The sequence below is a fragment of the Pelmatolapia mariae genome, linkage group LG20, assembly GCF_036321145.2.
Source record: "Pelmatolapia mariae isolate MD_Pm_ZW linkage group LG20, Pm_UMD_F_2, whole genome shotgun sequence".
NCBI classification, from domain to species: domain Eukaryota; kingdom Metazoa; phylum Chordata; class Actinopteri; order Cichliformes; family Cichlidae; genus Pelmatolapia; species Pelmatolapia mariae.
The window spans coordinates 8370116-8431063 of NC_086244.1; the positions used below are offsets into that span (position 1 = coordinate 8370116).

The following is a 60948-nucleotide window of genomic DNA, read 5'->3' on the forward strand; positions in this document are numbered from 1 at the left end:
TTGTGCACACTTTGCTGCAACTCGAGCAGCCACACATACATTTAAATATGATTTTCTCACACAGACAGTCACACTCAGTTCATGTAGACTTTTAGTCACAACCAAAAACCATTGTCCATGATGTCTGGCTTCATAAATATATTTAATATCTATAACTCATCTTAGTGATCGTGATCTATAAATTGATGGATCCAGTAACTGCAAATGAAGCATTTGGTGTACTTTGTATACATCAGGAGGCCATCAGGAGGTGATACCTGTGGCTGCAGGAAGACCTTCCTATAGAAGTCTGTGGTACAGTTGTTCTTGGGTTTGACCCCTCTGAACACTAACCTAATACGCTCCTACACATCCAGGTGACAAAAATCATACAGGGCATAGCGTTTTATCTGTTTTAGCCACGCACTTGCTGCAAATCTGCAACCACTTTAGCATTTCTTGTCATGCTGTATCTGCCTGACTGATACCTACTCTAATCTGCCGTCTTCTAAGATCTCAAAAGAGAGTTATGTTCAATAATCTTCTTTTATCATAGTGGTCCAGATTATCAAATTTAAAAGAGGGAACATTGCAGACATTTTTCTTAAGTCTTGTGGTCTCTGCATCTAACATATTGCTGCAGCCGCAGCGTCTAGGCACCAACTTAAAGGGACAACTTGTGCTTATCTCTGTGACGCCAGAGACAAAAGCACAACCATGAGAGCTGTATCAAAACTCTCATTTACCCATTGTCAGCAAAACACAAATAAACACATTTTGCAAGAGTCATTTTAACTCTCACACACAGACACAAGCAGAGTACTGAAGCATGAGAAAAGTCAGACCAGACAGCTTCCAAATGAGCACAATAGCTCCTGGGTCTGCGTGTGCAATTGTCCCTAATTATGACAATGATTCAAAGGAGCTCCACATTCCAGTGCCTCTTATGGTTTTGCTGTTATGTATCTTGGAGCCTGCTGAGCCATTAATACGATACCAATCTCACCAATGGCTCCAGTTTGGGCCTCCCGTGGGCTCCTGAATACAACCTGTCCAGCTCAGGGGAATCCAAAAATCCACACCCTCCCTACGCTTGCGCACTTTTCTCCCAAAGAAGGTGGGCATCAGGACAAACAATCAGTACTAATGACAGATCCATGTCAGACAGAGGATAATTATGGGAACGGCGTTCTGAAAGATACGGTGTCATTAAAACCCATCGTCTCCACTCCAACGACAACAGACTCCTTTCCTGCTGCCTGTTCATGCTGTGAGGTGTGTGTGTGTGTGTGTGCTGTGTGAATATCAAGCAGGACCAGTGTTTCTAAACGTGTCCTGTGTCCTTGTATAACTCCCTGTAATTGCGCCAGAGGTTGCTGAGTGAACCTCCAAAGATGCCGGGATCAAGACTGGATAGAGACATGGGACAGAATTTGAGGGGCCACGCATGACTGAGGGAAGCCTCAAAATGCTCTTGACAGCTGCAATTTGAGATCTAAATTGCTGAAAATACTTACATAGCTGCTGTCACATTTCAAAACCATCCTTGCTCAGATGCCATTACTGCAAGATTACTCAGAGGAGACGATGTGGCATATTCAGTTTGCATGGGTTTGCAGAGAAGTGGTCGTGGCACTTGTTTGTGCAGGCAAATTATGATATTGTTCTGCAGGCGCTGTATGAAGACATGATCCATGTTTGTGCTTCTCTTCTTCAAGGCAATAATTAAGTTACAGAGACAAGCAATAAATCACATAGTGGCAAAACAACATGCAGGAACAAATACACAAGAATTAAAATCAGCCTCTTTCTGTATCTGAGTGATGAGCTCTAGTCGTGAACTTTGCCTTCTGCAGTGTAGATAAAGTGAAATTCAACACAAGTTATAAGGTTTTGCTCAACCTAACAAAGTAGCTTTGGCACTGAAACCTAAACAAACATCCCCTGGAAAAGAAAGATAGTTAAAAATAGTTCAGGTATATTGGTCAAAATTTCCACCACTACACACCCCACCTCTGGATATGAATGAAACTTCTCCCATTTAGGGGTCATTGTGGGGCTGGAGGCAATCCCAGCTGTCATGGGGAGATCCAGTGTTCATCCTGGACTAGTTGTCAGTCTGTCGTCACAACTAGACCATTTGCATGATGAGAACACACCTCATTTATACGCTCTGGTGCTTGATTCCACAGTAGCACTAGAGAAAACAGTGGTTTGAGACCACAGCATGACCAAAATGTGACCGTTTGCAATGAACTTGTGATCTTGTTACCTTTAAATGGTAGCTTCAAAGTTGAGGACCAGGTCTGTAACCACTTGTAGTAAGTTGCTGTCCTAAAAGCTACTATGCTACTCAAAGCTATGATCAGTTTGGTATAGAACGGGGTCAAGGATGGGCAATTACAGTACTTGCAATCTGCTTGTGATAATATGTCAATTAACTGTGATGCCATCTGGATACACAGAAATGGCCATAAGCCAGATGGTTCATTTTTATATTGTTTCTTAACAGTGGTGAAATTTAACTAAGAACATGGTGTTGAGTACTGTAAGATAGCCAAGTGGCCTGATGGCTACTAGGGCTGAGGGCACCTGCTGAGGTTGTCAAGTCGAATCCCATCTGGGATGAGTAGGAAGGTGCTTACTGATCATGGTTATCATTTAGATAAGCAATTAGGTGGATACTTGCACTCGAGTAGTTAATATTAATTTCTACTCCACTAAATTTCGGGGGGTGACCGTGGTTCAAGGGGTTGGGAAGCTCATCTTGTAACCGGAAGGTTGCCGGTTCGATCCCCAGCTCTGTCTGTCTTGGTCGTTGTGTCCTTGGGCAAGACACTTCACCTACTGGTGTTGGCCAAAGGGGCCGATGGTGCGATATGGCAGCCTCGCTTCTGTCAGTCTGCCCCAGGGCGGCTGTGGCTACAACTGTGGTTTGCCTCCACCAGTGTGTGAATGAAAAGCGCTATATAAATGCAATCCATTATTATTATTACAAAGGGATATTTCCCTTTTTACAGCACAATATTTAATTTACTGCTTTAATTACTTTACAGATTAAGATGTTAACATACCATCTATATGAAAACCTATAATGAATATTGATAAAATGGCAAATAACATGTAGCAATATAAATTCTCTTATACTGTTTATTTTCTCCTGAATTTTTCTAATAGAAAATAAAATATTAGTAATAATAGTAATTATACTATTATTTTCAGAACCTGATATTTGTTAGAATTTTAAAATTTCCTCTACCACTGCCAGGCAGAAAACCAAACTACTAGATGGAAAAGAAAGAAGTCGTGCAGCCTACTATCAAATATTACTTACAGCTGGTATGAAGAAAGAATGTGTTATGCTAGAGGATTTTCTGCACGCTGGCATTCTCAGAGTTTGAGTTCTTCAGTTAAGAAATGTCGCATATCGATCTCCAGAAATAAAAAAGTGTTTGTCTAACAAAATTGAGATGATGGCACATTAGAGTTCCAACTGAATGCTCCAGGTGCTGCTAAGCAAAGCTCAGCTTAATTATGTAAGCATTTATATATCAGTTTAAGATGAACTAATTTAATAAAATCATTAAAAATAGCATTAAACTAATCTTGCTGGCTTCCTCTCAAAAATGTATTACTGTTACTGTATCCCATCCATCCATCCATCTTCTTATAGTTATCCAGTTCTGGGTTGCAGGGGTGCTGGCGCCTCCCAGCTGCCATATAACAGCTGTAATTGTGGTAGATACCAATGTGAACAAGAGGTTACAAGAGGCAATAATTTTAATTTGAAGAAATTCGTAGTGTGCATGAAATAATTTCCAGCATGAAATGACAGTCTGCACAAACATGAGTGAAATGTAGCCCAAGGCCAGAAGCGAACCACAGACCATTTCTGTCCAACCTGAAAAATCCCAAAAGTATGACCTCAAGAACTCTCAGAGCAAAATGACAGCTGGTCATATTTAAATTTTTACATATTTGTTTGAATTTCTTTCATTAGTAATATAGTTTGTTGTGTTATCTTTAACTGTGTTTCTACTCTGTTATCTTTTGTTTGGTTCTCTGCTTTTACTTCATATATATCAGTATTGCCTTTTGGAAAAGAAATGCTGACAACCCCAACCTCACTAGACTGTATGTAAGCTAAGTTTTTCAACCTCAGTCACTTTTTAATAGTTCTCAAACCAGCATGAACCTGATAAAAGGCTGACGTGTTTTACATGTGAAATGTTTTCAGAGACTGATCTTTAGAATTCACAAAATTTAAAGGGGAATCTAATGTGATTCTCAAACTTCTCTGAACACTTGGTTTTAGAAAAAAAAACTTGTCTTTTTCTACTCTTACCTCTATGTGTCTGAAACACAAAAGGCGGAGGAGATGAAAGGCCTAGGCATTAAAGTGCCATGCAGTAATGTGTCAATTTGTGTCTACACCTTCAGATTCGAGATATGTCCTTTGGCCAGACTCAAACCTGTGTGTTACTGTAAATACAGGTTTCTGCTGAGCTCATCTGTGCTGTCAGAAAAAAAGTGTTGGCTGGTGATTTATGTCACAGAAACACATAGGTTCATGTCTAGCTAGAGGGCTCTTGATGTTCTGTTTATTTTAAATTTAGCAAAGATTTTTACTCGGGATTGTCTTAAGTTAATGTCGGCACCTATGCATTTGCATGGACTACAAAGCAACCTAAGAAACTTGATTCTGTTCATCTAGACATAGGGTTTTTCTAAAAATGCTACGTCCAGGTATTTTCCTTACCCGGATGATTAACCATGATCAAGGAGATAACAACCTTTTTTTCTATGAGGTAGATAATCTGGTCATATCATATGATATACTTGCAGAAATTGACAAATCTGCAGCATCTGGAACACACAGAGTGAAATATCTAAACAAATGTAACCAGTTATTGTCAAAACCATCTAATGTGGAATACTGGCTAAACAACAACAGCTAGTTATTAGCTAAAATTATGCCAGCTAATGTCAGGCTAAAAATCACACTTTCCCTCTGATAAACAGTTTGATTACGTTCTCACATTGTATAAGAATTTATTCAGAAGGTCTCAGAGTCCAACAAAGTTAAATAGACTTCAAAGACTGTTTCACTAACAGTAGCTAAGAGCCGCTAACAGTGGCTAACAAAGGCTAACAGCGGCAAAAAGACAGCAGTCTTACTGACAGCCCAGCATATCTGAATCCACTTACCTCAGTATCACTGTCATCAGTAAGAAGTGAGCTTCTCTGACTCACTGACCCATATCAGATTCTTTTCATAAGGTTTTACAGCCTCTTCCCGAGTAAATAGTCATGGAAACCTCTCACCCAGCTTAGCTAAACAGTGGACTCACAGCAAAACATGTTTGGCTTCAGAAACTAGAGCTCAGTTAACTGCAATCTGCAATCTACTCTCATCTAGCAGTGAAAATTACTTTTAATTGATTTTAGACACTGTGACTTTAAAGAGTGATCAAATTTAACTAAATTCTATTTTATTTATATAGTTCCAAATCATAATAAGGTGCTTTATATTATAAGGTAAAGACCCTACAATAATATAGGACAAACCTCAACAAAACCTCACCCCTTGTGACCAACCACTTGGTGAAAGTGGGAAGGAAAAACTCTCCATTAACAGGAAGAAACCTTCAGTAGAACCAGGCTCAGGGAGAGGTAGCCATTTTCTGTGACCAGTTAGAGGTCACAAGTGGAAGAACTCCAGAGTTTAATAGTACTGATTAAATATAAAGTAATATTTTCACATATAGAGAGAAAAGAGGTTACCAAAGAAGAAACACTCCCGAGCATCATGGGAACCCCCAAGCAGTCTAGGCCTATTGCAGTGTAACCACGGGAGGGTTCAGGTTCAGCCGAACAAGGATCAAGGATCAAGTCCTAACTGTAAGCTTCATCAAAAAGGAAAGTTTTAAGTCTATTGAAAACTACTTGTTTCAGCAAGTGGATGAAGGACTACGGCAAGGTTCAGTATAGCAAAAACAAGGATTATTTTTAACTGTGAATCATGCAAAGCCACTCTGTTAAGTCTTAGAAGTCACAAAAAATACCTTAATAGAAAGTGAGCTGCTGTTAATGTGGAAAACCAGCACATAATAAGCATCATTGCACTGCATTTATCTTTCATCACTGCCTCTACTCAGAGGACGGTATCACGGCAACAGGTTTGTTTGGAGCAACTCCGGTATCAGCAGGACTTGGACTGCTCGGCTCTGTTTGGAGTTACTTAGGCTGCTGTGAAAAAATCTGAGGCATGCTAAAAACATAATATACAGGAGCCTGGCATCCCTAAGAGAGTCTCACTGTCTGTTTCTCTCCGCAGGTAGCCATGTTTGGAAGTGCTGACAAACAGAGAAGAAAGACAGAAAGCATGGGGTTCAGGACGGTGGCTGGCCCCTCGCCAAAAATGTCACATCCTCTTCATATTTAGACTCCAACTATGGTCACCTTTCATAACTCGGCTTGATTGCATGCTTCATTGTAACTAGAAGTGATGAAAGAATTATTTCCCTGCTTTATAAGAAATGTTGGCATTTGTAGACAAAACATGAGATAATAAAAACGTGTGTTGCCAATATAGGGTCAAACTAAAGTGAGAGACAAAACGAGCTCCAAATCATTACATTACTAAATACTTTTACTACAGTTTACTTTAGTTGGCTGAGAGTGGATCCTTAATGACTTCAGAGCAAAAAAGAGCCGTTGTTTTTTGGGAGGTTTTGCCTGAAGAAGCAGTGTTATTAAAAGAAAGGATCATTTTATCTCTCCTCGGGCATTTATCAAGAATATCAAGATTAAAATTGGCACTGAAAGTCAGGAACTAAATTCTTTTCACACCTCGTCTCACAGCAGAATATTTTTCTCTTTTGTTGCAACTCAGCCAATGCAGTCACAAAGTATTTAGACATTCCCTTTTGCACACTTCACTGTGTTGCAGATATGTTTTCAAACTGATAAGAACCAATAACTTTCCTGTCAATCTACACTCAATAAAACATCAATTTAAATATAAAAAAAAGGAAAAACTGAAAACTTTGGAAGATGTGTGGTCAGGTGTATCCAGTTTGCTTAAGTTATTATTTGTATATGTCTTGAACTTCCACCCATGGCAAACAGAACTGACAGCGCATAGCTTAGAAAGGATATAGCCTACGTAACAACCATGCTGCATGTCAGGACAACAACCATGAAGTCCAAAGGACTCTCTTTAGCCCTTCATAATAAAATTACTGGAACAAATCAGGGCAACAATATAAAAGCATTTCTGAAGCTCTGAATGTCCCCGACATCAATCATTGTGAAGTGGAAGTTTGAAACTAACACAACTATTCAAAGTTGTTGGCCGCTGGGACAAATTGCATAAGAGGCAACAGAGACTTTTGTCAAAGCTTCCAATATCTGTCTCTGTCCTTTTTTTAAAAAATTATTATTATTATTTTCTACTGTGACACCACCAGATCTTTCGGTTGGTAGCAGCTTCATAACCTGCTATCTTGCTATTCTTGATCTGCCACTTTTCAAACAATTCCTGTTTCCAAGTCACAAAAACATAAAAGTACAGCTGCCATTGTTTTCGTTTCAATACTGTGTGTGTTGAAGAAAACTTTATTATAAAGCACTGTGTGAATGAATAAGTACAGTAAAAAGTTGCCTTGAAGAGCTCAGCTACAGTTGAAAAGCACTGCATATAGTTAATCTGCCACTGAAATTAAGACCCAGTTATGTGGTCTGAGTAAAGAGCCCATCATTTGATGGGATCAAACCAGCTGGAACGCAACTGGAAGTTGACTTCCTAGTTGGTGCACCATGACTCCACCAATAGGGTCCTTTATATAAACGAAGGGCATGGCCACGATGGTATATTGTGAAGAACTGAGCTGAAATGTTTTTTTGGTATGTTGCTGTTTTAAAAACTGGATGTCATGGGTGAATGTGACTGGGAATCTGGTAGGCCTACCCTGGTTTAGTCACTTTTTTTACCTTGATGATTATTTAAAAAACAGATTTCATGTTGTACTTAATAACACCTGAAACTAACAACTGAGACCATAAACTTATCAGGAAAGTGTTTGCAGAAGTTGCAGATCAGGGGAGGTGAAGTCCATTTTCCCACTCACTCACATACAAATGAACTTCTTGCAACCAGAGGCATTGCCACCCTGGTGGCCATTAGAATGCATTTTTAAGACATTTTCACTTTTCAGACCTACAGCAATGATCACCATTCACATAGTCCAATTGACTTTGCTGTTTAATAATCTACCTCAGCTGTTTCTGCCCAGATCTTGTGAAGGGAACTTGAAGAAAAAGGCATCTAAGAAGGACATCAGTTTCACCAGAACACATCAAACAAACTTTATGTTAGATGAAAATCACAAGTAAGAACCAAACAGCCTTTTGCAGCCCGTTTTTCTGTTTTTTGATTTGTGTGTGTGTGTGTGTGTGTGTGTGTGTGTGTGTGTGTGTGTGTGTGTGTGTGTGTCCTCGGTGCCAGCCCCTTTCTCCTGTGGAGCCAGTGCAGCTGACTTCACTCAGCAATCAGCACTGTGTTTGAAAGCTGTAGAGAAGAGCTAGCCAGCCCCAGTGGGCCTGTTTCAGCAGTGCAGTGAATGTCTCCAGCTAGACAAGCAATATGCCTTTCACTGAGTGATCCTTTTTTCCAGCATTTAGCATTTGGTGTTGCTTTTCTTTTGTTCATATTTTATATGACACACATACACTATATGTAAAGAAGTATTATGCCTCTTGATCTTTGAATTCGACTGTTTTTCAGTCCCATAACTGCTGTTGCATAAAATCAGTCACCTACTCATGTAATCTGCCTTTACAAACATTTGTGAGCGAATGGGTCGTTCTAAAGAGCTTACTGACACTTTTATTGTTCCTCCCTTCATCTGGTAGCCCTTTCCAGGAACATAACACTTGGGCAGAACTCCAAGTACCACGTCTGGACACTGGTCATCTAATATTATCCCGACTGTCAAGGTGGTGGTGGAAGCATCATTTTATGAGGGTACTGCTCAGCAACAGGGAGAGGGAGACTTGCCAGATCTCAGCAGCCAAATACAGAGGTTACTACATAAAACCTGCCTAAAATCTACTTTAAAGTATTGCTGTAAGCAGCAGTGAAGGTCAGGTGTGGTCTCCCTGAAGTAGAAATAACAGACTAACTACTGATAATCCAATGGATTTAGTTGAGGGTTGAATCTGATTGAGTAATTGAGGGATGGTGCACACTCCCAGGAAAGCAACTGGACACTTCATAAAATATACCTTAGATTATCAACCGTGATATTAACAATAAACATCATGCTGAGTCCAATAAAACATTAAACTTGGGATTGAGAACATAAACTCATCAGTAAAGTGTTTACTGAGGTTATGGTAAATGGCCTGCATTTGTATAGCGCTTTTCTAGTCCATAGGACCCCAAAGCGCTTTACACTACATTCAGTCATTCACCCATTCACACACTGGCGATAGCAAGCTACATTGTAGCCACAGCTGCCCTGGGGCGCACTGACAGAGGCGAGGCTGCCGGACACAGGCGCCACCGGGCCCTCTGACCACCACCAGTAGGCAAACATGGGGTTAGTATCTTGCCCAAGGATATTTGGTATGCAGCCAGGATGCAGCCTGGGATCGAACCACCGACCTTCTGATTAGTGGCTGACCTGCTCTGCCACCTGAGCTACAGCCACCAGGGTTCGGCTCGCTCAGTCGCTCAGTCTGTAACCTGACTGAGCGAGCCGAACCCTGCTTACCCATTCACCTACATGTAACTGGACTTCTTTTGTGATCAAAGGTGTCGCCTCCCTGGTGGTCATTAGATAAAAAGTACATGTTAAGAAGAGAGTGCTTTGGAACAATTACAGCAGCCACATACTGAATCCACTGAATATAACCTCCCTCAAAGCATCTTTTACACATTTCTTTAAACTGCAGTAAAGACCAGGCCTATATCATAGGTCACAAACGCCTTAAATAATGAGATTTGCTCATTCTGGGTTAAAAAGGCTTAGAAAGTGGGGAACAAACTGTGGGATGGGCCTGACTTCACTTTAACTCATAGTGCATTGCATTGTTCACATGAAAATTTCCACACATAGCCAAGTAACGAATGGAAAAAGAGAGCTTAGACATTTAGTACCTCCTCTCTCACCTCCTCATAGCTGACCAATCACTGAAAGAGGCTGGTTATAAAGAAATATTCAATCAGTGGCTTTAGAAACACATAGACATTTTTTTAACAGTGTAGAGGTTTCAGAAGTAATCCAATGTGCAGTTTGAACACTACATAAATCCAGCTAATGTCATTTTATAAAGTTCTTACACTCCGGAAAGACTTCAGAGCTTTCAGTTGTCTGGATTAAAATCTAATAAACATATCCTTTAGTTGTTTTAAAGAAGCTGTACTAAGAGGGATTTGCGTAAAGCCATCACCCAATGAGTCATTGACTAAGGTAGAGGAATCTCATAATTAAGGCCTCATTAAAGCTACACAGCCCAGCTATGTTGGTTTACAGGGCAGACAGGAACCTCAGAGATTCACAATGGGGCCTTTCATAATACCTCACTTAGGGGAAAAGAGAAAAAGCAGTTGCTCTTAGCATTTGGGCAGATGTAATTGCAATCACTCAGCTTGTCTGATGCTGATAATGGGGCGATGGGAAATTCCTGTCAGAGTCATGGCGCAGGCTGGTTTCGCAACCACTTTGGCAGGCTCCGTGTTCCACTGCGGGGCAGCGAATGCGTTACGGCATGCTCGCATAGCTGTCATTAAACACATTTTGAAAAAAAAAACACATAAGACAATCAAAACTCACAAGTGTGTGCCACTCTCCTGCTTCTTGAGCAATGAAAAGGCAAATATTATATCGTCTGTCATCCCTGCACAGTTAAACCTGTTGACAGACTACAGCTTATGAAAAAATGGAAAGTGAGTATGCTGCAGCAATCCCACTCACCTAATACACTCAATAAATCCTGGCTGTGTTATTTTCAGCGTCTTTATTCCTCTTGACTGGTAGAAAATTAAATTGTGGGGAAATAAGAACAAATATTACGTGGTACCTAAAAATGTTGGTCAGCTCATTTCTAAATAAAAATGTAATGTTTGTTTTCCAAATTTTGGGTGTGCTTCTTCAGCAAGCAGCTTATTCCTGTCTGAAATGTGCGCTACGGTAGGTGGCTGGAATAGCACATGGGTGCGACGTTCTTGTGGTTGGTCCTTGGGTACAGTATGTGACAGCTGGCATGTCAGCAATGCTTCTTTGAGAAGCCTCTGTTATAAGATGTTCATGCAGTGATGCTAACAACCTCATTTCACTGGCTGGACGTGCATTTGTGGCTCGTGAGACCACCCAAGAAACAATATGCTCGTATCAAAGCTTTTTAATAAGCACGGCAAGAGTAGCAATAAAGACCTGATTTATCAGGATGTTATGAGGGACAGCAGCTATCTAGTTTCAATTAAACTAGACACTCGAGGAAAACAAAGCACGTGAAAAGTAGCCTGGACAAAACAGCCATTATATTTAGCTCTCAGGGGGGCATTAACCTGAATGTTGTGTAGTGTCTTTGGCAGTTTTAGCAGGTAGGTAAATGCAGCCGTTTACTTGGCAGACTGCCATACTGCTTGCAGAGGTATTTGAAATATTTCGAGTATTTTACAATTCAAATAAAGGCACAGAGGCATGAAAAGCTTTGTTGTATTGCAGAGAAATAAAATATAAATTCTGATAATGAATTTCTGAAATGAAGATATTGATAATTTTCCTCACATCTTAAGCAATCAATGACTATAATCTTGTAAGGAGATGTTTAAATTATGTGCAGACACCACGTGGCAACATTTTAAAGAGTTTTATTTCAATTTACAGAATATTTTAATTAAAAAATAGTAAAGTTATCTTTTAATTCTGTGGTTTCCTGTATAGATTATGGCATTAACTGTGGATCTCAAACATAAATATCAAATTTCAATGCTTCCCAAACTTACTAATATATCAGTTATGATAAATTACAAACATGTATTTGTCAAGAAAATCATAAAATACAATAAAAATATTTAAGGTTTGTAAAAGATAAAACATAGGGGACTGTATAAAAAATCTTAGTTCATCCAAACATTGTTCTACGTAATCTTTAAAAAGCTGTAAAAACACAATATTTTACAGGGAAACTGGAGTATATTAATTTCCTTATACACTAACTGACCTATAAATGTATTGCATTGACCATTCCAGGTGTAAACATGAAGCAGAAGAATAGTTGCTTGAGAGTGAGATAAAAAATGGCAAAAAAGAGTAAGCCTTTGACTGACAATAGTGTTACTAAGGTGCTCGTGACATGACATTAAAAACTAATTATTTTATTGGCATTTGTCGCAAACAATATGGACACATATCCAGGTGGTGGAAAAGGAGTATCCACACAAGGTGGATGAGATCACAAACTTTTAACTTCTTCCCTCTCAGATGAGTTGAAGATAAAAATGCTCAGCAGTATTTGTAAAACTCTTGTTTCTATAGTCTAAAAGGCTAGGTGTCAACCACAGACTGTATATGAAATATGGATGTAGTCAGGCACTGGTTACGAAAGACCCATTTTGACAGTCAAGTTTTTACCATCACCAATAGAAACTGACTATGCTGCACATGAATTTGTTGTTCTTAAGCAACTGGCATTGTTGTGTACTGGTCACCACACAGAGCTTTGCAGACCATTGTCTACGTGTTTTAGCTATTTGCTGTCACCAGAGGGCAGCTTGTGCTGTTGTTGGACCTTCCGCCAACCACAGAGAAGACCAAAGTTACAACATACAAAGTGTTGAAGTGAAACTGTTACAATGTTACAAACAATAAAAAGTGTCCACTGCAGCCACTGTTTGATCTTTCATGGGGGGTTTTGCTATTCCTACTACTTTCTTCACTCTCTTTTCCTTTTTTCAGCCAATCAGCATTCTGCTTATCTGTTACATGCTGATGGCTTTTCTCAAGGACTCCAGTCAAACATACACAAAATCCTTCACTCAGTGTAGCAATATACCTGCACAAATGGACATGAACTATGAATTGGTAGTATGAATTCCAGTTTCAGCAAATAAGAATACGCTGCATAATCCTCCTTACTTTTTCAACAACAACAACAAAAAAAAAGACTTAACAGTTTATTCATATATATCACCTGAATTTAGCAATTGAGAACAAATGTCTGGAAATTGCTTACAGAAGTCATAGAATAGAAGAGTGGAAGACCATTCTCAGACATATTTCTTTGGCAAGAAAATTTAGTTGCTCCCCTGCTGGCCATCGATAGAATGCAGTTTAAGGTACGTTGTGGTACTTTCATTTCTTAAACATCCATTTTTTATATACAGTCTATGGTATTAAATTGGTGACGTTTAGCCACAGGGATGTTAGCATTTGGGTGTTAGCATTTGTTAACTGGCACTAAAATGATGTCATAAACAAAACTGTGGGACAAGTCAAATTACCATCTGAAAAGTTCAGGAATCACAGATGAAATTAGCTTACATTTTATTCTGGAGCAAACAGTTAATTTCATGGCATTATTGTTCAAATATTTAACTCAAAAATCATAAATGTCAACATCACGTATTGGCTGTAGAGGAAAAGTCAGAGGATCACCAAAATTTGTGGGATTGTGGGTCTGCGGAAAATGAAACTCTATACAACTAATCCATCCTCTCACCATTGAATATTTCAGTCTTAACTGATGCTAAAATGGCTAAAAATGCAGCAACAGTTATGATACAATATCACATGAGGCCTGTCTACTGAGCATATTTTAACTGTCCAGTGTACTCAAGGAGACTATGTACCATATAATATAATAAAACTGGATTTTAATCCAACAAAATTATAGTTCATGAGTGTTTAGACAATAGATAGAAAAGATACAAACATGAATGTCAATATACATTAAATGCACAAATTTACTATTTTGTGTTCCCTAGCTCTTTCAACCACTACGGAGAACATAAAAAAATATCTTGGTTTACTGCAAAGGTCTTCAACAACCATGAAAAATATACTGTAACAAACATATTCTCCATTTTATTTTCAGGTTATCTTATCTGTGAAGCAACATGCATCCAAGTTCCTGGGGGGGAGGTGGAAGTGCGCTGTGAGAAACAAACTCAGTCCATGAGTGCTTCACACTGTCCTTTCACTGACTTTCATCTGACAAGCAGTCAAGTCAATGTCAGCCTTACTTACATCCTTCCTTCAAGCCTCCCCTGTGGTTTGGTCCTGTGTGGCGGTGCTCATAAGCAGTCCATTGAAAGAAAATAAAAAATAAAAGGCAGCAGTGGACAGCTTGGAGGATGCCCTGCTCGTGTTTGAGGCTATACACCAAGCAGCATGCCCATGAAATCTGAACCGTTTTGTATTGTAATGGAAGCACCGGCTGCGTTATCCACAAATATGGAGGTGTACTGCCCAGCCTGCAGAGCAAAAACAAATAAAAATAAATGTAGAAAGAGTGTAGAAGAGTACTTTATGTCTTACTCTTGTGTGTCCCTGAGCTCACCTGCAGCTCCAGCAGTCCCTGCACGCTGACAGTGAATATCTTGCTGTTACTTTCCAAGCCAACGATCATCTCCAGTGAACTGCAATTAGATTAAAAAATAACATTTCTGAGTAATTTTCAAACATGTCAAAGCTGCATTCTTTAAGACCTCATTAACTTCATCCAAGTGTAAAAGGCCTTATATTAAAGGGATAGTTAGTCATTGGCCAAATATGCATGCTCACTTTACTGCCAAGTTTTAGATGAGAGGAATTATTCCTTTGACATAGTTTAAGGGTAAACAGGGAAACTATGTGTTGATTGTTTATGCCTATTACCCATGGGCTTGCGGGGTCTATTGGTAAAATGTCAGGAAAATCAACTGCTCCAAACTAAAAAAAAAAAAACTCCGTAAACAGTCAAAATGTATTCTCCATACAAATCCAGGATCCGTATTTTTGAGCTATTTGATTCCACTGATCACATAATACTCTTTAATAGTATTCAAAATGCTGCCATGTGCCACACGTTCCATGGCGAACCAGTAGCTAATGCAAACTGAGAACTTCACCATCAAAGTAAAAGTTGTGCCAACATTGCAAAGAGTGAAACTTTGAAGGGGAACAGTCCTTGTTTCTGGACTGCAGGCACTCTTCATAGTTTCACTACCTCTTGGAGAGTAAATGGCGATTGTTTGCAGATAAGTCGGCATCTTCATGCAAAATACTGGTGACCATAGCAACCTGCTAGGAAACAAAGCAACCGCAAACAGGTTTTTGGTGCCACAGCATGTACCTCTTTGTGACCATTTTTCCCCAGGGGTTGCCACCAGCCTCCAGCATCTTCTCGCCAACTGGTTGGGAAATATGTATTTTTCGTTCATGACTGGCGCTTGCCACATGGTTGCTGTCTGACCTTTAGGCCTGTATTATTCAAGTCTTAGCTAGCTGCTTGTGGCAGCCTCACATCCATGATACAGTTGTTTGAATAATCTCAATCTTCTTGTTTAACTCTCATAAAGAAAAGAGCATGAAGAGGAGTTTGACCCAAAGGTCAAACTTTTCCTTGAGCAACTGAGCACTCTCAGAGGCTGCACAGATGGTTGTAACATAGCTGCAGCCTTTAACCACACAGTGAGAGCACTGGCTCCTGTTTAGTGGAAAATGATACATTTTTATGGCAAATCAATCATGTTGGCCTTCCCTCCAACTGCCATCACAATGAGCCTCATTTCACATTCTCTGCATTTTCATGAGTGGGAGGGCGAGACTGGCTGGGGCTTTGGCTCAAAAAAGCAAAAGCCAAGCACTCTTTTGGGTTAAGTAACCCATCATAATAATATTATTTATGCATTCCCCTCATTGTACCACACTGAAAGGGAGGCTGTGGAGCTCTGCACAGTCCAGGGGAGACTTCAGGGAACAATTCATTTCAACAGCTTTCACTGACTTTATGTAAATAGAAATTTTGAAATACTGGGAAGAACTTGGATTCGGTATGGTTTTGTAAAAAAATAAAATAAAATAAAATAAATGCCCTTTAGGCCCACCCTATCTGATGCTTCATTATTTGCCTCCCACATCCCAAACTAGAGCACTTCTCTGCTGTGCTGTTGTATGTAACAGGCTGCCTGCAGTGTCAAAGGTGAGTCTATAAAGATTAGTTAGGCGACAAGGACGAGGCCTCTAAATGAGAGGACATTTCCTTTTAGAGACCTGCTCTGTTTTTATACAGGAAATGCCAAACTGGTTCCACACAAAGTGTAACAGACAACCCTTTTTACAGCTCGTAACTTCTGGTGAAAGTTAAGGAAGCATTAAACACCACTAAAATATGACTGTGAGAGGAGAAAAGCCAAACGTAAATTGACAAAACAAGAATCTCAAGAATGCAAAGGATGACTGTAGTAATATTGAAACCTACTCAAGATTGATTTTATTTGTGATTGGTGGCGATATTATTCACTAACGTGCCAAAACTACGTTGTTACAAAGATTAGGTGCATAATTGAGGGGATTTAGGGGTGAGTCTGCAGGAGACTGAGCTTCAGGATATTTAACAACCTTACAGGATACATACGTGTATCTGTGGCAGAGGGATTCGATGCAGATCAACACCCGAATATTGTCCCTGGCCTTAAGCTGGCTCTTGCTCCTCTTCACCTCATTGTGATCTGTAAAATGGTCAGTGATCAAATAAGATAAGACAGCAAGAGTTACAAAAGTAGCTAAAACATCAAAAAGAGTCTATAAGGTTAGAACAGGCTAAAATACAAGACAAAGACGAAACAGCATAGGTCAATAAGGTTAAAACTACACTAGAAACAAGAAAAAACTCTTAACATTTCAAGATTGAAGTGCAAAGGTTATGAAAAAAAGGAAACTTTACAAGAAAAAAATTGTAAATTTGTGGGGATGTGATTTTTCCTTCTGAATGTGTTACTTTAATCTTTTTCTTTGACATTTTACCCCCATTTTTTTTTCTTTCAACAGACGTAATATGTCATTTCAATAAAAAATGATCATTGCATAAAGGATTACCAAGATTTAAGTTATCCTTTAAATATGTAGGCGTCTTAAAGGTATAAATCTTAAACTGAATTTCGATAGCCTTCAGTGTTAGTGATAGACTGACATGCACCCCGCCTTTCAACCTATGACAGCTGGGAAAGGCTCCCGTGCTCTGCAACCCTAAGTTGGATAAATGGTTAAGAAAATGGGCCTCACAGTATGTGTATATATATCCTATAATCACCTTCTTAATTATAAACAGGCAATTAAATGACTGGATTTCCACACATAAGGGTTCAAATCAACTTTTATAAATTAACTTTTTAGGGATTTATAGTTGCAATGATACATCAGTTTAGTCTAGTGTTACGGTTTCAGCCACACTATTTACTGTAGCTCAAACATTTCCCACTACTCCTAATTTAGACATTAAACAAACGGTGGATTAATGGTGAAGTGGTGACGCATTTATTACAAGCTAACACCAATTCTTAAAAATCCATCTATAATACAAAGCCAAGGATCGTTTTTTTCATGTCTGACAATGGGCCAGATTTCAAACATTCAAGGATCAGAAGATGATAAGATGACAATGAAGTGGTCAAACGAATGAGACGCTACTTTTTATTTGCACTGGACATAAAATCATATCGCAGCTTCTTATGGCATGAGAAGTGGTTCATCAAACAAACAGAGCTTGTTTGGGTGTTCTGTAAACAGTTGCTTCTCTGCTAAGCTGCTCAGAGAGTCTCTGCTTCAGCGAGGTTTCAATGATCTGTGATTTTAAACCCTGTAATCCCCAGTGTTTCCAAACTGATAGGGAGTCAAATTTTTACACCTTTACCTTGAATGTATAAAATTATGTATATATATATGTGTGTGTGTGTGTGTGTGTGTGTGTGTGTGTGTGTGTGTGTGTGTGTGTGTGTGTGTGTGTGTGTGTGTGTGTGTGTGTGTGTGTATATGAACTTGACTAGAATCAAGGCTTCTTTTCTTATCACAAAACTGTGATAAGTTTAACTGTTTTAACAAAGCCAACAAAAGCATGAAGAGGAGAATGGAAGCATGCCCTCACTCCTTAGTGGAGGTCTAATCATCCAAAAAAAAGGGCCAAGACCTATCTGGGTGGACTATTAGTGAGCAGGGGCTTTAAGGCTTTGCTATATGTATAGTAATAAGCTTTATAGGAAAGTTACTGTGATTTACCAATGTGGACATTAGCAGAGAACTGGTAGATCCCTGTGATGGGAGCTGTGAACCTCCCAGTTGACTGGTCCATTCCCGACCCTCTGAGGAAAGCTCCTTTAGCAGGCGGCTGGAAGCACAGGAAAAAAAAAAGATTGATAAAGGATAGATTTTATGGCAACGGTACACAGGACCACAAAATAAAGGCCCAGCTACAGAGCACTAAGTATGTCTTCTGTGTGTGCTTCCAGGGCACTTTAGCAAAAACAATCCTACAGCCACTGCCCTTTCTGTCCGTTCTCATCGCTGTGGCACAGTTACGACAGAACTGCTTCCATGGCTCGTTTATGCACAAGGTGTTGCATGGATTATGGCATTAATGAGACAAGGCTGTTCTATTTTTCAAATGGAGGTTTACTGATGTGAAGGAGCATAAGCTATTTTCGCCTGTTCCCTTATCCATATGGGGTCGCCACGATGGGTAGCAACACATGTTTGATTTGGCAGATTTTTTTCTTTACTCTTCCTGATGCAACCCCAAAGGAATTTGTGTCTCCTCCCCAGATCAAACCAGGGATTTTTCACTCGTTACACGAACGTGCAGCTACTAAACCTAAATGCTGATGTAGCATGGGAACGCTGAGGACCAGGCAGGAGGAGAATAGCAAATCAAAGTGATAAATAGATGGTAGGAGTGGGAACTGCTCCCGGCCATCTTGATTGTGGCCGGGAGCAGACTGTGAACTGTGTTCCCCATATGGGCTGGATTGATTCATCCACTTTTTTGGCAGGATTTTAAAACACGCCTAACTGGCAGTGACTATTGGTTATTTTACCCGCCCTTTATATTCCACTGTTTTTAGTAATTTTTCATATTTGGGTTCTAATGCAACAGTTGAATATTTTATTTTTGGATTACTGCGTAATTCCCAGTTCAAAATAATTTATCTTACACTGGGGCTTAATGCAGCAGCTCCCCAGTTCATTGTTTGAAACAAGCTTATTCAGCACTTTCAATTCAATTCAATTCAATTTTACTTATATAGCGTCAAATCACAACAACAGTCGCCTCAAAGTTCTTTATATTGTACGGTAGACCCTACAATAATACATAGAGAGAAAAACCCAACAATCATATGACCCCCTATGAGCAAGCACTTTGGCGACAGTGGGAAGGAAAAACTCCCTTTTAACAGGAAGAAACATCCAGCAGAACCAGACTCAGGGAGGGGCGGGGCCATCTGCCGCAATTGGTTGGGGAGAGAAAAGGAAGACAGGACACTTCTACTTTAAGACCACCATCCGTTTAAACCAAAGTTCTTCTGATTGGCTGCTGCTCATAAACAGGCTTGATCAGCAGCTGTTTGTGGCTTCTATAGTTTTTTTGTTTTGTTTTATGTGTGTACAAATATTTGCATTAAAAAATGTCAGAATTTTTTAAAAGAGCACACATTGTGTCAAAATTCACACAAAATGTGTTATCCCTGAGCACATGCAGCACATGAGTTAAAGTTTATCACATTTAACACATGGAGTCTAAACCATGAATCTCTAATAAATGGGGCACCTGGACTCAGACCTTATTTTTATCCTTTGCCTCATTGTGTGCCTCTATAGTTCTGACTCTGCAAAAAATATTAAAACTTTCCAAAGCCATAGTAACACGTCTTCACTAACATAGCTGTGTTTGCATGTTTAATAGTTTGCAGAGCCCAATGCACCCTCCTCCAGCCTTGTCAGCTAGTCCTAACTGGGCATAGTTCTTCCACTACAGCATGCTGTTTCAAACAGTGTCTATTTCTGTCCTCTCCACACTTTATTCCAAGTCTGAGACAGAGTGCCTTTTGTAAGCTGCCCAGAGAGTGATGTGTAGAATAGAAAAAGCTGATATTTTTGACCAAAGAGGCAGTCTGAGTCTTGGAGTGGCACTGCATGCTTTGCCAGTGCCAGTTACCAGTGAGGGGATGATCCCCTCATAATTCTCCCACATGCAAAGTAAGCAGTGATTAGCAAACACTTACTCTTTCAGGGTTACGACAGAGAAACAAAATGTGAAACCCTGCAGAGGATGGTTAGCCAAAACTTTAGTTTTTCAGCCGCAAGCAGGGAACAAAGCTGGACCGATTCATAAACATTTACTCGGCTTCAAACAAACTTACTGTCTGAAAGTTCTGGAGCTCCACCAGAGTCTTCTTGTCGACCACTACGGGTCCCTTGAGCTTGCAGTGGAAAGCTTCTTCTATTCTGCGGTACGAGGTCATCCCCTCCAGGGTGAGGATGGTTGTAGGTAGCTGGCTGGGGCTGGTTTGTCTGTCCAAGGCTGCTGTTCGCCTCTCTGTAGCCTCTGACAGAAACATGCCCAGCACACAGTGACTCAAGAGGAATTTTTAAACTATTCTCTCAGGATTATATTGTAATAAAAAAAGATGTATAACTGTAAGATGAAGAAAAGAACAACCTTGTATCCCAAAAAGGAGAATAAATGAATTGGGACAAAAAATCAACAGGCTTCTACCTTTAATCATCTCTTTGAACTCCTGCAGGAGAACCTCCTGAGTTACTTGAGCCCCAGGAGAGCCAGGAGGACCCTGGGGACCTGGAGGACCTGGAGGACCGGGTGGGCCTGGCTAATGGAAGACAGAGACACAAAAAATAATCATGCATCCAACTTAGCATAAAAATTTTGTACATATAATGGCTTAAAGTGAACATTTTTGAATAACTGTGGGACAAATAGCCTATCTTCTGGGTTTACCAGTGGTCGTTTGCGTTTGCGACATTTTCCAGGAAAGTTTCCAACGGGTCGTTTCACAAAGTCCATCCATGATCCCAGTGGATCAACCCTCTGGTGATCAGAACCCTGCACCAGAACAGAAGTCTGTATAAATTATTAGCGCAACATAAGTGTCGACTCATAACGTCATAATTGCAATCCACGCACGCCCTCCGTCAAGATTTCAAGTCAGACAAACCTTTAAAAAGTTTATTCAATTTATATAATAATCATATATTTTATAGTTAGATTATTTTGGTCAAACAGGGAAATGTCTTTCTTTCTGTCTCTCTTGCTCAGTCAACTGCAAAGCTTCTCAACTGCCCATCAGTCACCATCGTCCTCCGAAAGCTTTACCATGTGCTTATTTTTTCATTCCAGATAATTCACTCGTGTGCCACGTCACTTCTTATTTTGCCCAACAGGCTGGAATGAATGTAAACAAACCTTGTTAAGAGTAGTTTTTTTTTCTTTTCAGCACATGAAAATTTCCATGACCACCCTGGTGAAAAATGAGTCTGCCTGTCTATGTGTAATGTCGATTCTGTGGACCGCAGGCCTCAATTACTGTAGTTTATAACAACATGTCAAAGTGGCCAACACTTTCCCCCTCACTAAAAGACAAACCAGTATTTTTTTATTAATACTGCTCATTAGATCTAATGATGGAAAATTTAATAAGTAATATGGCATGAATATAGTATATAAACAAAGGGTTGTGTGTTTTCCAATCAGGGTGTATGTTCTCAAATAACTAATTGGTAACAAACTGCTGTTTAGGTGAGTGAGATCTCACGGGGGAGATAAGAAAGAAAGAAGTCCTCTGGATGAAACGTTTTTATAAGTAGTGCTACAACTTGCTTGTTTTCATTTTGCTATAAAATGTGAGGCTGAATGACTTCCAATCACAGCAAGCTCACAAACTTACCCTAACCCTTCCCCAAATGTCGAGAGTCTTCAGCTGAGATGGAAGAGGAGATAAAGACGAGCCATGAAGGTGAGCTGTCTGAAATGGAATTTGTTTAGGTTTGGCAGCGGGACACGGATCACTTATCTGCTAAACCAACATGCCCCTTTCTTCACTGTTAAAGACTTGCATCTTGTTCCACCGCAACAGAGTAAATCCTTGTGTGTCTTTTTGTTAGGCTGGAATAAAAAAGTGCTTCATGTTTGGGGATTTGCAGCACACACACCGTTTTTCACTCTCTGATTTTCTCTTTTCTCTGACATCAGACAAAATAAACCACTTAACAGGCGCTGCATGTCAAACTGATCTTTGTTTTTGTTGCAATTTTGAGGCTTGGAAACAGATAAAAGGGATTGATTTGGTAAAGAATACCTTTACACTACTCACTCAGTACAGTTTCCAAAAAACTGGAGGCCAAGTTATTTTATGATATTCGTTAACATAACAATACTATAAGCTTTTAAGCGAATGTTTAACAAAATGTGCTTTTTTTGCTCAAATATAGATGACGAGATTGATACTACTTTTATTTCCATCTCCTAAATATGAAGCAAACACCACTGGCTTGTTAGTTTATTTTAGCACGAAGACTGAAAACAGAGGGAAACAGTTGATTCGAACACTTCAAAAGTAAGAAAATCCAGCAGCTCTCAAGCTCACTGATTCACTGCCAGCTCATCACCTATGAACGTGTCACATTATTTTCAATGTGCATGGTTCAGGCAGTTTTAGCATCTGAGCCCAGTATTGGAACCAATCAGCTAGTCTCAAATGTTTTGGGGCTCTGAATGAATAGAGATGGACTTAAAAGAAAAACAAATGAAAACCTAAATTGTTTACAGACAATAGGCAACGGCCTTCCGTGCTCCATATCCAGATTTTACCTTTACTCAGCTACAGGCTGCTCAAATGTGACTGGTGGCTATTACTTGAACCTAATACAGACTAACAAACATGCTCATATTTGGATGTCTGTTTATAGAGATTATTCTACACCTAAACAAATGGTTTTATTCCTAGACTGAAAAGTGAAAACAAACCTTGCGTTGACCTTAGAGGGATAAAAAAGAATCCAAAAATAGGACGCAAGTCTCGGTTCAATTCTGCTTTATCTATATAAAATATGAAGCAAATCACAAACAATCCTCCCAAGGAACTTTGTATTGTCAGGTGAAGATCCTACTGTAATGGAGAGACGCGCAAGAGAGAGAGCACCCGGCAACAGTGGGAAGGAAAAACTCCCTTTTAACAGGAAGCAACCTCTAGCAGGAACACGCTCAGGTTGGAGGGGCAGCCGTCAGTCACATTGACAGTGACAGATTTATGCCATCGTCTCCTAACATCCATCCAGTCCCCTAACACAGACTGTGATGCTCTTTTAAACAAAAAATACTCCCATAACAAAATATATAACGATATTTTTTTTTATTTAACTAAAAGCAAAGAAACAAAAAACATGATTTCTATAAATTATTTCATCTCTGCCCTCCAGTAGACTGGTAACCAGTCTAGGGTGTACCCCACTTGTCACCTTATGACAGCTGGAGAGGCTCCGGTGCTTAAAAAACAAATATAACTGAGTTTAACGGGTCCTGGACTTTCCAATAGAGCCAGATTATATCTTTCCAGTCTATATACTATGCTATGTTAACCACCTGCTGGCTGTAAGTTTGATTTATAAATCTGTCAAACTCTCAACAACAAAATAATATTAATGTAACATACCAGCTCTGTGAGCTTGGATAAATACTATAAATCAACATGCTGACGCTGGAGCTGTAGACAACTCAGTACAATCTGAAACAGACCCACAATGAGATGATGAGGCGAACCGGCAGGGTCTCAATTGAGAAAAAGTAAACACTTAACATTTGTTCTTGGTCAGTGTCAAAGATAAAAAACTGTTAATTTGGCCCACACATGTGCCCGGTAATTACACCTCTTATCATTGCCAGGAAATCAGCCATGCTCTGAGCTTGGCATCCTCTTTAATACACACCATTGCAATTAAACCATTAAACCCTTGCCCTGAAGGATTTTCTGTGCTCAAAGAAGAAAGGCTTTGACCACGGTAATTATTACCTTCATTTCTAAGCTAAAATATAACTGCAAATCACTGTATAAATAATTTAATCATCAACTTTAGAAACTTTTTTCTATAAAATATACTGTGCTCTCTTTGTGTCTGTTTCTATTGTCAGTAAAGTGCATCACTTGCCAAAAATTGTCTGATTCATTGCATGCAGCTGGGTGTCTGTCTCAACCGAGAACTTCAAAGACTCCACACATGCAGACATGAAAACCATATTGCTGTATGACAAAGAAGAACCTGTCGAAAGGCCTTCAATCCCTCACTCGCTGCTGTGCTGTAAAGTAAACTATGGATTCCCTTGGATAGCTCAGTATCAGCACGTATAGGTGACGAACAAAGTGGCGAGGGAGTGGATCCAGGTATAAGTCGTAGAGTTGATGAAGAACACCGGGGCTCTGGCTTTGATCACCGCTGATGTGTGAGTGCCTCAAAGTGGCCTCGTCTCTCAGCGGGTATGAGCACACGCCTTTCCAACGCAGACCATGAGAATGTGTCAGGTATTCTGTCTGAAGGTGGGAAACGTTAAATCTTTTAGACAGTGTTTATCCTGGTTGACGATGGGGCTCTAAATCACGTCTCATTACTCAGACTCTCATCTTAAGAGTGTAAAGCCCAATATCTATGGGTGGAAGAAGTCTACAATTTTTTTTACTAAAGGAATGATGCAACAATGTTAATTTAATCCATTAAATTATGATTTTAATTGTTTCTGGCAGAGAAAATATCAAATCCATCTCAGCGATTTTAAAGTTCACAAATGACTTATGACTATATCTTATTTGTTATGCAAAAAAACAATACAATTCACTCTTCTGAGTTTTCTGTACAGATTAAACAAGTTACCTTGTTTCCCCCTGCTACTATCTCTGGAACTTAATTTCAACTTGTAGTTGTACAAGCATGAATGCATGGTCATTTGGGGATTTTAATTTGAGCAGTTCTTGGCCAGCACGGTGATGCAGTCGTTAGCAGTGTTCGCTCTGTTGCCTCACAGCAAGAAGGTCCTGACTTCAACTCCAGTATCTGTCCAGGGCCTCAACCTGATGTTCTCCCTGCAGGTTTGGGTTCCGTTAACCTGTGATTCTAAAGGTGTAAATGTGAGTGCAAATCGTTGTATGTCTCTCTGGCCAGCGTAAGATTGGCGATCTGTCCAGGTTGTACCCTCCCTTTCGCCCAATGGCAGCTGGGATAGGCTACAGCCCCTTTGCGACTCTGATAAGGATAAGTGGAAGAGGCTGGATGGGGATGCTCTTTTTCTAGAGTGGAATGATTATAGAGCATTCATCTTTAATGACTTTTAAAAAGAGGAATTGTTGCACAATTTTGACTTTGTGGTGTTCTCTAATCTAATATTCATACACTCACTTAGTGTTAATGAAGGTTCTATAAAGTCTTTTAATACGACAAGGCAAGGCCTATAACCTTTTTCATTACTGACCATGATTGACTACAACTGGTAGTTTTTCTTCACTGGCATAAAAAAGATGTGTTTGACAGCACTTGTTGGACTGACCAATAGTTTATTTTTTCACAGTGTAGGAACAAAAACCACTTGACTATGTTTAGGCTAATTTCTCTAAACAGACATCGGAATGTGCAGAAAAACAAACTGGTACTAAAAGCTGTTCTGTTTTGTTTGTTCTTAGAATAATAGGAAAGTCTAAGCAACTTCAAATCCTAGGTGAGTACAAGTTATTCTAATGTGCCACCACTTTGCCACGGACTGGAAGAAAACCCAAACTGTCACCCTCAGATAAGAGGAAATTGGTCAGGATATTCAGGAACAATCCAGGAACCACCAAGGCCTCAGTTCCAGCGTTTTCCAATTGGAAAACGCTGGAACACCAGCGTCATGATCAACAGTGAAGCCAGTTTTGCATCATCGTGGAATGAAAGGATGCCGACTAAATAAGCAGGCCCTGCTCCAAAATGAACACCTTCAGGTTTGACCTGAAATTTGGTCACCCACACAGAAACTGACCGATTTGGCCACAATCACAAGAGGTTTGATGGGAGGAGTTAAGGTGAAGTTTTTAAACCTAAGAATACTACAGCAGCAGGCATGTAGGGTGGAGGTAGTGTCATGCTATGGTGCTGTTTTGCTGCCTGTGGTGCTGGTACATTGCACAAAAGTAACAATACAAAAGTTTACATCTTATAAGTAAAATGCTTGCATTCAATATTTTGCCTAAAAAAGAGAACTTTTAGTTCATTTATTTATAGGCTATTTATTTATCGAAATTTGGTAGCTATAGTTTGGCTTAGCATAAAACTGGGAAACAGAGAGAAACAGCTAACATTGATGTGTCTTAAGATACAAAAGTTTATCTGCAAGCAACTCTAAAGCTCATTCACTAATGCATAATTTGATCTTGTATTATAAAACAAGACAAAATCAAAAGCCTGACTAGCTGTGCTTCCTGTCTCTAGTCATCAGCTTGAGCTAAGCGACCCAGCTCTAAATGGCAGAGAGAAAGAAATCCTGTAATTTATATTTCATAATATTGTTAAGTAAAACTTGTCAGTGTTTTAGGATTAAGAATAAAAATACATGTTTTCAGTGTATGTGTTACCATTATGTAAGTGTTAAAGCTGATCCATTAGTTATTTATAGAGAAATGAGAAAGAAGAAACTTTTCTGATTTCATCAAAAAGTAAGTGTTCATTTTGCATGAGAGCAATTTTTAAAATATCTTTATTCTTTTCTATTTCTTTTTTAAATTGGTAGTTTTTACTGCTTCATGTTCAAAATCTTTAACAGAGTGAAGTAAAAAGCACAATAGTTGCTTCTTAAACCGAATAAAGTTGAGTACGAAGCAAACAAACTTCAAATACTGAAGTGAAAGTGCTTAAATATTGTGCAGTACTTATTATTTGAGCAAATATACCAAATCATTTTCCACTGCTTGTGCCTGGCATCCATGGCTTACCATAAGAGTGAAGATAGATGGTTTTATTAACCCGCAGCATGGTGAGTTTAGAGCTTTTGGATCAATTAGTGGATCAGTTGTGATGATTGTTGATCATTCGCAGAAGCCTATAAGATTTTATTATCCACAGAAGACCGACCTGGGCCTGCACAAATAAATCTTCTACGTGCGCCGCTTTAAATGTGTTTGTCATGTAGTTTGGGGAAAATTAAGTAGAATTTATTTGAAGCAATAAAACGGGAAATATTTCCCTGGGGCAGCGTGCCACCAAAAACACAAACACAACTGTTAAAACATGTCTCTGGGGCTGCAACCAGATACTGAAACTCTACTCTTCTGCAGGCAGCTCCTGAATTCTTTCGTGTGCGTACAGCCAAACTTATCTTATTTTCACTTCTGCCTTATCTGTTTTTCTACCTGCTCGTACACACTCGACAACATGAAACATTTTGCTGATGATAAAAGTGCTGCGCATGCAGGTTTAAGGTTGGACAGGATGATTAAGAGTCATCTCTAATCCCTTGTTTTTACATCCCTGCACTGCTCCCTGTGCAGTCATCCATGCATGGGTGGAAGGGCCTTACGCTGGGCCAACACCGCCCCAGAAGGCAGGGATCCCCAGGCTGTGTGGGACGAGGGGATCCTGCTAACCTGCGTGCATCTCAGTTGTCATGCATCCGCCCACGTGTTCCCCACCGCTGCGCTTCACAGACACAGATTGATTCGAAGATTTATCACTGAAGAGGTAAATACAGTTAAGCATGCAATGTTGACTCGGCTCTCTGCACACCGTGTTATTACTCAATTGACAAACACAGTGTGCAAAACATAATTACTCTATCACACAGGGGCATATTTGGAAGTGTAAATTAAATGTAGTTATTATTTAATGATAAGGCCAAACATTCTTCTCATAATATGTCCTGATTTTTTTTCAAACTGCCTCTTTGTTGTCCCAACAAAGTTGCACTTCTAGCATACGAGAGAAAGTGAATAAATTTGTGTTTATGCTCAAGACAATCTCAGCTTCCTCTTCATATAAAAAAGCAATCTAAGCTGAAAGACACTTTGATCGTTGTGTCACATCTGTTTTGTGTACAAATTATAGCTTTGAAATTGGAAGCGAGTGCTCATTTTCCCTGTGGTAGGTAAAATGAGCTGTTGAAAAGCATTACCTATGCTGTGCCATCACAGATCACAGTTTGCCACTTCACAGTAAAAACTCATGAGATCTTCCTCTTTTTACATGATTCCAATATTGTTCTGGACTATGTTATATAACCACATACTAGGAACGCTCCTGGTGACTAATTTACAAGTCACTTAAATGCAAGAAAAGAGTCAAAATTTAGCAAAACTGAATCTGTCCAAGGAGCAATCCGGCCATGTTCTGCCCTTTATCCAGTTTTCAGTCATTGGGGCAGCACTCTAGGTAGACAAGCCCAGACCTCCCTCTCCCCAGCCACTTCTCCCAGCTCATCCGAGGGAACATCAAGACATTCCCAAGCCCGCTGAGAGATATAATCCCTCCAGTGTGTCCTCGGTTTCTAGCTAGCATTGTTAACACAAGCTAACATTGACCTGGGTAGTCATTATATTCAAGGTACAATAAAAAATAAGTAGAGGGGTTGCTCCTCCACATCAAAAGGAGCCAGTTGAGGGTGTTTGGACATCTGACTAGGATGCCCCCTGGAAATTTGAGGCAGACTCAGGATCCGCTTGGGAACGTCTCGGTGTCCCCCTGAATGAGCTGGAGAAGGTGGCTGGGGTGAGGGAAGTCTGAGCTTCTCTGCTGAGAGTGCTGTCCCCACAAATCAAACCCAGATAAGCAGCAGAGAATGAATGGATGGCTGGATGGATGCATGGATGGATGGATGGATGGATGGATGGATGCATGCATGGATGGATGGATGGATGGATAATAAATCAGCTAATCAAACCTGAAGAAATGCATAGCACTAATACTTTGCCTCTTCCTCACTCATATCGGAGTGCGCTGTATATGCATCTACATTATCGGTTCTCAGTAAAATCATGCCATGATTAATGACCTCTGCAGTTGGTTTTTTTTTAAAGCCACAGTTGATGAATTTACTGCTGAAGTTCTGGATATAGCAGTTACAGAAACATGACCAACTCATGATAAGAATCAGGCAAGATTAAGGGATTTTTATATAAATCCAGCATCAACCTGAAGCTGCAGACAAAATCCAAATAAAACAGCCGCTCTGTGTCTGGGAGGTGAAAACACAACAGTGTGGTTTATTTTACTGCCCAAGTTCAGATGTAACGCAAAACAGTGTTTGTTATTTGTTTCTTTTTCCCTCTGTTTTATGACTTCATTAGGTTAAATAAGCATAACCTTTTTGACTGTCTGACAGGCTGAAACTAGAGTTTACTGTGGACTCTTCACACCACCGGTGGGAGGTGTGTGCTCTCACAGTGGCCTTGTTTCCTAAGGGACTCAGCTTTGTCTCAATGTGTGGGTTGATCCAAAAGGTCCCACACGCCGCTGCATTAATCATCACTACAGATGAGAGAGAGGAAACAAAAACCCTCACCTCAGGCTAAACCCAGCCATTACTCAACACGCCAGGCGTGATGTTTGACTTGACTCCCTCCATTACAGCCATCACAGATCTCTCACTGCGCTCAGCAATGACAGATTCCTCTCATCTTTAGAGCAGGGTGCACAATAAGCCTTGTACTTTTAACGCACTGTACTAAACCTCTGAGACGTGACGGCTCACAGAGATCACGGTTGTTTGAAATGTTCATCATCTCATTAAAAAAATTCCTCTCACAGCGTAGCTCCACACCTCACTGTTGTGATCACTTTCAAATGGAAAATCTCCAGAGGAATGCAGGGTTTGACTGCCCACTGCCAGCAGCCCACACACAGGATTGGTCAGATAGAAAACGAATGCCATCATAAGAACTGTTTCCACTGGGCACAAGGGGAAAAAATGTAAATTTGGAGTGTAAATGTTTGGCTTGTTTGAGAATACAAATTGCTTGCCAAGACAGCTCCAATGGACGTGCTGTTTTCTCTGAGCCCTAACAGATGTGCAATAGGATAAACTAACAAACTACCCAAGACAAGCAAGTTTACCACTTTTCATGATGTGTGGCATGCTTCTTTTTTTTCTTTTTCTCTATACCCGCCAAAAGAAACCCAGAAAGAGTGGCACTGACAAATGCGACCTTCAATGCAACCTCTTCCACAGATGTCACGCTTAAATCTCAGGTTCTATCAGAGGTGACAGTGTTTGGCAAAGACACTGTTGGGCATAACACTGCGTCTTAAGAGTGATTATGCCATTACCCTGTGATTGTGGGAGATGAGATGAAAAGAATGTTAGAGAGGGAGGCAAAGGGGGATAATCCTCACAGAGGTGTTCCCTTTCAGGGCCCTTTCTATGGGGCTTTGTGAGGGGCTTACACGGCATGCTGCCCCAGTTTTCAGGGCCACACCGCCCCTATCGGATGTCCCAGACACAGCGGAGTCGGGGTAGGCCTGTGAATGACAGCGTCAATGGGCTGGGAAAAACATCACCACAGGTACTATAATACCTCTCCAGCTAACTTTCCCAGGAGTCACATCACTGCCTACAAGGCAATCCAAGAGCAGCAGTGTTTGTGAGGACACCCTGCTCCCTGTGGGACGAGGCAGACCAGCGAGATCCCGGTGGGGTGCAATCTTCAGCAAGATTCAGGGCTGACACAAGGTCATCCTTCATAGCTGTTGTTTTTACTGGGCGAACCAAGTCAAATAAACAGCGCCAGGCCACAACCACCTACAAAGTGTTCTTAGAGACACAAAGAAGACCTCACTGTGTGGTTTCTAGAAGAGGGGGGAAAGGAGTGGAGGTTACCGCGAGACTGGCTGGTATATAGGGCAGTGAGAGTTACATGAGAATGCCAACATAATGGGTGGGCTGAAAGCAAAACAAATAGCCTGTTGGAAAGTTTCACAAATATGCAACACCAGCAATAAACCAATAAATAACAGAGTCAAGGGCCGACTGTTGCTCCTGAAAATGGAAGTGTACCGCAGCAATGTTGTTATGTAAGCGGGATTCATTTCTAATAAAAACATTGTTCTTGTGTTGAGAGGTTTGTAAATACCTCATCTCGCTTTACTGCACCCTGAATTGTTCACATAAGCTGAAACACTGGAGGCAGGCACCCGCAGCGCACACTAATTGACGCATTGATCACCCTTTAGATGTCCACATTCCTGGCATGCCTTGGGAAGTCATCTATTTAGAGCTTCACACATTTTGGTCCGTCAAACTGTATGAGGCCTGACCTGGCAGGGCACACCTGCCCCGACCTTTGCCACACTTTATTTATCTATTTCTATACAGCCTGTGCTGACAGGTATATGTCACATATCTGCAAGGCAACCTTAAACTAATCTGAAGTCCTAAATATATATTAAAAAGAAATTGCATTGGAATTTAATACCTTGATGGTCCCACCAACTTCTTCACTGTTGGATAGAGTTGTGTTGTACGTCTCTGTATGCTGTGGAGTGGGCTCCTTTGGCCTCTTCCTCTCCTTCTTGGCATCCACTCCATCTAGAAGGACACACTGGGTCCAGAACACCACAGCCACTACGGCCAGAGGCATAGCCCCACACCACATCTTCACAGTCTTTCAATCAGCACCTGAATCCCTGCAGAAACAACCCGAATCTTCTGGAAAAGGACCAGTCGTGTGGTTGGACGCAAGCTGAAGATGCCCACGAGGCTTACAAACACAAGAGACTGGAGGAATGCAGCTTCAGGGACTCCCTGTCCAAGAGACTGTCAGACTGACTGCTGCTCCCCTCTTGATGAGCTCTGAGCCAGCCCAGCGTTTGCAGGGGCACTGCTAAGTCTAGCCAGACTTCCAGGAGGCTTACTCAACTATGAAATGTGTCAAGCAGAATGGTCCAAGGGAATGACAGATCTGTGGAGATCTGACAGCAAATAAACCCATTAGTGAGATTTTTCACGCTTTCTGCTCTGTTGGGGGGGTGGAGGTGCTGAAGGGGGTTGGGTTGGGGTGTTGTGGAGGGCACAGGGGGGCAAAAGAAGAGGCTGAGAGGAGGGGCGTCCAAAGCCGAGGGTGGGCTGTAGGGACTTAGAGATGGATGGCAATATTCTCTTTTCCCTCGCTCTCCCCCGCTGCTTCTTAAACTCAACAATAGAGTCCAGGCTCCAGCAGACTGGTATGGTAGCTGGAAAAAGCTGCAATATCCACAGAAGTTGGGCTCAGATCAAAAGATGCAGATCAGCATTCAGATCAATCTGCGTGCATCCACGGGGATGCCAAAGAGAAGACAGTTGAAGTCCTGTATTGATCTTAGCCGGCCTTATTTTCTCCTTAAAGTGGTCACTCAGGTGCTGCCTACTGACTGTCCCAACAAGTCCATTTGCAGAGATTTAGTGCCCGGTGGGTCTCTTTTTTTCTTTCTTTCTTTTTATTTTTTTTGCCTTGCTTCGCTGCACTCCCTACCTCTCTGGTCCCAGCTGCTCCTTTGCTTTCTCACTGAGCTTACAGGAGGGCTCACAGTGGAGTTTTATCATCACCCATTCTCCCTCCCCCTGTCCTTCTCACTCTCTCTCTCTCTCCACGTCTCCTTTGACTCTCTCTATTGGCAACCTCAGCTGATTCGGCTCTGTTTTATCTCACTTCTGAAGAGCTTCTTGGCAGACAAGTTATGGGATGTGTACAAAGTTGTCTATGCCTCAATACAGGCCTGATTTACCAAAGCTCTGAGCTAGAAGTAAAAACTAATTCATGCACCTTTTTGTGACCTTAAGGCATTATATTGTGTAATCTGTTGTTTGAAAGTATGCCAGGGACAGAAATCTAGACTGCAGTACATACCTGTTTGTTTTACTCAGTGTTGGTGTTCAATTCTTTGAATACTCCCAGAGGAAAGGAGTAGAAATTGCATGTTTCACTAAATAATCATGGCTGATGTGAATAAATTACTGGTCTGGGTATTTCTACAATCATTCATCAAAAAGGAATTCAACCCTGCCAGATTGTTTCTAATAAATAACATGTTAGCTCATGAGTGCATACCACATAATTTATTTATTTATTTTTTTTTCTAACTTAAATTTTTAGACTGCCGTTTCATTTGTTTGCCAATTTTACATTTTAAAGCAGTGCCACCTAGAGGTAGCGGCGTGAAGTACAAACATTTACCAGTGACATCTCACTTCCTGCCTTTGCTGGCACATCTGTGTGAAGACGTAGCAGGAAGTTGCAGCCAAGAAGCACCAAGCTCAACAGCAGACGACAAAATCAGTCCAGGAAATACGTGATCTTAAATTCAAAATAAAAGGAAAAAGTCAGCCACATGTATCGATTTTTAACATGAAATAAAAATAAATAAATAAATAACGTTTGGCAGTTTGGAGCAAATAGTAAAACATGTGTAAAGTTTTATGGTTTATGGTTTTTATGGTTCTTGTGTGTTTTGTGCTTTTTATAGCTTTAATTTTACTACACACACACACACACACACACACACACACACACACACACACAGATCTTAAAGTGACATTAGGTTCTTCAATTTTTCATATTTTCCATTTTTGGCTTAGTAAATTCAAGATGCCTAACTTGAAGCTTTGAGATATTAATTTCAATTTTCAGCTTAGCTCCCTGGCATTTACTTTTTGTTTACAATATTGACAGTAATTTCATTTAACTAACCTTTGTTAATGCTTTACTTTTTTTTTTTATTAATTATCTTTACTCTAAATATCTATTAAATTTAAATATTTTCTGTTTTAGCTTTAGCAATTTGCTCGTGACTTCTATTTTAGACCACTGATTACTTATATCTAGCACTATTTCCACTTTTAAGATAAACCTTTATTAGTATTTTAATGTTACTTTTAGCATTACTGTCAGTTATTTTTGTTATTTTTTTTGTATAACTGTTTATCTGTTGTTGTTCTAGTCATTTAATTATACTCAAAAGCTAAAAATGTTACATTTTAGTATGTGTTTAATTGTTTTTAAAATTGTATCTATTGCATGGGCTATGTATCAGTTTATTTTAGTTATTTAAAGTTTTGTCTATAAGCTAACTTTTAATTTATTGATTAATTTTAAGTGTTTAAAGATTTTTTTTAATATTTTGCTTTTTAAACTTATTTACCATTTTTTTCTGAATCCGTGAGCTATCAATGTACAGTGCTGTGAAAACGTTTTTGTCCCCTTCCTGATCTCTTATTTATTTTTATTTAAATTAAAATAAATAATAAATGTATAAACAATTAAATGTTTTTTAATGATATATTTTATTTGTTTATTTTTTTTTTTAATATCATCAGTCAAATTTTAGTATTAAACAAAGATAACCCAAGTAAATCCACAATGCAGTTTTTAAATGATGATTTTAAAAAAGCTCTCCACACCTGAAACCTACGTAATTTCTATGTGAAAAAGTAATTGATGATCCTTCTGGGGAAATATTCTGTTACATTCAAGCTTTCCGTTACATCTAGTGTAAAACCAACATGGATGGCCTTTCATATAAAGTCAAGCAGTCAAACATGGTGGTGGTAATTTGATGGTCTGGACAACTTGCTGTAATAGTTGGAACCATGAATTCCGAATGTTCATCAGTTCATACGCTAAAGCTCAAGCACACTTGGCTTACAGCAGAATAATAATACGAAAAACAAACCCAATTCTTGCTGTTAGGAGTGGCACAAACAGTTATAAGGTTTAGGGAGCAAATACCTTTTCACACGGGACCGCTACTTAAGTTTTTATACCACACTCCTCCCACCCCCACATCCATCCTTTTACTTTGAAAGGGCTGACCGGAAATTATCCTGTATTCCCAGTCACCCAGCGTACTTGTCAACGGTGTCCGGTTAGAGAGAGCCTCTCTTAATTTTAACACTAACTGGAACCTCAGCTTGGACTTGGCGGCTGACCTGGGTCTGTCTGGGGTTGTTTTCAGACTGAACCATCCCACACTTTGGAAAGAGAGTGTTGTGTGGTGAGCCACGTGTACAGGAACTGGACCTAGAGGAACCAGCGAAGGTCTGTTTGACTAGAAAGTTACTACTGGTATTAACAGCTAACTGGTAAGTCCAGAACTTATCTACAAATTATTTTCTGGTCATGTTTTAAGGTATTGTTAATCTCTGCGATCACTGTCTTCCTTTACTGCCGTAACAACAGTTACTTTAGTTCCTTAGCAACGCGGGCTAACGTGTTAGCCTGCCTGTGCTAATCGCCAGTGTTTAAAAAGACATGACGAAGCTAAATTAGCATGCTAACTGTTGTTTGCATTACTAAAATGCTGGTGTTCCTGTAACTTTTCAGCTCCCAAATGAATATTAAGGCGGACATTAGGCAGGAATGTGAGTTTAGGCAGAGTTAAAATAAATAAATAAGTAACGTTCCTGTTTTATTGTAACGTAAACCTTTTGTAGCTCGGAGGGGGGGAAAAGACATGTCCTTACTTACAATATAATTAAGTCTATTATTAGTTTTATAACTGATTAACTGCTAATAAGTCTGGATTTTTTTTGTTAAGTGATCTAATAAATTCGTTAAATTTATTTTGCTTTGGTGAGTTTGCTGACCAGTGTTAATTTATGATGGTGCTTGTTTGTTTAACTTTTGCGTATTTTTGCATGTTTTTTATTACTATGTGCATATCTGGTGCAGTTTTCCTCTCTGTTGTGTCCCCGTGATCAATATTTCAGCCAAAATAAAAAGTACAGAAAAATGGTTTAATGCATATTTCTGACAATATTTACTGGGTTTATAAGTGGGCGTGTTTGAGTTGTGAAAGTATCGATTTGTGTCGTTTTTGTTTGTTCGTTTCCCATTTTGTATTTTTTTATTTTTTTTGAAACCCTGAATGGTATTTAATTAAAAATGAGCACATGGAATATTGAATTAACCTAAATGCACTAATGCAGTAAGTTTACCAGAGTGGGAGAGAATTTAAAAAAAAAAAAAAAAAAAACTAAAATTATACTCGTCAAACAGAATAGGAAATGGGTTGTTGTCTTCAGCACTGAAACGAGCGAAGGAGAAAATGGCAACATATATATGAAGGCCTTACCAACCCAGAAATGTAAAGTGAATCGCTGAAAAAGCACAGCATTCATACTGATGCTCAAGAGGATGGAAGGGTACAACAGACAATGGTGGAGGCTATAATTTACATGTAGATGTTTAAATAGAGACAGAAAAGATCTCATCAAGGATCTGGATGACAACAATGTAGACTCTATATTGTAGATTAATGGGCTGAACATGGTGTTTGATTGGCAGAGCAGTGGCAGACCGTAGGGAGATACAGACCGCCATAGAGATTAAAAAAAGAATGTGATATTACTGGTCTGTTTGTTGTAGGGTGAAAAGAGCTTTCCATAGGCAAATACCTACGCAAATGGATATGGCTGAGGTACCATTTAAAAAGAATAAAACACTGGTAAAAACAAAACAGGGTGATAGGGTCTGAGGAATAGAGACTCTGCCTCAATATTGTTTATCAGATGATTCATGGAATCTATCGACACACTTTATACACATAAAAACACCTTTGTCCTTTAGTTTATATTTATTGGATTTCTTGCATATAATTGTCTTACCTGATGATTTCTTTTCAGCCAGGTTATGATATAAGTACATATTTTATTTCCTCAGTTTTAGGGGTAGGGAGTAGTGGGGCAGTTTTCTAGTGTTTTCTGGCAGCATGACACCTATGACGATAACTCAACAAGCTGTATTTGTTGAACGTTTACAAAAATAGTTTTAAGATTTAAGCTGAACTAAATCTGCTGCCACCTTTCGAGGAATGGGTTTGGGGTTTTAGAGAAGGGGAAAATGCACATTTATATAAAGGAAAGGCAAAATTAGTGCATAAAAAAGCAGGACAATAATTGTTTTGTCTTGATTATTTTTATAGCCCTCCGTTGACCTTTCATCCAGAGGTAAACATGGCTGTTTGGAGGAAACTGTGGTGCAGAAACCTCCTGGCTGTGTCTCTGCTTTTCTACATGCTCCTCCACATCATTGATGTGCACGCACGGCCAGCCAACATGTCAGCCTCTAAAGATAAGTCTCCATCCAGCAAAGACGAGAACGAGATTCTTCCCCCAGATCACCTGAACGGGTTGAAGATGGAGCTGGACGGCCACCTCAATAAGGACTTCCACCAGGAGGTTTTTCTGGGGAAGGAGATTGAGGAGTTTGATGAGGATTCAGAGCCGAGGAGGAACAGAAAGAAGCTTATTGAAATTTTTACCAAGTAAGACGTGGTTTTAATTCACTGAATAGCACTTGAGTCACAGCATTCCTGAGCAAGATGCTCAAGCATAGCTGCAGATCAAGTTTGACACAATAAACCAAGCATTCAAGTGTTGTTAAGTCAACGTCATCCTTCAGCTCAAAAAAGCAAAGAAATACTGACTAGTGACCAGTGTGGCTGTTCTCACAGGTGTTACAATAAAGTGTAATGTCCGCACATCCATTAAAAGAAAAAAAGGATTTAGGAGATTTAGCAGAGCTGATATAAGAGGATAAGCTTGGTTCTGGGTGAAGTATTTCTTTAAAAAAATGCAGCACTGCTATAACTTTGGAAGTAAACATAGACAGAAAGCTAAAGACTACTAACTTGGAACCAACCTTATATGCTATTATAAACACTTTCGCACAGGAAGCTGTAGGATGAGGGTTAAATTGTTCTCACTAAAAGGAACATCATATGGTAGGAAGATTACAGACAAAGCTTCAGACAAAAGATCATCTGAGAGGAGCCCATCCCCAACAGTCATTAATACATTGCTGCGTAGCTTGGATTACTTGCTATGAAAACTGAAAAAATTGCTATGTTCCTAAGCTTAATGTCTTAGTTAGCCTGAGAGCCATTCTTACTTGGCTCATGACATGCTGCACATGAATGGTAAAAATACAAAGCTGGAGAAGCAAAGAATGGCCGCTGATTAGTTTGCCTCTCAGTAACAAGATGGGAGCCTCATCCAGCACAAGAAACACTTGGAGCTGGGTTGCAGGACATAAAATTCCACGTTAGGAAAAATATCCTAGGTCATGATATATGTGTACCTACTACTGTTGTTGTAGAGGTGCATTTGATTTTGTTATGTGCTAGGTTGTAATATTATTGTGAACCCTTTGTGCTGTTTACTGCACGTCATGTTTATCTGCGTAGAGGGCAAATTTCAGAAATACGAGGCAGCACAGCTGTATCCAAAGAAGCAATATACTGAAGTAAAGCAAGCTTTGCACATATTTCTTCATGTAGTGGTCCTTTATTTTGAAATTAACTTAGTAAATTTCTTTTCGTTATTTGATGAATTCTCAGTAGTATAAGACCATTAATGTAAAAGGTCCCGAAGGTTGGGAAATTCCTGTGTTACAATAAGACAAACAAATAATTCAACCTGATATCTTTTCCAAGCTTTCCAAACTAGCAAATTTTGGTCATTGGGTATTGGACAGCCAGGGGGTCAAACCATGACTGCCACCCAGAATTAGACCATGGATACAAGTGGTGTAAACTGGCCTCCTCAAAAGGACGAATGGACTCTTTAGAGAGAGTGAAAAGCTTGTTCATTTAGAAGGGAATCAAAGTAGAGTTGCCCCTCTTTAAAAGAAAAGAGCTAGCTGAGGTGGTTCAGGCATCTGACCAGGATGCCTCCTAAGCACGGCCTTTCAGCATGTCCTATTTGAAGGAGGCCCCAAGGAAGACCCAGGACATGATGGAGAGATTTTGTCTCATAGCTTGTTTAGAAATCCCTTAATGCTCTTACAGGGGCACTTGGGGAGGAGGCAGGGGAGAAGGAGGTCTAGGCATATCTTTGGTTTTGACCGCTGGCCACATGACCCGGGTCCAGTCCAAGCGTCAGTAAATGGATGGATGAATGGATAAAAACAAAGGCAGACAACTTAAAGGCTGAATTTATTAAATGGCCATTTGAATCGGTCATTTTGAGTGCACCAAAATATTTCTGGATTTTAATCAATTTAGATCATCTCACTCATCATAATAAGGACAAAAGAAACTAATTTATTCTCTGGTTCTTCTGAGTCACGTGATTCATGCAGCTTGTCGTTAAATTAAAAAATGGCAAGAGGAAAGATTCCTGTTCACGCCGGAGAAGCAAATTCATGATAATAATAGAAAAAACAAGCAGATATACAGCAAATATACAGCCAGGGTCATAGATCACTCGGTCACTTCAGGGCTAAAGTTCTTTACATGTGTGAGCCAGACAAACAAAGCCTTAGGTGGGTCATTATCATCGTTTAATTAGACGCCTAATGGAGTAGAGACGCTGTTAATGTTCAGGAACTGGAGCTAAATTGGGAACTAATTTATTATTTTAATGATTTCCTCACAGGGTCGACTTCAACAGGGACAGGAGCATAAGTGCCAAGGAGATGCAGCGCTGGATTATGGAGAAGACGGAGGAGCACTTTCAGGAAGCCAAGAAGGAGAACAAGAACAGTTTCCGTGCTGTCGATCCAGACGGCGATGGTGAGAGTCACAGACCATGTCCCAGACTTAAAAATACTTCCTGTCAGGTCAAATCTAAATTCTGATTTCATGGGTTGTGTGTAGGTCACGTGACATGGGATGAATACAGAGTGAAGTTTCTGGCCAGCAAAGGTTTCAATGAGAAAGAGATTGCGGAGAAAATAAAGAATAACCAAGATCTGAAACTGGATGAGGAAAGTAAGTGGAGTTTTTTCCCTTCACAAGTAAAATCTGCAAAGCTCTGCTGTAAATCTGACTGTGGTGTTAATATTTATCCAATCTTCATCTCTACAGCTCAGGAGGTCCTGGAAAGCCTGAAGGACCGCTGGTTTCAGGCTGACAACCTTCCAGCTGACCAGCTGCTGAATGAGGAGGAGTTCTTGTCTTTCCTTCACCCTGAGCACAGCAGAGGCATGCTCAAGTACATGGTCAAGGAGATTGTGCGTGACTTAGGTATGTTTTACTTATATTACTTTATAGTTATACTGTCACAAGATAATGGTGTATTTACACACTGAGCAGATGTGGAGCAACCTAAGGATTAACAGACAGTCAACCTTTTAATGGCAATAAACATTTATCATGTAGCATCATTCAGAACTAAAGCTACAAGGTGCGTCACAGAATTTACAAATAAATTGCATTACAAAATAAGTCAAAGAGAAGAAAATGCGAACAAAAGACAAAGAAGGCAAGAGTAACCATTCAGGACAACGTTATTAAACATCTTACAAAATCAACCTAAAATGGTGAGTTTTTAAATTTTTTTTAAAAATGAGGAACTGATCTCTCAGTAAGAGGAGTTTGGTTTTTTTTTACAGTCCTGGGACTAAAACAGTAAAACGTTACAGTAAAGTTTACTTTAAACTTGCCTTTGAATCTGTAGTTGATTCTCTGATCTGAGGTCGGGAGGTAGCATGAAGTGTTAGGAGTTCTGAGATGTAAAGTATAGCTAGACCAGGAAATGATTTTGGAAGTAAAATCTTAAACTGGGTGATTCTGCGAGGTCTGGACTCAAGTGTTTTGTGAGGCCTCTCGCTGTTTTGTACTGACTGCAGAAACTGCAGCATCATGCCGTCATGTATGCAACGAGTTGTAGTAATATAATCGTGAGGAAACAAGGGTATTGAAGAAGAAGTTGAGTTAAATTATTTGGAAGTGTGAGCTGTAGAGTGGTACAGATGTTTGACATGCTGGTTGGATTTCAAATAGAAAATATTGGACAGTTTGCTTTCAGATTGCTTTATGTTGGTTATTAGTTGTCCAAAGTGTGGAGTGACACTAATATAGTGATAAAGACCGGTACAAAAGAGTTTTATCTGAGATCAGCTAAAGTAAATTAGAAGGCAATGTAATGAATTATAGTGTAAAGATGTTTCTTTAAAGATGTACTGCACACACATGGCTGTTTTAAAACTTCCTCAACCATGCAACTCCAGCAGTGAGTTTGGAATTGCTTTACATTATGAAATTAATGTATCCAATCAGAGGGTCACACACCACCTTTCAGCTTGTAACCTTCTCTTTAGTGTTTGGAGTGCTGATTTGGTGATTTGTTTTTCTTTTTCTTTTTTTTTAAGGGATTAACAGCACCATTGTGCCAAAATGTTTCGCTTCACAGTTTCTTAGATAGCGGGACAGTTCATTTGATAGAGAGAGGGACAGAGAAAAAATAGGGCAGGCCTTAGCTTTAGGCAATCACGAGACATGAGTTAACAACTTGAACTGATACAGCTCATTATTATTGTGATCCTCTAGCTACCACACCTAAGTTTAATAAGAGTTTCTTGAGGGTAAAATTGCGCCATGTTAAAAGAGAGCTTGAGAATGCCGCACATCAACATGGTCTCCTGAAGCCTCGTTTAATGGTTGTTTGACACAGAAACTGTGAGATGTTCAAAGCCCTGTAAACATTTATACTGATGCTTGAGGTGTGTCAGTCTCGCTGCAGTCTTCTCCTAACAGAAAACCTACAGCATCAGCTTTCCTGGTAGAGGAATGTTACAGGAAAACAGTCAAAACAGGAAAGTCAAAACAGGAAAAATAGTTTCCTGAGTTTTTACAGCTGTTGCAGCATCTCTTTCTCTTCCTGTCATTTGGGAATCTACAGTGTGAGATCCTGCATCACTGAAATGCTGGTAAAGACCAACCTTTCCATGCACTTGTGTCTCCAACTCGGCCACACATGCCAAACTGTGCTTATCTGCTGTTGTGACCTAACTTTTGCTCCATGGCATTCATAAGGGCGGCAACGGTGCACACTCATGTACTGAGAGTCAGCCCCTCCCTACACTTCCCTTTTAGTTCAGAATCGGAGGTGAAGTTTTTGTTCCCGAGGCAAACACTCCTTATTCACTAAAGGTCCCAGTGTTTGTTTGTTTTTTATCAAGAAGCTGTGTGTTGTGGAGCTGGAATAGCTTTTAAAGAAACCTGATGATGAGATGAGAAGGAATTATAACAAGTAAATTATGGTAAAAACACTGAATAACATTCAGACACCTCATATAGTGGAGAAAGAACTGGATAGTAATTTTATTTAGAAAGAAAATAAAAAAATAAGTGTATACAAGAGGTGTACATGGTTTTTCCTGCTTAAAAATAACAGGTTACCTCAAACTTAACCATAATTGAGCCACATGTAATTAAAATGAGCTTATTTTACTTTATTAGATAGAAGTCTGTCCATTTAATAAACAGAAATGTATTTTATTCTTGAGAAAATTTAACCCCACTTCATTAAATACTGGTTTACAATCCTTTCATCTCAGTCCTGGTGGTTTTTCTTTCACAGAGGGACTAAAGCTCTTGCATGAAAAGCATTACTGAGATATTTATTTGACAGAACTTTGTGTTTGGTCTCTCTGTTTGCACAGACAAGCACTGTTTGTACCTGTTGGCATTTTGTCACACGGAAGTAAGCATTAACTTAGTTTTATCTAAGTGATATTTCAAGCCCAAATATAACAGGTTTTCATTTACATCCCATATGGGAAAAGAGTAAAATGTCCCTTTCCCTAATTCCATCCTCTCCTATAGTAAATGTTTAACGTTCTCATACTATGATTGGCAGTTGAAAGTGGCCCCACTTGCATTTTTCTCATGCAGCGTAATGTTTATTTTTCATTTTTCTCATGAAACATAATTTTATGAACAAACAGGGCTGCTGTCATTAGGAAATCTTATACAATGTAAACATTTCCTGCAATTTTTTTGTATATTCTTTCTTTTCCGTATGGAACTAAAAAAAAAAGAAAACACAGTTAAAAACCAGAGGAAGGCATCAGCTAATGTAATATTTAATATTTTCCTTTATTTATGTCATAATAATGGTGTCACCAGATCCCAGCAAACTAAATGTGCGGGTGTGGGATTAATGCTAGGAAGTTATTAACATAAAGATAAACACACTATGCAGGTTAGAAGTTTAACATATGAAGGACTGAATGGCTGCAGCTTTCTCAACCAGTACTACAACAAAATACTTTTATGATCACTGTAACTGTTAAACTGGTGTTAGGTTATTTCACTTGCAGTACTGCCCATCATCCTTGAATTTCAGTTTTTTAGTGTGTCACATTTGTTGTGAGACACTTTGTATCACTGTTGACCAGCGTTTTTGTGCTGGCTCACACGGTGGTGATTGTGACAGCTGATCTAAACAGTGCGCCGTATAATTCTTTCAGACCAGGACGGCGATAAGAGGCTGACACTGTCAGAGTTCATTTCTTTGCCCGTGGGCACTGTGGAGAACCAGCAGGCTGCAGAGATCGAAGATGAGTGGGTCAGAGAGAGGAAGAAGGAGTTTGAGGAAGTCATCGATTCAAACCGCGACGGCATCGTAACCATGGATGAGCTGGAGGTGAGTGATGAAAAAGCAACTATAACCATTATAGATACAGAAGTGATATGCGACATAATTATTTGATTGGTTTTGTTTATTTGTTTCAAATAGAAACACAATGATTGAGCTGATTAACAGAAACAACAGATCTCAACATCTCTACATAAATCAAAGCACAGAAAAGAACAAATTGATCAGTAAGGGTCCAATAATGCTCACCGGATTGATCACGTTGCACACAAACAGTCGCCACAGATCCGTAAGGCAAGGCAAGGCAAGGCAAGTTTATTTATATAGCACAATTCAACAACAAGGTGATTCAAAGTGCTTTACAGAGACATTAAAAACAAAAACAAATAAAAAGCACGATTTAAAATTGATTAAGACAAGCAAACAAACAAACAAACAAAACAGTATTTAAAATCAAAAATCAAAACAGTAGATAAAATCAGAACAGTACCATTACATACTAGTGATGAAGGCATGAGTACTTATGGCAGTACTCTCCACTACCACCACAATCACCACTCAGACAAAATGTCCATGTTAGCGATGGTATAAGAGGAGCAAAGATTTTGTTTCTTTTTTTCTTGTTTGTTTGGGGGTTTTTTTGTTTTTTTTGGGGGGGGGGTCTTAGAAAGCCTAAATTTTTCAAACTCTTACAGCATCTGCCTCTGTGAATCTCTGAACTCTTGTATGTATTATATATTATTTATGTTATATATGGTAGTAAAAAGTGACTTGGTCATGCACCCATGTCTTCAACCAACGCAAGATCATAAAACTTTAGACGTGGAAGACGAGCCAGAACGACACCAAACTGCAGTCACAACAGTGAGCGTAACCAGGCCATAACATAAATACTAGAAATGGTAATTGATAAGTATATAAACAATGGGAAATAAAGTAAACTAACATTGAAGATGATGGAAAAACTGAGTGAGCTCTTAAGTGTGATTTGGAGAAATTAAAATTAAATTAGTACAGGTTTTGTTTTAATTTGTTGTAATCACAGTCTGCTCTGAATGAGCCCTGGGACTTCAGGGTTTGAAGTGATGTTGTCAGCAAGGTTATGCAAAGCCACCAAGCCAAATTTCACAAAATGAGGTGGAGCGTGGCAGGAAGGAAGAAGCCGTGAAGTTGTTGTTCAGAGCCAGGTTACACTCCTTTAACACTTTGTTGGCAACTTGGAAAATGCCACCACTATTTAATATTTTCCAATGTTTTAGCTTTTTACATTTGTCACTTTTTCTCAAGTTTTCATACATATAGTTTTATATGGTTTCACACCTGATATAGGATTAAAGATGCGAGTGAGTAAATTAGAAAAAAATGCAAAATACAAAAGCAAAAAATAAAAGAAACCCTTCCATTTATACTGTGAACTTTTATAATTATTACATCAAAATAAAGTAAATCAACGTGTGTATATATAAAGAAAAAGTGACTTACTGAAAAAGATAAATTACATTTAATTTCACTTTATATGTGACTTTTCCTTAAAAGTTCCAACTGCAGTTCTCCTTTATATGGCCTGTATCAAACAGTTCAATAAGATGTGGGCTGAAATATCAACATTTTATATTCTTAATTATTAACACTTTCAAAAGGAGTTAATAATTAAGCTTATCTTCATAGTCCTTATAAATTCTCCTTCACGTCTTTTCTTGACCTCATGATGATTATCCGCGTTGTGAGTGGCTGGAAAACCTCCAACAGGAGGTATCCAGGTAGGCGTCATGGTCAGATGTACCAGCTCCCTCAGTTGATTCTTTACAACGTGAAGGATTTAAAAACTAGTAGAGACAGAAGAAAAACATTCTTACATATGTCCAACAAAATAGCTACAGCAGGTATAGCTGATATATTTTCTGGTTTCTCTGTGTTTCATCTTTCAGGAGTACATGGACCCGATGAATGAGCACAACGCTTTGAATGAGGCCAAGCAGATGATCGCTGTTGCAGACGAGAATCAGAACCATAACTTGGAGCTGGACGAGATTCTCAAGTACAGCGAGTACTTCACTGGGAGCAAGCTCATGGATTATGCCAGAAACGTACACGAGGAGTTCTGAAAACGGATCCGGCGTGAGGGACAAACCTGGAAGATTGGCGACGAGATGATCAAGATGTTCTAGTGTGCAATTCTGTATTTAAAAAGCCTAGCATCAGCAGCCTCTGTCACTGCTGAGTCCAGTTAACACACCCCTCCTTCAACCCTGGACCAGTGAAGCTAACACAGTCTGCCTTTTGCGTGCCATTGGACTGTTTGAAGTGTTCTCCATTTTAAATTTAAAAGCGCTGCACCGATTCCAAATTTATTTTTGCTAAACAGTGAAATGTGTGTATATGAGGAATTTTCATTGCTGGTGCAGTGGTGAGAGAGACTGAGCAGCTAGGCGAGCTGTTTTTCTGCAGGATCTGTTGTCTGTATACAGTGTAAATATTCACATTTATCACACACCAATGCGTCTGTCAGTGGGAAAGATAATGGTGCTGAAGGGTGTGACGCTTAGAGAGACACTAATGGATTAAAAGAGTATATTTGTGCGTCAAGATATAATTGCCCAAACTTAAGAATTTCATTTTTAGTGTAGTATAGTTCCACCGCTTTCCACAATAGGTCGAGTCCGTCCTTCCACTGTACTTAAAAACAGGGTGTTTATGTATTTAAACAGAAAAAGTAAATAAGATTAGAATAGAAATATAAGAAGAACTTAAACTAAAAAATCTGTTTGTTGAAAAAGATTAATATATGAGTATATTTTGAAGGAAACTCAAAAGCAGCATCTAATCGTGTCATTTCACCTATGTGTCCGTTTCTAAATCTTCACTACAACCACTCTAATTCAGACTTAATGTTTAGATGTGGAAGAAGAATACCTTATATATAAATATATATATTATTATTTTCAAATTTTTTGCATCTTTGAACGTCATGCAGACGTGTACTCATTTAGTCCTGGTGTCTTTGTCTTGGGTCTTATTTACCTCTTTAATCTTTAAATGCTCACAGTCGATCCATATAATTGATTTTCAGCTGCATGGACAATTATCAGATTTAACGATTTTCGCTGCATTTCTGTTTCCAGTAACCTGTGGAGTGTTGGCATCCCGCTGCAGTCTTTTCTGTCCTCGATTGTAAAATAAGATTTATGATAAGAGAATGTGACACAGCTTTACAAAATGTACTGCAAATATGCCATAAACAATAAATATTTCTTATCAACTGATGACTGTTTGGGTTTGAGTTATGTTTATTCCCAGGCAGGAGGCTAGAGCCCTTTGGTCCTGGCTTTGAAAATGTACTTCAAGAACAGAAGAGGAAAGCCAAACTAAAGCACTAAGTGTTTGTTCCACTGAACAAAGTTCAGAATTGACAAAGTTCAAACATGACCTTTTTTAGACATGGTACCTTAGGCAGATGTTGCATTTAATTACTGTATTTCAATGTATCAGTCTGAAACCTGCATTTAAAAAGTAACTTTAAGTTAAATTTAGTCCCATTTAGCATCTTAAAGTCATTCGAACCCTTCGCTAATCTCCAAGACCCCAAATCTGTCAGATTTTTTTTCACCAGTGTGACAAATTCTAACACAATGATGCCTCATTGTGTGTTATGTATCTAAAGCTTCATAAAGATTGTTTTATTGAAACTGTATTTGCAACAGTAACATGTAGGGGAACTCCTAGTGTTTATGTTGATGTGTTACAAAGTAACATCTGACTGGGATTTCAGTATTTGTAAAAAGATAAACTTCTGTAAATTAATATCTCTGTTCTGAGCTTTTGAGAGGAGGAATCAGAGAGAAATTTGTTGAAGAAAATCTGCCAGTGAGCAGGTTAAGTTCACAGGCTAACTCTGAGTTTAAGTTAACCCTCTTTTGTAAAACAGAAAACCCCGAGTTTCCCTCATTTTGGAGTTAACAAACTCAGTTTTCACTAAGCCTGCTTCCTGGACCTAGGTCCTTGACTGCCACTGGTTTTTCAATACTTTCCTCTTGTCATCATTCCCTTTTTTTCTTGCCCTGGCCAACTGCCTGTATCAGAAATGACAGATTCAGTAATTATCATGTTCAAAACCATGTGGGAACATATCGTCTTCAGTCTGAAGGCTTAATTTGTGCTCTGCCCCAAAAACCTTGATGCCCTTTTCCTGAACCTTGAATTCAGGAAAAGGGCTAATTTTTAAGCTGCTCCTGTTTAACTAAATCTTCACCTGGTTTTACTAACAAATTACTAACAAATTTCCCACGTGTGGGACTAATAAAGGTTATCTTATCTTATCTAAATGCCTTTCAGTTGATTTTAACTGACCTGGACGTTTTTAAAGTTTTAGTGTTTTCTTTTTTTTAAGGTTCAAACTCATTTAAATCACCTTTCTTCTTCATTCTAATGCTTAGTTTGAAATTCAGCAGGTTGTCTTGACCATACTGACATGCACCGAGTTGTAGCCATGTGATTGGTTGATAAAATATAATCAAGCAGTTGAAAAGTTGTTCTTAACAAAGTGGCCGCTTCTGAGCACTGTTGTATGTAATGTGTGAAAGTATCGTGTTTTTAAAGCACACCTGAGGCTCGGATCCTGTTTTAATAAGGTTTTTATTGCGTATATACGGGTTAAGGTTCATTGTGTGTTCTATGTAATGTAGCACTTCACAACACAGCAGGATTGGAAGGACAACCATCATTTCACCAAACCAATGATTTGCTTAGAAGCAGTGACATACTGAACATCAATTAATTCTTATTTTTTTTAATATAAATTGTCCTTGTCAGATTTGATTATTCACTATTAAAAATGCAGCACTGTGATTTTTTAAATCTAAATGGCTTCAGCTTCTACGTATGCGATACCCAATTTAATTTTATGTGCACGCTTTACTCCACAGACATCACTTCACAAGACAAGAACTTGTACATTTTCCCAGTATTATTAACGTGTTTGCCGTACAAATTAAACATTACTAATCTGTCTACAAACCAGCGCGGCTGCAGATTACAAACCTCCCCTGAATGCTACTCCATGTCAGACACATGCAACCTTAACATTAAACTAAAAAAACAAACGAAAAGAAAGTCTCCTCTGATACACCTACTCTATGCAGAAATGCATCATTCAGTATACCAAACATACAAATATAGTCAAGTTAATGGCCAGTACTCAAACAATAAAAACACACAGACACGTCATTATACAGTACAGTACGCCGCTTAGTCTCCATTAGCTTTTGTAATATAGTACAGATAAAACACACATACATACAGTACATTCATAAATAAAACATAAAACACAGCAAGGTAACTTATCACAATGTGCAGACTTTTAAATTAAAAGAAAATGGTATAATTAAGTGAGGCATTTGTTTATATGTAAATGTGTCATTTAACCCATTATTTGATGAATGTGATGATTATTAATATAGCAGCATAACAGTAGAGTTCCACACAGCTTTCGTAAAATCAAAGTATTAGGTTGATATGTGACAAATAAATTACAGTCTGTAAGTAAATTTAGCTTGCTCACAGCACGCTAACCTGTGACATATGACGCAAAGAAACCTCAAAGGTAGAGAATATTAAAGTAAAACTTGACAACGATTAAAATAGTAACACACTCTGGAGCTGGACGGCAAAAAACAGTTGAGTTGAAGAAGAAGAAAAATAATAAAAAGAGTCCGATCACAGTCGCCTGTGATGAGCTTGTGCTCGTCTCTAGTCGCGGTCTAAGTTTGGTCTTCATCAGTGTTCACAGGTAGGGATATTGGTTGAGTTTTCGCTGGTAAGCAGCACCGGAGCGTTGGAAAGGCTGTGCCACCAGCTGTTGCTGCTGCTGCTGTTGTTGATGGTTGTTGCCGTACTGTCCTGGAGCAGACCCCCCGAGGGCTAAGCTGCTGTTCTTCTGAAGCAGAGCCAAAGAGGAGTAAGCCCCGCTTGCCCTGCCATGGCGGGAGGTACCGCCCTGCATCTGGTCTACAGCCTGAGACACTGAGGCCAAGGCGGCAGAGGCCGGGTAGGCATACAGATTTGGCGTCGAGCCAAAGAGGGTGCTTTCGTGGAGCCGGTAGGACGAGTGGGAGGAGACGGGAGGGGGATATGTGGGCTGCCTCCTCAGGGAGCTACTGTTTGCTGTTTGCTCATGAGAAGATGGCATCACAGACTGCTGCAGCTGAAATGAAAGACAAAAATGGCCTCTGAAGTGCAGAGTCAGTCTACAATACCTTTGGCCAGAGAATGCTAAGTAACGCCGTGCACAGAACATCATGCTTTTGAAAGCCATTACCTGACTCAGATTCAGAGGCTGAGATCTGCTGGACGCAGCCCGCTGATTGCGCTCGGTTGTGGAATCTCCTGACCGACCGGACGCTTGTGTGGATGCCTTTTTGGACTTTACTGAGCCGCTTGTAGCTTGATCTAAAAAAAAAAAAAAAGACAGCCAACCGTTAGCACTCAGAAGATCAGAAAAATCAATAAAACCTAAAATTTTTCTTTTTAAACTGCTGTTGAATAATCTTGCATTACTCCAGTTTTGCATCTGTAGTAGCTCAATCATTTATGTGCTGCCTTTTAATAGGCTGGTTCGTGTACACATAGGCATGTCAACTCTAAATGTTTTTCAACCCCAAAACCAAAGAAGAATGTTGCACACAGTTTTCAAATTAAATGTGCCACTCTGTTTGAACCCGTTTTGGACCTGAAGCTGCTGGAGCCTTGTGGGTTGTGCTTTCTCCAGGCTGGCTTTTAACTGAGGGCATGATGACTGCTAGAGACTTTGTAGGCTGAGAGGAGGTTTTGGGGCTCAGGGGGCTGCTGGTAGAGGAGTCTGAGTCATGGGAGTCGTGCACAGTCACACAGCTGATCACATTGGTTCTCTGGCTTGTTCCAGAGCTGCAGGAGAAAAGAAGAAGAGTAAAAAGTTTTAAAAATAATGTTTTTATTAGACACTACTAAAAGTTGGGGAAAAGAAAGCAGTGCAACGTGAGGTGACCAGATTGAAAACGAGGCTCACCAGGCAGCAGGAAACTTTGTATCATCCTCATCTTCAGAGTCGCTGTGAATGGTGATGATGCTGACGGCAGGGCTTGGTGTGTCAGAGATAACAATGGGCTGAGACTGGTCACCGGCAAAGGAAGTGCTGTTGACCACATTGGTGGCTGGTTGAACTGAGGACACTGGCCTGGAGGAGAGAATAAGCAGCACACTGACTGTCTTAAATCAAATATAAACATATGTGAACAATAAGGTGAGAAATGAAAAGATCGACAGGATACCTGGGTCTGCTCTCAGCGTGTCGAGCCTTTGATCTCTTGCCCTGTTGGGATCTCGAGTGAGCGGCCCCTGAGCTGTGGTTTTGGGTCCCAGTATGACGGCCAGCACCAGAGTCGTGCTGGTTAACGCTATCGTATTGGCTGCCATGGCGACCCCTACAAGTAAGCAGTTACATTTGTGAGAGATGCTGTTCCATTTTAACTCAAAAATGAGCACCATCAGAATAAACTACCTCCAGCCTGAAGTCTGCTGACTGTCGGAGATGTGGGCTCCCATGGGGGACTCTGGCACCACAGCCTGCCCCGGGTTGTGAATGGACATGCCAGGCATCTGTTGCCATGTGGAAGGGATTAGAATCTGCTGTGTTCCCGCTGGCCAGCCCTGCTGTGTGAGCACATGTACACAAGCATGCTGAAAAACTGTAAGAAACAAGTGTTAAGTGCAAAACAGAAATCTGACAGAGAAGACTCAGTGAGCACATGCCTCTATCACTATGCCAGCTGAATAAAAGGCAGCATGGGTTCAGCTTACATATTGTTTTCAGATTTATTGCTGTGTGTAGAGAGAGATGTATTTTTAACTGCTAAAAAGGAAAGAGAAGTGATTTAACAGCTTAAAAAGAAAACATTTCACATGGATTATGATGCCAAGCATTTATGCCACATGAATCTGGGCCAAGCAAACATGAAACTGAAATGTGTTAATCTGAGATAAGAACAAAAAACAATGAAATTTGTCAGAGCTTTCTCTCACATCTTTCTTTGTAACAACAATAATCACCAAAGCTTAAACGCAGAGATGCACTGCTGTCTTCCACCAGGTGGCACCAAAGGTCTGCTATATAAGTAAGCTAGTAGGCTAAATTAATAGGTTAGTAATCAAGAGTCACAATTGTGTTTCCCACAATTACGTAGGAAAGAAGAAAAAACGGAAAGGAACTTGTCCCCTTGGATTGAAAACGTATGTCATCAAAGATTTCTTAAGCAAGACAGGAGGGCCTGACTGGACACAGGCTTAAGCCAAAGGACCACTTGAGCCCCTTTTCCATTAGTACCTACTCGGATCGACTTGCCACGGTGAGCCATGGTTTTCAGGGTTTTCCATTTAGTCATAGTACCTAGTACCAGGTTCTAAAATAGTACCTGTTCAGCCGCGGTTCCAAGAAATCTGAGCATATACTAAAAGGTGACGTTGTCAGACTGCATGCCACCAATTGGTTGGTCAGTGACCTCACTCAATCACGAGAGCATCTTATTTACGAAAATCTAAACTGCCATTTTTGAAACCTGGCAATGAGGAAAATGGCTGCAAAAAACAACACCGTGGTCCCCCGAGTCTGGCAAAAAGCCACAGACCGAGCAGCTGGAATATCATTGCCTCAAAGTCCACCTTTGTTGTAGGGTTTGTGTTGCATACTAATTACGCCAAGGATGCTCGGATACATTGCTATAACAACAACCACGCACATTAGCTGGTACTTGATTGTAATGGAAAACCAGTCGATCCGAGTCGAGTCTTGGCGTGCCGATCCAAGTAGGTAATGGAAAAGGGGCTTTAAAGATTGATAACATTGTAATGCAGCATTTTCTGTAAGAAAACTGTAGGCATTTCATTTAAAAGTTGTAAGTATGTAAGTACAGCTGTCAAATTTAGCTATATTTCCTTCTTAAATCATAAACAAGTACTTGTACTTAACATGAGTAACACATACTAGTAATTTAAGCATTTATAGGATCCTACCTGTGCCAGCATGCTGGGCTGGATGTGAAGAGACTGGGAGGACTGGTTCTGAGGGACTAAGGGTACTGAGTTTTCCATTCTCACTGGGTAAGCAGATGGCTTGTTGGAGGTTTGAAGACCTGCACGAATGTCAGATATGAAGAACTGGTCACAAAATATAGGTGGCAAAAGAGAGAAAACATAGCTTTTTCTTTAAACTTTCTCATCATTTTTACCCTGGATGGTTGGTGGGCAAACAATAAGTGTCTGCTGGAAGGGCTCGGTCTGGGTGCAGAGCTGGGTGGGTCTGGTTTGCAGAGGAACTCCCTGCTGGGTCAGACCAGGGATGTTGATGGTGGCCTGCTGGTAGAGGCCAGGCTGATAGTTCAGCAGTGGGACATTACTACTGAGAGACAGTGACTGGCCTCCTGTAGAGGTCATCTGGAAGACATGACAAAGGAAATTTTTAAATTAATGCCTAAAAAGATGAGTTGAGATTTTTACATTTTTGTATGAGAGTTGCATTTACAAGCATACAGTGTCAAAGTCTTCAAGTGCCTAAAGCCAGGTTATGAATCAGAAATGGAAAAGTTTGTTTGGTGCATTCCTAAATCTAGTACTTGTAAATAAGTTGTTTTTAAATGTCTCGCTGTTTGAAATGAAAGAGTCTGTACATAGAAGTGTACAAGCTACTAAATTAGCATTGTTCTACAAAATAACCAATTACACCTTCAACAGAAATGATGAGAATAATCTTAAGATCAAACTGTTCCCGAGGCAGTTTAGAGAAGATCTTCTCACTTGATTGTGCTGATTAAGTTGGCTACTGAATGTGACGGTGAGGTTTGTTGCTGCGCTCGGAGTGTTGTTGCTTGCAAACATATTTTTTCCGTTCTCAAAGGCGCTGCATCGGCGTTTACATATATCCATATTTTGGAAGCAGGACTTGACACTGTGGAATAAAAAAAAAATACATATAAATATATACATTTAAATCAGACAGAAGCTAAACAACAGTCATCACAATCTGTAGCTTCATTTCTTTATCCACGCAGGTCTTACTGTGAGCTGTGCGGGAAGTGCAGCAGGTGGGTCATGGTAACAAATGGGTGGTTCAGCGTCTTCATAGGTGTGATCCTTTTGTCAGCGTCGAGTGTCAGCATCTTCTTCAGCAGGTCTATAAACTCCCGTCTGTCAGCCTTCTCTGCCAGGATGTCTGTGCCCTCCAGGTTTGTCATGTTCACCTGCAGGAAGTCACGGCCCATGTGACATGTTCACAGCACAAAAAAGTACCTCCTTTCAACTTTTACTAATTATTTTTCCCTGGCCTACATGGAAAACATGAGTCTGGTTCTTTACACCATGCTCCTTTAATATGCACAGCAGAACCTCTAGTAAGAAATACCAGATCATTCCCAAGGTTGTTATTTAAGTAAAAGGGAAAAAGGGAAAATATAATGCTTGTCACATTGTTGCTCATCTTGTGCATCATTTTGTTTCCCTGCTTAGATGATTCAGTGTAGCTCCTGCCTTTCCTAAGCTTTTTGATGACTGATGACAAATTAATTGATCATACTAGTGGTATCAACACAACAACAGCTATAACACCAGGTTATGACGTGAAATGGTGTTAATGTTTTTTGGATTGTGTACTGCTATGAACTGTGTGACAGCACTGTTTCCTTTATTCATAGAGAAAGGTCCAGTGTATCCTCTGCTAAACAAGGTAATCCAAAGAAGCATTAAAGCAAACAAAACTCAATCAGGAGAAGAAAAAGTACACGTCACAGGGGCAACTTGAACTCCTGACCACTCGCTCTGAGATCTATTTCTTATCCTATTACACATTAACACACTTAGATCACAGTTACCAAATAAGCTAAAGTCAAATGTTGGTCTATTTAACAAAACTACAACAAAAAACAGACATATGCATTTAATTTCTTTGTTGCAATGATGCAGTTTTGTTGATACGGTCTGACTGGGGCTTTACCTGGAAACACTGTTGTTGTCTAATATCTAGGGTATAGTTTTTGCCATCATGCCATTTTGGCTGCTGTTTGGGCCATGTTTGTGAGGGTCCTACTTTGCCCCAAAGGGGAAGCAACACTTAAAATATCTGCTTACAGCAGCTGTCTCTTAGACAGTATAACTCCTCACCTGCATCATGTCATCCAGACAGTTGAAGATGTATTTTCTTGCCTCCTTCGACTTGATGCCCATCTCTGCCTCGTGCTCTGCAGGTGTCTGCAGAAAAAAAGAACCACAGCAAAGCTTCAGTACATGAAGTGTTTTTTCTCGTTTGGGGACTCATATCTGTGTCACCTACTTTGAGCCTCCACAGCGGGTAGCTCGAGTCAGGGCCTCGGTTGAAAAAGCGGCTGGTCTTGGTTCCTGCACTAAGGAGGTACTCTGCTGGAAGACCCTGGGTCTGAGAAATGTAGCGAATCTGAGAGAAAACAATGAAAAATAAGTATAAAATAGTGGTTAAATGATGGTTAAAATTAAAGGCACTGCCTCTTTGGTTGACAGGTGTCCCAAGACAGGGAGCTGTGTCTGATTTTTATGTAAATGTCAGTGTGTATAAGGGTGCTGCAGATGACCTGGTCATACTCTGAGGCACCGGGATAAAGGGGCCATCCCAAGAACAGCTCAGCAATGACACATCCCAAAGACCACATATCGATGGCTTCACAGAAAGGAAGGCCCAGGATAATCTCTGGAGCTCTGTAGGCCCATCAAAGCCGATAAATGTGAAGATCACAGCAAGTAATTCACAAGATATTTCATAGCTCTAGGCAAAAATGCTCACCTGTAATATCGAGACTGCAGGTAAGTTGAGCATACAGCTTTGGAAACATGGCTCGCCGAGCCGAAATCAATGACCTTCACCCTGTATGGCTGCCTCAGAGGGTCTACCAGCATGATGTTTTCAGGCTTCAGGTCGGCATGGATCAGCCCCAGGCTCTTCAGCTTCATTAGCGCGGTGGCGACCTGCTGCAGGATTGGCCGGATGCACTTGAGCATCAGAGGGCTGAACTTGCTGTGCTTCAGGAAGTCGTAAAGGTTCTGCTCCAGCATCTCAAACACAAGGCACGTGTGATTCTTGTGCTGGAAACACTCGTACGAGCGGACAAAGTTGAACTCATCGGCATTTTCCGTGCTCAGCCTGCTGAGGATACTCACCTGCAAGTAGGAGGAAGATGATATTATGTGGTAATAAACAGAAAAATGAATGCGTAAGTAACATCTTCCTTAACAGGCCAAAACATAAAGGTTCACAGAATTTATCTTCAGTACCATCCAGTACTCAAAATCACATATCAGCCCTATGGCAGAAACAACACAGAGGATCAGAGAAGTCAGTAGGATTCATCCTCCAATTAAAAAATATAAAACAAAACCTGTACAAAATTCTGTGGCAATCAAATAGATTAGATATTTCAGTCAGTGGCCAAAGTTCAGGTTATTGTATCTGTTCCCGTAGATGGATGTTGGCTGATCTCAACCATAACTGCCAACCATGCAGCCAGACCACTAACACTGCTTACAATATAAAGCAAATAAAAGGAACCTGCTTTTGGCTGCTCCCATTTGCACAAGGGATCACCACAGCAGGTAGCCATGCTCATTTGATTTGGCAGATTTTCATGCCGGATGCTCTTCATATTGTGTTATATTGTGAGCGCAAGCGTCTCTATGGAGGTCCACGTGCCTGACAACTGCACAGGAAATATGACAGCTGTCCATGTCTACAATCAAGTATAATCCCTGCCATATATCAGTGCTTCAATTCGCTGTAGTCTAGTCCTGAGGTAACTATTGATGTCTTATTAAAAACAAGGTGGAGGCTGACAAGCTGAAAACACCCCAAAAGCACAAGTAGGATTGCATTTATGATGTCACATACATGCACCGCCATTCCCAATTTTCATATTATATGAAATCATATGCTAATAAAGGCTCCTTTCATCAATTTTAACAATATGTACTCACCTCAATTTGCCCTTGCCGAGCATAAGAGGGATGGTTCTTCAAGATTTTAATGGCCACTATCTCATTTGTGCCCCGCTTCCAGCATTTAGCCACCTGACCGAAGGTGCCGCGTCCCAGAAACTCAAGCACCTCATAACTGTTGGACATGGAGCACAGGATCTCGTGCTGCACCAGCTGATAGTCGCCCTCGCTGTGGGAGTTGCTGCTCTTGGTGGTGGAGGTGGAGTGTGCTATGGACTGAGCTGTGGTGGTTCCCCCGCCACCGCCACCAGTGCGGTTTGAGACCACGGGGGCGGAGAGCTCCTCCAGTATCTGCACGCTGTCGCTGCTGTCCACCTCCTCACTCTTCCTCTTCAGGCTGTACTGCTTGTGGTAGAGGTCGGACGGCTGGGAGGAGGACTCTGCATCCTTGATTCGCCGGCTAGAGGAGGAAGATGAAGAGGAGGATGAAGGAGGCCCGCAAAGGCTGCCCGTGCTGTCTGCTGCCCGCACCACCGTCTGCTCCCTTGAGCCGGCCGTTGGCGGGTGGACCTGGTTGGAACTGTACACTTGGTTAAAGTTGGAGCCAGAGGTTGAGGGTGCAGCTCCCTGGGTAGGGCTCTGCTGGTAGTAACCATTGTCTCCCAGCTGGCTGGATGCATCCCAGGAGGGGTTCTCCACTTTAAGTCTCTTTGAGCGAGAGTAGGCACTGGAGGACACAGAGGGGGAGGAGAACACCTGGAGCTGCGACGCCATGTCTGTGGAGGAGCAGGAAGTGGGTTAGTTTCGTTTTAGAGCCTCTATTTATATGCGTGTGTGTGTTCTTGTATGTTACTCATTTATTTTTGTTTAATTATGTGTAAACGGACGGAAGCAGTTAAGTGTTTTTATCCTCAAGTATGGAGCTGCAACAATCAATCAATTAAAGAATTACCTGATTAGTGCCAAACATCAAAAGTGATCAGTGGTACTATTTATGCTTGACTTTTGACCTACTTTACATCCCATTTGGCTTTATATTTTCCTCTTCTGGAGTACTTGGCAGCAAAAATCATCCTGCAGGAGTAGACTTCACCTAAGCAGGTAAATGATTCTCATATAGTCTACCTAAAATCAGGTCTTTTAAACCCCGTGACTCTTTTTTTTCCCCCCCAATTTGTTTTCTTTGGGGGGGGGGGGGGGGGGTTTTCATTTCAACAAGTCATTGGGATGTTATTTATGATTAAAGTGGACGTATTAAACTAATTTCCGGCTCTGTATTTTTATTCTTGGATTGTACCAGGTAGTGCTGGGCGATATGACGATATATATCGTGTGGACAATAGAAAAGTGTCTATCGTGCCATTTGTCTTCTATCGTTTCTATCGTTTCTAACCCTAATTTTATAAATTATTACATATATCATTAACCCTTTACAACCGGTCAGAGCAGGCACACTCCGTTTTGCCTAACTATTTTTAAATCCCTGTAGAACTGGAACCACGTAAGGTAGCGCAATAATTGTTTTTGCATATGAAACCGTAGGAGTTGTACTTACATCTTATTCCATTAGCTTGCCCTAGGTCACGGTTTCCTTCCACATATAGCTTTGCAAAAATTGCATAAAAAGCACTTCCAGCAACAAAAACATAATATTCCAGACTTGCAGCAACAAAAACATAATATTCCAGAAACAGGCTTTGCCGATCCGATCAGCTGTTCATAACACTTCCTACGTTGGAATATAAGTCAGCGCAACTATCGCATGTCCGCCATTACCTGTCCGAAACCGGAAGTGACGTCATTTCGCGGAAAATTTAGTTTTTTACCTTCAAAGTCTATGTTGGTGTTTTTAAAAATCATGTTTGACTTTATGCTTTTCTGTATCCTTTCTGGGATGCTTAGAAGTCAAATTACACTGTTGGAAATAGTTTATTTTGATGCACATGCTGTTTTTTTGCAAATTTGCATTATAATATTTATTTTCATTTTTCCTGTAGTATATTAAAATTAGTGTATCTCAAACATAAAACTATGAAGACACTCAAAATAAATTTCTTGTGGTTGGAAACTATTTTGTGCAACTTTTTTGTATTTACAGTTTTGAGGGATAAGCCTATTAAATTTCTCTAACTAGAAATATATGTAAAAAACAAAACAAAAACGATTTTCAATTTTTTTGTAGTTTATTGCACTTTTTTGCAATTTATGTAGTTTCTATGGACTTAATGCATACATATTATTAAAATTTGGGCTATAACGGTTGTATTGATGTATAGCAACTTGAAATGCTCCCACAAATGGCACTACAGCATGTAAAATGTAAACATAAGCTCTGGCGGACTTGGTTCTATAGTTGGTCTTAAAGGGTTAAATAGCCTGTGGCAAATATATTAGTGTTGTCTTCTCACTATACATACTCTGAACTTTATGCAAGAGAAAATAAAGTATAAAAAAATGATATTTTTCGCAAAGAAACTCTCGCTTGTGGTTTTGCGACATGGTGCTGCTTTACGTGCACCCGGATTTGCGACATGCTTTACGGTAACTCAAAACAAAGACTGCACCCTCTCCACTCGCTGTTTACAGACTGCATACTTTCCAGATGACCACAGGTCAGGTGGTATATCGTGATATATATCGTTATCGTGATATAAAAGAATTCATATCGTGATAAATATTTTTTCCATATCGCCCAGCACTAGTACCAGGGTAGCTATCCCTAATTCCTTAAGTCTGAAACAAGCCGATTTGATTGCCGTAAAGCAAATTTCTTCTGATTAGTGACCCCTCCCATAAAAGCAGGTGGGTGGAGCTTCGGGGCACACAACTAGAACTGTACTCTACAGATGAGGATACATCACACAGAGCCAAGAGCAGAAAAAAAACTGTCACGGTGAGCGTTTAGAGCAGAGTGGAGATTTTGACTCACGGGAATTACTGGTACTTTTTTAAAATTCAAATAATCTGTAGGCCGATTAGGCATGAGTTTCATCAGTTAAAGTTAATTGTGAGTGACATGTTGTTGGTAAATGTTAGATATTGGGGGTGGACATTTAAATCTCCAGAACTGAAACCCGTATTTGATTGGTTTAATGAAATAAAAGGACAAAAATGATCACATTTTCACAAGAGACCTGGACTGAGCTAAATACTGTTTATTATTCAGATTTGTGATGCCTTTATTGCATTTATTAGCACAGAAAAGTGTGATTCCAGTGTTTTGACCCCATAGAAACTATCAAGCTACATCTAAAACCACTTAACTTAGACATCATTAACGTGTGTTTCCGCTAACTGGCAGTAACTAACCCCAGCAGCATTTTCCCAAACCTGACTGACAGTACCTGTATTTGCTGACTCTGCACACCGTTGCCTGTGTGATATTAAGGCCTCGTCATCTTCTCACCGGACTCCGTGTGGTGCAGCAGCGGGTCGGCGGAGCTGCTCGCTGCCTGCTCGGAGCTGGAAGGATGAGAGCTAACCGAGCTAACAGCCAGCTAGCTTTTTCACGAATATCTGAGTCATACCTGACTCCGATCCGCTGTCTCACATCGCGCGACAAACCCGCATTACGCTTGTCGTTTCTCTCGAAATGTCAGATAACATCCCGATGAGCACCGTCTCCGGGACACAGCTCCATCATCACAGTCTGCTCGCTCCACTTCCTGTCCTGCCGACGTAACCGGCGGCGAGATGTGACGGACGTCAACGGCCACGTGCGTCGCCTGCAGTCAAAGATCGTGTATCTCCCGAGTGTATCTCTCTGCCTTATTTTCCTATCTTTATTAGACCGATCTGGTTCTCTAATAAATAACCCTGTGACTATATATGTATAACTACATTAGTGACATTTTCCCTGTAGTTTCTCTCTGAGTAGCACAGGCTGAACTGTGTCTGTCCTGGGACAAGATGTCTATGTGGTGGAGGAGTACAAGTACTTGGCTGAAGTAAAAGACTACTACAGAGGTTGTATACAAGAAGGAGATGAGCAGGCTCTGTTTACTAAGGAAGCTGAGATCCTTAATGTGTGCTGCAAAATGATGGAGAGTTTCTATCAGTCAGCTGTGGGGAGCAGAGTGTAGTTTTCTGTAGTTAGTTTGGCTCTGTGATTGGCAGCAAATTGTACATTTTTGAAGCTGTGATAGAGAGGTGGACACTGAACAAACTGTGGTCCAGAGTCTGTAGTCCCGACCACCCTCTGTGCCACTTGTACCTTCTTCAGTACTGGTGGAGCCTCAAGGACCTTCTATAAGGTGGTAGCACGAGGTTGTTAATGTTGTTATTAACAGTTATTTATATTGTATTATTATTATTATTGTATTATTATTTTTATGACATGGAAACTAGTGAAAAATCATCAGATTAAGTGACTAATATCCAGTATAAATTTATAATTCTGTATGGAGGACCTGAGAGGCAACGTTCATGGCTGAAAAATTAGTCCTCCAGTGGTCGGCTGAGGCTGGCTCCAAAAGGAGTTAAATCCCCAAGTTCACAATATTAAGAAAACCGTCAATATACACTGGATGATGATAAAGATTATTATTATTGTTATCATTATTATATTGATGTGATTTACATTTAAATGTAGGGGTGTGGCTGCTTTCATTGACAGCTTCAGCCAACAGCTGT

General features: G+C 40.1%; 3 protein-coding genes across 4 annotated transcripts; 1 reads left to right on the plus strand and 2 right to left on the minus strand.

The window, feature by feature from the left end:
• Positions 1 to 11921: 11921 nt before the first annotated feature.
• On the minus strand, positions 11922 to 32507 carry c1qtnf12 (C1q and TNF related 12). Its single transcript, XM_063464179.1, has 8 exons — positions 31457 to 32507; positions 20980 to 21084; positions 20740 to 20851; positions 20384 to 20568; positions 18246 to 18354; positions 16609 to 16702; positions 14551 to 14629; positions 11922 to 14464 (listed from the first exon to the last, which is right to left on the minus strand). The coding sequence occupies exons 1-8, from the start codon at positions 31634 to 31636 to the stop codon at positions 14366 to 14368; spliced, it is 963 nt and encodes a 320-aa protein (XP_063320249.1). The 5' UTR covers positions 31637 to 32507; the 3' UTR covers positions 11922 to 14365.
• Positions 32508 to 34854: 2347 nt separating this feature from the next.
• Positions 34855 to 46604, plus strand: sdf4 (stromal cell derived factor 4). Its single transcript, XM_063463720.1, has 7 exons — positions 34855 to 35097; positions 36939 to 37280; positions 39394 to 39530; positions 39615 to 39728; positions 39825 to 39983; positions 43214 to 43389; positions 45270 to 46604. Exons 2-7 carry the CDS (start codon positions 36970 to 36972, stop codon positions 45444 to 45446), a joined length of 1074 nt encoding a protein of 357 aa, XP_063319790.1. The 5' UTR covers positions 34855 to 35097; positions 36939 to 36969; the 3' UTR covers positions 45447 to 46604.
• Positions 46605 to 47954: 1350 nt separating this feature from the next.
• On the minus strand, positions 47955 to 59988 carry hipk1a (homeodomain interacting protein kinase 1a). 2 transcript variants are annotated; one of them, XM_063464340.1, is made up of 16 exons: positions 59661 to 59988; positions 56356 to 57092; positions 55172 to 55545; positions 54963 to 55086; positions 54689 to 54808; positions 54520 to 54606; positions 53422 to 53603; positions 53161 to 53311; positions 52596 to 52800; positions 52381 to 52499; positions 50873 to 51021; positions 50643 to 50795; positions 50381 to 50548; positions 50066 to 50259; positions 49655 to 49785; positions 47955 to 49540 (listed from the first exon to the last, which is right to left on the minus strand). In XM_063464340.1, exons 2-16 carry the CDS (start codon positions 57088 to 57090, stop codon positions 49121 to 49123), a joined length of 3312 nt encoding a protein of 1103 aa, XP_063320410.1. In that variant the 5' UTR covers positions 57091 to 57092; positions 59661 to 59988; the 3' UTR covers positions 47955 to 49120. The 2 variants fall into 2 exon arrangements, with proteins under 2 accessions (XP_063320410.1, XP_063320409.1); XM_063464339.1 differs by having other exon boundaries at positions 50873 to 51024.
• Between the last annotated feature and the right edge of the window lie 960 nt (positions 59989 to 60948).

Excerpts from the sequence above, each read along its gene's own strand:
- hipk1a (XM_063464339.1), bottom strand. The coding sequence starts at position 57,090 with ATGGCGTCGCAGCTCCAGGTGTTCTCCTCCCCCTCTGTGTCCTCCAGT. Across the intron at positions 54,809-54,962 it reads GTGCCTCAGAGTATGACCAG|ATTCGCTACATTTCTCAGAC; the intron begins GTCATCTGCAGC and ends GTTTTCTCTCAG. Across the intron at positions 50,796-50,872 it reads CAGCAGACTTCAGGCTGGAG|GGGTCGCCATGGCAGCCAAT; the intron begins GTAGTTTATTCT and ends GCTTACTTGTAG.
- c1qtnf12 (XM_063464179.1), bottom strand. The coding sequence starts at position 31,636 with ATGTGGTGTGGGGCTATGCCTCTGGCCGTAGTGGCTGTGGTGTTCTGG. Across the intron at positions 20,852-20,979 it reads GCAAACGCAAACGACCACTG|CCAGGCCCACCCGGTCCTCC; the intron begins GTAAACCCAGAA and ends GTCTTCCATTAG. Across the intron at positions 14,630-16,608 it reads TCCCTCTGCCACAGATACAC|TTCACTGGAGATGATCGTTG; the intron begins GTATGTATCCTG and ends ATCTAATTGCAG.
- sdf4 (XM_063463720.1), top strand. The coding sequence starts at position 36,970 with ATGGCTGTTTGGAGGAAACTGTGGTGCAGAAACCTCCTGGCTGTGTCT. Across the intron at positions 37,281-39,393 it reads CTTATTGAAATTTTTACCAA|GGTCGACTTCAACAGGGACA; the intron begins GTAAGACGTGGT and ends ATTTCCTCACAG. Across the intron at positions 39,984-43,213 it reads GGAGATTGTGCGTGACTTAG|ACCAGGACGGCGATAAGAGG; the intron begins GTATGTTTTACT and ends TAATTCTTTCAG.